This window comes from Salmo salar, chromosome ssa15, assembly GCF_905237065.1.
Source record: "Salmo salar chromosome ssa15, Ssal_v3.1, whole genome shotgun sequence".
NCBI lineage: Eukaryota > Metazoa > Chordata > Actinopteri > Salmoniformes > Salmonidae > Salmo > Salmo salar.
Window position 1 is genome coordinate 92702305 of NC_059456.1, and position 71652 is coordinate 92773956.

Sequence of the window (71652 nt, forward strand, 5' to 3'; positions counted from 1 at the left end):
GTCACCCAAAAGCACCTGCAATTTAGGGCCAGGATTCATTATGGGCCTACTTTTTTCATGGTCGCTGCGCTCAGACTGAGCCAGCTACGGTCAAGCGGGGCATCTCGTTGAACTCGGCACAGCCTAGAGATTATGGTAATGCCATTGCAGGCTCTATGTGTCTTTAAGCCCCGCACTGTGTCACTCCATCCTTTGTGTGTGTGTGTGAGAGAGAGTTTTTTCTTTGACATCTGTTGGGAGAAATGACTGATTTACAGTTCATGAGGGTTGCCTAATCACACATATGCAGTTTTGAAAATATCTGACCTTTTTAACCCTTCGAAATAGCACATATGACACCATTTTAAGGCACTTTTGGTTGACACAGGAAGCTGAAAGTGAACACATATTCTCCTTGGGTTTGTCTCTTATAGAATATTGAGTTTTAAGTCTTTACGTTAACCTGTTTAGGATAGGGGGCAGTATTTTCACGGCCGGATAAAAAACGTACCCGATTTAATCTGGTTATTACTCCTGCCCAGAAACTAGAATATGCATATAATTATTGTGTGTGCATGTGAAGACTCCATTTTCAGTGTTTGAACGAAAACAAGGTCAGCATTTAACACCATAGTACCCTCCAAACTCATCATCAAGACCCTGGGTCTCGACCCCGCCCTGTGCAACTGGGTCCTGGACTTCCTGATGGACCGTCCCCCAGGTGGTGAGGGTAGGTAACAACATCTCCACCCCGCTGATCCTCAACACTGGGGCCCCACAAGGGTGTGTTCTCAGCCCTCTCCTGTACTCCCTGTTCACTCACGACTGCGTGGCCATGCACGCCTCCAACTCAATCATCAAGTTTGCAGACGACACTACAGTAGTAGGCTTGATTACCAACAACGACGAGAGGCCTACAGGGAGGAAGTGAGGGCCCTCGGAGTGTGGTGTCAGGAAAATAACCTCACACTCAATGTCAACAAAAGAAAGGAGATGATTGTGGACTTCAGGAAACAGCAGAGGGAGCACCCCCCTATCCACATCGACGGGACAGTAGTGGAGAGGGTAGAAAGTTTTAAGTTCCTCGGCGTACACATCACGGACAAACTGAAATGCAGCAGCAGCGCCTCTTCAACCTCAGGAGGCTGAAGAAATTTGGCTTATCACCAAAAACACTCACAAACTTTTACAGATGCACAATCAAGAGCATCCTGTCGGGCTGTATCACCGCCTGGTACGGCAACTGCTCCGCCCATAACCGTAAGGCAGAGGGTAGTGAGGTCTGCACAACGCATCACAGGGGGCAAACTACCTGCCCTCCAGGACACCTACACCACCCAATGTCACAGGAAGGCCAAAAAGATCATCAAGGACAACAACCACCCGAGCCACTGCCTGTTCACCCCGCTATCATCCAGAAGGCGAGGTCAGTACAGGTGCATCAAAGCAGGGACCGAGAGACTGAAAAACTGCTTCTATCTCAAGGCCATCAAACTGTTAAACAGCCATCACTAACATTGAGTGGCTGCTGCCAACATACTGACTCAACTCCAGCCACTGGAAAAATGGATGTAATAAATGTATCACTAGCCACTTTAAACAATGCCACTTCATATAATGTTTACATACCCTACATTACTCATCTCATATGTATATACTGTACTCTATACCATCCACTGCATCTTACCTATGCCGTTCTATACCATCACTCATTCATATATTTTTATGTACATATTCTTATTCATTCCTTTAGTTGTTGTGAAATTATTAGGTTAGATTACTTGTTTAACATCTGCTAACCATGTGTATTTGACAAATAAAATTTGATTTGATTTGATTAGGAACCTCCCTCCTACACACTGCTGCTACATGCCCACACGCTTGACACCTGTAACAACATAATGTATTCGGCACAAAAGCTTGTACAGGATAACTTATACATCTTAACATCCCTTTGTCGGTCAAAGACTCAACATCAAACCTCAAAAGAACAGAAAACGATTCTTCTGTTTCACCACTCACGCCACCCTGTCTGCGTCGCACCAAACGATGAGCATAACAAACACCAGGAATCTTCCCCTTCAGTTGGTCAACTTTTACATTTACCGCTACCCTAGTAATCACTCCCTTTTCTTGAGAACAAAACAATTCACATCTCTTGCCCCCATTTGTTTAACGCAGAGCGCCTGCTCCCGCTGACCAGCAGAAACACAAACAATTATCACAAGACCACTTCTGGTTACCCTCACCGATTCCACAGCACCCAGCTGTGTTTTCACCCACCCTGAAACCACAAATGTATTAGCCAAAAGGCAAGGGTCCACTTTTTCCAAAAACATCACTCCTACTGTCACAGACTCATCTTTATCCTGACCCTCGGTGCAAGCCTTGTGTTCCGAGAACTTCAACACATGTCACGTCCTGACCAGCAGATGGAGCTATTGTATTAGTTTTGGGGTCAGGACGTGGCAGTTTTGTGTGTGTGAATGTTTGTTGTGATTGGGACTTCCAATTGAAGGCAGGTGTGTTGAGTTGCCTTTGATTGGAAGTCCTATATAGGTGTGTGTGTTTTTCTTTGGGGTTGTGGGTAGTTGTTTTTGCACTGCGTTTGTAGAGCATGTAAAACTGTTGCTGTTGTCATCTTTATTGTTTTGTCAGTGAATACTTTACTCCTTTTTTTAAATTAAAACCATGAGTATTCACATTCCCGCTGCGCCTTGGTCCTCTTCTCTCCAGTACGACATTTTTTGTGACAACACACCTACCACCTCCGATATTTTGCCCTCATTCACTTCCATTTCTCCTCCTGCCTTCAGCTCACCTTGCTCACACTTTATACAATTTTTCTTTAACAAACCATCTCCCTTTTTCCCGCTATTTTTAACAGACTCAAGCTCACCGTCTTCCTCCTTCTCTCTCTTAAACCTACTCTGCCTCTCTTCTTCCTTCCATTCCTCCTTATTCTCCTTATGATAATACTGCACTTCTCCTGACGTACATCTTGTTCTTGCCTTCTCAAGGGACGCCATTTAACCAGCTGTCACAATCTCCGTACAATCAGCACAAACCCCTTGAGATGTAGCGCTCAACAGTGCATCTGTCACAAGAATTTTTATCCCAATTGTTGAACTCAACTATCACTCATGCTTTAAATATTTCCCAGAGGTTGTAATGCCCTGGTTAATAAAGAATTATTTGAAGACTCAGTCTGCAATAGATCAATCCTTTATTCAGAGAACCTTCTGAAGTAAAAAAATGCATACTTAGTCATTTTATAACTCTCACCCCCACCTACGCACACACACACACACACACACACAGTTTTATCACTTTTCTACCAGCCTTGGCAGTTTCTCGTCGTTCCTCTCCTCCCTAGATTAGAGAGGCCTTGGAAGGGCCCTCTTTCCTGTTATCAGAATCAAACTTTCTGTCCAAAAATGACACAGAAAAAGGTATCCATGCCTTTGTTACTTCTAGGTTGGACTACTGCAATGCTCTACTTTCCGGTTACCCGGATAAAGCACTAAATAAACTTCCGTTAGTGCTAAATACGGCTGCTAGAATCCTGACTAGAACCAAAAAATGTGATCATATTACTCCAGTGCTAGCCTCCCTACACTGGCTTCCTGTTAAGGCAAGGGCTGATTTCAAGGTTTTACTGCTGACCTACAAAGCATTACATGGGCTTGCTCCTAACTATCTTTCTGATTTGGTCCTGCCGTACATACCTACACGTACGCTACGGTCACAAGACGCGGGCCTCCTAATTGTTCCAAGAATTTCTAAGCAAACAGCTGGAGGCAGGGCTTTCTCCTATAGAGCTCCATTTTTATGGAATAGTCTGCCTACCCATGTGAGAGACGCAGACTCAGTCTCAACCTTTAAGTCTTTACTGAAGACACATCTCTTCAGTAGGTCCTATGATTAAGTGTAGTCTGGCCCAGGGGTGTGAAGGTGAACGGAAAGGCTGGAGCAACGAACCGCCCTTGTTGTCTCTGCCTGGCCGGTTTCCCCTCTTTCCACTGGGATTCTCTGCCTCTACCCCTATTACGGGGGCTGAGTCACTGGCTTACTGGTGTTCTTCCATGCCGTCCCTGGGAGGGGTGCGTCACTTGAGTGGGTTGAGTCACTGACGTGGTCTTCCTGTCTGGGTTGGCGCCCCCCTTGGGCTGTGCCGTGGCGGAGATCTTTGTGGGCTATACTCGGCCTTGTCCCGGGATGGTATGTTGGTGGTTGGAGATATCCCTCCAGTGGTGTGGAGGCTGTGCTTTGGCAACTCCGTGTTGAGTCGTGCATAAGAACAGCCCTTAGGAGTGGAATATTGGCTTTATACCACACCCCTCGTGCCTTATTGCTTAAATATACAGTGCATTCAGAAAGTATTCAGACCCCTTCCCTTTTTCCACATTTTGTTACAATACAGCCTTATTCTAAAATGGATTTGAATTCATTGTTTTCCTCATCAATGTACACACAATACCCCATAATGACAAAGCAAAAACAGGTTTTTATACATTTTTGCAAATGTATTAAAAATAAAAGACAGAAATACCTTATTCACATAAGTATTCAGACCCTTTGCTATGAGACTTGAAATTGACCTCAGGTGCATCCTGTTTCCATTGATCTTCCTTGATTGGAGTCGACCTGTGGTAAATTCAATTGATTGGATATGATTTGGAAAGGCACACACCTGTCTATATAAAGTCCCACAGTTGACAGTGCATGTCAGAGGAAAAACCAAGCCATGAGGTTGAAGGTTTTTTCTGGAGAGCTCTGAGACAGGATTGTGTCGAGTCACAAATCTGGGGAAGGGTAACAAAAAATGTCTGCAGCATTGATGCAATGCCTCGGCTGTAATTCACTGTGTCCCAAAAAGCGTTCGGTTGCACTCACAATAATTCACATTTCCTCTCATTTCTTCTTTGTTTGTGATGTGCAGTTTATAACTATTGCAATAAATGCTACAAATTCCACCTTTTTCACATGTAATATATCAGGATCCCTTGATGGCCAAGAAACATTCACTGGTGCAGTCTCAATTACCATTGCGTCTTATATGCCACTCTCAAAAGCTCCTACAGGGTATCTAAGCCTAGCTTTACATGAGAAGGGAGAGACTCATCAAAAAACAATATGGACGAAGTGGGTTTCCTTACTCCATCCACCATACAGGTCAGTCGACGTGTACCAATCACTTCATCTATACTGAACAAAAAATATAAACGCTCCTGCAGGCAGCATGCCAATTGCACGCTCCCACAAAACTCGAGACATCTGTGGCATTGTGTTGTGTGACAAAACTGCACATTTTAGAGTGGCCTTTTATTGTCCCCTAGCACAAGGTGCACCTGTGTGATGATCATGCTGCTTAATCAGCTTCTTGATATGCCACACCTGTCAGGTGGAGGGATTATCTTGACAAAGGATAAATGCTCACCAACAGGGATGAAAACAAATTTTGTGCCGAAATAAACGTTTGTGTATATAGAAACTTTCTGGTATCTCTATTTCAGCTCATGAAAGATGGGACCAGCACTTTATATTTTTGTTACCGAGGTAAAGACAGTTTTAAGTTGGATATTCGATGGATATTCGCGCTTTCAAACCTCAATAGCTTTACAACCACTTGAGCCACAGACTCCAAATAAGTGTCATGTTGTTGGAAAAATGTATCTTATTTTCACGATTTGGACATTTATTCACTTTCCAAAGCTAATAAACATTTGGAAATGTGAGCAGCATTTTGTATTCCAAGTTGAATTAGTACAAAGTACAAACTTTTTTCACATTCGAATTTCAATAGCTCCTTGGTCATGTGAACTACTGACTTCAAACAAGGTTCAGAATGTCCACTCAGTGGGCCTACACATTGCACACCCTTTAGTTTGTCCATTTTCATCTCACATGATTTTACATACATTTTTCTAAATTGAAATAGCTCCTTGGTCATGTGACCTAATGACTTCAAACAAGGTTCAGAATGTCCACTCAGTGGGCCTACAGATTGCACACCCTTTAGTTTGTCTATTTTCATCTCACAAGATTTTACATTAATTTTTCAAAATGTAAAATTTCAATAGCTCATTGGTCATGTGACCTACTGACTTCAAACAAGGTTAGTGGGCCTACACATTGCACATCCTTTAGTTTGTCCATTTTCATCTCACAAGATTTTACATGAATTTTTTAAACATAAAAAATGTCAATAGCTCCTTGGTCATGTGACCTAAGGACTTCAAACAAGGTGCAGAATGTACACTGACTACCCTTCTATATTGCACACCCTTTAGTTTGTCCATTTTCATCTCACAAGATTTGACATGAATTTTTCTGAATTTTAAATTTCACTAGCTCCTTGGTCATGTGACCTACTGACTTCAAACAAGGTTCAGAATGTCCACTGAATTTGCCTTCATATCGCACACTCTGATGTTTGTCTACTTTCATCTCATGCTATTAGACTTAAATCTGTAAGCTTTGCAGGCCTTCATTTTACATGGGTGATAAAAAAATATATCTTTCACATGGACACTGAAAAGATCCACAAATGGCTGTATGTGGTATGGATCAAGGACAGGAGAGGTGTTCGAACAGAGGTGCTTAAAGGAAGGCGCACAGGTAGGTCTCATGAAAAACAATGTTTCACATTGAAATTTTACATTTTGAAAAATGTATGTAAAATCTTGAGATAAAAATGGACAAACTAAAGGGTGTGCAATATGTAGGCCCACTGAGTTGACATTCTGAACCTTGTTTGAAGTCATTAGGTCACATAACCAATGAGCTATTGAAATTCAAAAATGTAAATAAATAATTTAAAATAGTGCGAGATGTAAATCAAAAAAAAAAGTGTGTGCAATGTGTGTCTATGCCATCGGGTTAGCTACAACCAGTTTTGAACATTTTAGGAGTAATGGTCAAGAGCTATTGGAATTTGAAACATTTGATTTGTCACTATGTTGACGGTCCCTAACTGCTGTTGGTGGCCATAAGGAAAATTACAGGCAAATATCCGTCCTGAAACTGTCTTTACCTCGGTATTTTTGATTTTACGAGACAAGTCAGTTAAGAACAAATTCTTATTTTCAATGACGGCCCAGGAACAGTGGGTTAACTGCCTTGTTCAGGGGCAGAAAGACAGATTTGTACCTTGTCAGCTCGGGGATTTGATCTAACCACTAGGCTACCTGGAAGTATACTTCCTCAGGTATATAATGTGCAACCCCAGAAATAACCCCCTTGACAGGCGCCCTGCCTCGGAAATCTATACACAAAACCTTCCATTCAAACATATTTTTGAGGCGCAAAGTACGCTTCTTCTGTTCTGCAGACACACAAAAAAATCGGAATAAAACCAGATCGTGTGACTCACCGATGCCACCTCACCCAACGCATTCATGATACTCTTTATGACTTCGAACCGATCACCCAGGTAACGTTGATCCAAAACCCTCACTCCGTCTATAAATTATTCTATCTAGTTATTTCTTAGTTTCCATCACAACTTTATTTATTTTGTTTCCTTTCTTTTTCACGACTACTCTCATTTTCACCCGACCCACCATCAGTTTCTAACAGAACATCAGCTTCTGCCATCTTCCCTCTTTTCTCAAACAAGGCAGCATGTAATTAATTACTTTTGCATGTGAAAACACAGAATCCTACTTATTACTACACATGCTTAATTACGTCACTTTTGTTGTATAGAACGGGGCACCTGGCTCTTGCCCAAGAGGCAGCCCGGTTCCAAATTGAATGCAATCAGCTTTCAGCTGGTGTGAAACACGCCTACACAGGCGCCCGGGCTAGATTAATCGAACCCCCTAACTTGTCCAAACAGTTGCAACTAAAACAAGAGTTTCTATTGGACAAATTCAGATAGGTCCCTCCCAGTTTCGTTGTATTTGCTTCCGTTTAAGATCCCCCTGCACACAAGTGAAAAGAGGGAGGTGTCATGACGTTTTCACAAGACATAAAATCATCAAGTCCATTATCTCTGTGTTTAGAGTATTTAAAAGAGAAAATGTGCAAAATGTTCCAAATGTCATCATTTTTTAATAGAATCTAGTTCAATGTAGTTGGTTGGCTACTTTGACAAGCCTTGACAAGGATTAAGCAACATGGTTCAGAGAAATAGGGGTGAGAGAGAGAGAGATTTTCCCTTTCGTACAACGCTGTACATACGCTGTACATAGCCATAATATAACATTTGAAATGTCTCTGTTCTGTTGAAACTTTTTTGAGTGTAATGTTTACTGTTCATTTCTAATTGTTTATTTCACTTTTGCTTATTATCTATTTAACTTGCTTTGACAATGTAAATATGTTTCACATGACAATAAAGCCCTTTGAATTAAATTGAATTGAGAGAGGAGGCTGATGATTATTATGTAAACATTTTTTCTTTTTTCTTTATTTCACCTTTATTTAACCAGGTAGGCAAGTTGAGAACAAGTTCTCATTTACAATTGCGACCGGCCAAGATAAAGCAAGCAGTTTGACACATACAACAACACAGAGTTACACATGGAGTAAAACAAACATACAGTCAATAATACAGTAGAAAAATAAGTCTATATACAAAGTGAGCAAATGAGGTGAGATAAGGGAGGTAAAGCCAATAAAGGCCATGGTGGCGAAGTAAATACAAAATAGCAAGTAAATCACTGGAATGGTAGATTTGCAGTGGAAGAAAGTGCAAAGTAGAAATAGAAATAATGGGGTGCAAAGGAGCAAAATAAATAAATAAATAAATAAATACAGTAGGGGAAGTGGTAGTTGTTTGGGCTAAATTATAGATGGGCTATGTACAGGCGCAGTAATCTGTGAGCTGCTCTGACAGCTGGTGCTTAAAGCCAGTGAGGGAGATAAGTGTTTCCAGTTTTAGAGATTTTTTGCAGTTCGTTCTAGTCATTGGCAGCAGAGAACTGGAAGGAGAGGCGGCCGAAGGAGGAGTTGGCTTTGGGGGTGACCAGAGAGATATACCTGCTGGAGCGCGTGCTACAAGTGGGTGCTGCTGTGGTGACCAGCGAGCTGAGATAAGGGGGAACTTTACCTAGCAGGGTCTTGTAGATGACCTGGAGCCAGTGGGTTTGGCGACGAGTATGAAGCGAGGGCCAGCCAACAAGAGCATACAGGTCGCAGTGGTGGGTAGTATATCGGGCTTTGGTGACAAAACAGATGGCACTGTGATAGATTGCATCCAATTTATTGAGTAGGGTGTTGGAGGCTATTTTGTAAATGACATCACCGAAGTCGAGGATCGGTAGGATGGTCAGTTTTACGAGGGTATGTTTGGCAGCATGAGTGAAAGATGCTTTGTTGCGAAATAGGAAGCCAATTCTAGATTTAACTTTGGATTGGAGATGTTTGATGTGAGTCTGGAAGGAGAGTTTACAGTCTAACCAGACACCTAGGTATTTGTAGTTGTCCACATATTCTAAGTCAGAACCATCCAGAGTAGTGATGCTGGACGGGCGGGCAGGTGCAGGCAGCGATCGGTTGAAGAGCATGCATTAAGTTTTACTTGCATTTATTAGCAGTTGGAGGCCACAGAAGGAGAGTTGTATGACATTGAAGCTCGTCTGGAGGGTAGTTAACACAGTGTCCAAAGAAGGGCCAGACGTATACAGAATGGTGTTGTCTGCATAGAGGTGGGTCAGAGACTCACCAGCAGAAAGAGCGACATCATTGATGTATACAGAGAAAAGAGTCGGCCCAAGAATTGAACCCTGTGGCACCCCTGTAGAGACTGCCAGAGGCTCGGACAACAGGCCCTCCGATTTGACACACTGAACTCTATCAGAGAAGTAGTTGGTGAACCAGGCAAGGCAATCATTTGAGAAACCAAGGCTGTTGAGTCTGCCGATGAGGATGTGGTGATTGACAGAGTCGAAAGCCTTGGTCAGGTCAATGAATACAGCTGCACAGTATTGTTTCTTAGCGATGGCGGTTAAGATATCGTTTAGGACCTTGAGCGTGGCTGAGGTGTACCCATGACCAGCTCTGAAACCAGATTGCATAGCGGAGAAGGTGCGGTGGGATTCGAAATGGTCAGTAATCTGTTTGATGACTTGGCTTTCGAAGACTTTAGAGAGGCAGGGTAGGATAGATATAGGTCTGTAGCAGTTTGGGTCAAGAGTGTCCCCCCCTTTGAAGAGGGGGATGACCGCAGCTGCTTTCCAATCTTTGGGAATCTCAGATGACACGAAAGAGAGGTTGAACAGGCTAGTAATAGGGGTTGCAACAATTTCTGCAGATAATTTTAGAAAGAAAGGGTCCAGATTGTCTAGCCTGGCTGATTTGTAGGCGTCCAGATTTTGCAGCTCTTTCAGAACATCAGCTGACTGGATTTGGGAGAAGGAGAAATGGGGAAGGCTTGGGCGAGTTGCTGTGGGGGGTGCAGTGCTGTTGACCGGGGTAGGTGTAGCCAGGTGGAAAGCATTGCCAGCCGTAGAAAAATGCTTATTGAAATTCTCAATTATAGTGGATTTATCGGTGGTGACAGAGTTTCCTAGCCTCAGTGCATTGGGCAGCTGGGAGGAGGTGCTCTTATTCTCCAAGGACTTTACAGTGTCCCAGAATTTTTTTGAGTTTGTGTTGCAGGAAGCAAATTTCTGCTTGAAAAAGCTAGCCTTGGCTTTTCTAACTGCCTGTGTATATTGGTTTCTAACTTCCCTGAAAAGTTGTATATCACGGGGGCTGTTCGATGCTAATGCAGAACGCCACAGGATGTTTTTGTGTTGGTTAAGGGCAGTCAGGTCTGGAGAGAACCAAGGGCTATATCTTTTCCTGGTTCTAAATTTCTTGAATGGGGCATGCTTATTTAAGCATTTAAAAATAACCAGGCATCCTCTACTGAAGGGATGAGGTCAATATCCTTCCAGGATACCCCAGCCAGGTCGATTAGAAAAGCCTGCTCGCTGAAGTGTTTTAGGGAGCGTTTGACAGTGATGCAGGCAATGAGGCAATGATCGCTGAGATCTTGGTTGAAAACAGCAGAGGTGTATTTAGAGGGCAAGTTGGTTAGGATGATATCTATGAGGGTGCCAGTGCTTACGGCTTTGGGGTGGTACCTGGTAGGTTCATTGATAATTTGTGTGAGATTGAGGGCATCAAGCTTAGATTGTAGGATGGCTGGGGTGTTAAGCATGTCCCAGTTTAGGTCACCTAGCAGCACAAGCTCTGAAGATAGATGGGGGGCAATCAGTTCATATATGGTGTCCAGAGCACAGCTGGGAGCAGAAGGTGGTCTATAGCAGGTGGCAACAGTGAGAGACTTGTTTTTAGAGAGGTGGATTTTTAAAAGTAGTTCAAATTGTTTGGGTACAGACCTGGATAGTAGGACAGAACTCTGCCGGCTATCTCCGCAGTAGATTGCAACACCACCCCCTTTGGCCGTTATATCTTGTCTGAAAATGTTGTAGTTAGGGATGGAGATTTCAGAGCTTTTGGTGGTCTTCCTAAGCCAGGATTCAGACACGGCTAGGACATCCGGGTTGGAAGAGTGTGCTAAAGCATGAACCTGAACATGAACCTACTATCCATCACTGTGATTGACATTATGAGCCATGACACCCCATTTCAGATCCAAGCCTCACCATCTAGGGACAGAGGCTCTTGTTATTTCAAATCAAATACATTTTTATTTGTCACATGCGCCGAATACAACAGGTATGAATGCTTGAAATGCTTACTTACAAGCCGTTAACCAACAATGCAGTCCTATTGTTAATACATGTAGCTCAATAAACACCAACAGTTTATGTACATATTATACATGAAATTGTATAATCATATAAATTCTAAACATTGTTGAGAAAATAGAGTGATTTTTGAATCAGCCGTAGGGACCTTTACAATGTGTAGGCTAGCCCTGGTGCACAGAAGACTCTCCTTTAACAAAAAGCAAGCAACCACACAGTAAAAAATATCGTTTGAAATAAGGAAGTGATTTCAAAGCTGTCAGAGGAAATTGAAAAACGTTGCAATGAGAGCTCTGGTGTCCTGCGATCTAAACTATTGAGTGTAACCTTCTCTTGGAGTATATTTTTTTGCATTTTAACGGAATGAACAGTTGTGTAATGAAAAAGAGAGGAGTTCAAATGGGCTGAAGCAACTGGATTATTTAACCAGTTTATTTCAATCTACATACTTCAAGATGAATAGCAGCAATAAATTGTCTCAGTCAAGTGCCATAAGAGCAGAGGTAAAACGACACGAATCCGTTCAGAACACAATCAAGAAACTGTTTAAGCAGTTTGACAGGGTAGGTGATCAGCAGCTCCGCTCTGGCCTTAAGGTTTACCTCCACAGTTTTCAAGGTAAGCTCTCCTCTCATTACAACACGGGCAAGCTGTGTTTCAATTGAAACTAGAATATTCAATTTTCAATTGCTGTGACCTATACCATGGTGTTACTGAACTGAACTTGTCATATAGCATTCACACGTGATTTATGCAGTTTTATGTTGTAAATGAGTTTCTAGCTATGCTCCCTCTTGTTTTCGATTAGCCAATGTGAGGTATTTTTTAGCCCATTTACTATAGTACAGTTGCTTAGTGGTCCAGTTTGTTTGTACCTTGTGAGTGTATTAGAAAAAACAACTGACTTCAGATCATGATCAGATCAACCTCTTGTAGCTTCCTGTGTTTGACTGAGGTTGTGACTCTTTCTTCCACACATCCTCTCTATCAGTTCAGTGACAACACTTTTAACTAACCTGTCTCTGTGGTCATTGCCATGGCAGCAGGTTTGTTCAACCCAGAACTCTGGGCTTCTAGCCTACTTCCTGTCTGTCTGCCACTCTTCTTATTTTTCTGTTGCTCTCAAAGCCATTTCCTCTCAGACCAGGACAGTTTCTCAGCACCATAGTTTGCATGCGAATTGTGTCGCTTTTGTCACTTCCTTCATCCGGCCTCCCACAGTTGTTTAGTTATTTTCTTGACTTCACAGAGACTCAATGTATTACTCTCATCCTCATTCTCGTTGTTTGTCTCTGTTTAACAAGTGAATGAGATTAAATTGCATAAAGTAATTGGTTAACCATTGCTATGTGGATCATGAATGTATGATTTAATAAAGGAGAGCTAGTCACTCTTCCGTTTGACTGATGAGACAAAAGTCACTAGAATAGTTGAGAGCCACTGGTGCTTTACTACTCTGTGTCTGCGTCCCAAATGGGACCCTATTTTCTTCATACTGCACATTTTATTATTATTTAACTAGGCAAGTCAGTTAAGAACACATTCTTATTTACAATGATGGCCTACCCAGCCATACCCAGACAGCCCTGGGACAATTGTGCACCGCACTATTGGACTCCCAATCACAACCAGATGTGATAGAGCCTGGAATCAAACCAAGAACTGTAGTGACACCTCTTGCACTGAGATGCATTGCCTTAGACTGCTGCGCCACTCTGGAGCCTTTGTTCCTTCTAGTATTTCTATTTCTTTCTATTGCCCTCCCACAACCACTCCCCCACCCATCCCCAACCAAAGGTGTCACCCCCTCAAAATGCTGCAAATATTTACACAAATAAGATAAGACCTGGAGGAAAAAATAAAGTGTGTAGGGCTATGGTCGAAAGTAGTGCAAATGTATAGGGAATAGTGTGCCATTTGGGACACAGAACTATGTGTTGACACGTTTTGAGTAGATGTGTATGATCTGCCAGACCTCTGCATGGCCTTAGAAATATATGCCTAATATACATTCAAACATTTATTTTACATACAGTGCCTTCAGAAAGTATTCACACACCTTGACTTTTTCCACATTTTGTTGTGTTACAGCCTGAATTAAAAATGTATTAAATTGAGATGTTGTGTCTCTGGCCTACACACAATACCCCATAATGTTTATCGACATTTTTACAAAGTAAATAAAAAAAAACTGAAATGTCTTGAGTCAATAAGTATTCAACTCCTTTGTTATGGCAAGCCTAAATAAGTTCAGGATTTAAAATGTGCTTAAGAAGTCACGTAATAAGCTGCATGGACTCACTCTGTGTGCAATAATAGTGTTTAACATGATTTAGAATGACTACCTCATCTCTGTAACCCACACATACAATTATCTGTAAGGTCCCTCAGTCGAGCAGTGAATTTCAAACACTGATTCAACCACAAAGACCAGGGAGGTTTTCCAATGCCTCGCAAAGAAGGGCACATATTGGTATATGGGTAAAAAAAAAGCAAACACTGAATATTCCTTTGAGGATGGTGAAGTTGTTTACACTGTGGATGGTGTATCAATACACCCAGTCACTACAAAGATACAGATGTCCTTCCTAGCTCAGTTGCCAAAGAGGAAGGAAATCGCTCAGTGATTTCACCATGAGGCCAATGGTGACTTTATAACAGTTACAGAGTTTAATGGTTGTGATAGGAGAAAACTGAGGATGGATCAGCAACATTGTAGTTACTCCACAATACAAATCTAAATGACAGAGTGAAAAAAAGGAAGCCTGTACAGAATAAAAATATTCCAAAACATGCCTCCTGTTTGCAATAAGGAACTAAAGTAAAACTGGAAGAAAATGTGGCAAAGAAATTAACTTCATGTCCTGAATACAGTTATGTTTGGAGCAAATCCAACACAACACAACACTGAGTACCACTCTTCATATTTTCAAGCTTAGAATTGGCTGCATCATGTTGTGGCTATGCTTGTCATCTGCAAGGACTAGGGAGATTTTTTGAACAAAAATAAACGGAATCGAGCTAAGAACAGGCAAAATCCTAGAGGAAATCCTGGTTCAGTCTGGTTTCCAACAGACACTGGGAGACAAATTCACCTTTCAGCAGAACAATAACCTAAAACACAAGGCCAAATATACACTGGAGTTGCTTACTAAGATGACATTGAATGTTTCTGAGTGGCTTAGATACAGTTTTGACTTAAATCGGCTTAAAAATCTATGAAAATACTTGAAAATGTCTGTCTAGCAATGGCAATGATCAACAACCAAGTTGACAGAGCTTGAAGAATTATTTAAAGAATAATGTGCAAATATTGTACAATCCAGGTGCGCAAAGCTCTTAGAGACTTACCCAGAAAAAGTCATAGCTGTAAATGCTGCCAGTGGTGATTCTATCATGTATTGACTCAGGGATGTGATGACTTCAATACATTTGCAAAAATGTCAAAAAACATGTTTTCACTTCGTCATTATGGGGAATTGTGTGTAGATGGGTGAGAAAAAAAGTATATTTAATCCGTTTTGAATTCAGACAGTAACACAACAAAATGTGAAACGAGTCTAAGGATATGAATACTTTCTGAAGGCACTGTAATTCATAAGTTTGGCTATCAAAAGTTCAATGGCAGCCATGATCAAAGAATGTCCATCTCAGATGGATACCATTTGGGATGCTTACATAGTGTGGAGTACACTGGTGGAAAGAGGGGCGTTTCTGTTAGGAATTGAATGCTAGTCGAATGAATGGGGAGAAGAAGTGATGCTCCAGGGTGCAGAATGAAGCCATTTGAATTGGGATCTGTCACATACAGCAGCTCTGTTCACTTCAGCATGCCAAGAGGGTGGGAGATATATGTAGAGAAAACTAATTAAAGAGGACCAGGGATGGTTCACAGCAAAGATGAAATAATATGAAAAATCACAGCCTGAACACTGCTGTCTGTCAGTGTCCATCTGACTCTCTCTCTCTCTCTCTCTCTCTCTCTCTCTCTCTCTCTCTCTCTTTCTCTGTGTGTGTGTGCACGTGTGTGAGACAGGGAGAGAGAGCGAGAGAGAAAAAGAGAGAGGGGAGCGCACACATCTCTGATATTTCTTGCCTTGTGCAACTGGATTCTTCCATCTCAAATCTGTGGGTGTCTATATCAGATTCATTAGATTAATCAAGAAACAGAACAGAAATATACATAAACCTCTTGCACGTGAGTAATTCAACACAAAAAAATGGATTATATGGACACACGGCAGTTGTTCCTGTTTTAGATGTTCTGCAAGATGTTTACACATAAATTGACCTGCTCTCCAAAAACAATATGTTGCATTAGTCGCATGAATTCACTTCCCCTGTGTTTGAGACTGTAGTCATGTTATTTCTAGGTTGCGTTTCCCCCCTGTAACTGAAACGCTGTCAGAATCTTTTGTATTCCGTGTGGTCATGGCTCCCTCAGCGACAGTGAGAGGGTAGAGGGAGGGAGAGTAGGGGGGAGAAAGGTGGGTAGTCAGATGCTGTGTATTAGGATGTCAGCAGGGAGAGACTGAGATTTCTAGTGTATGTGAAGATTCTAAACATATACAACCCTCGCAAAACTGTTCGTAGACAACAGGTTTTAACAAAGGAAACCCATAAAATGTGTGTAGAAAAAATATGAAATGTGTCATAGAGATGTATTACGACATTAATGAGTCTATTATAGAACATTTTATTTTGATTTTTTTTGTAATGAATTTAGCTTGAAATGATCTTTTTGATGTCGATTATGTTCTCACCTTCTCACACTGCTAATGAACACATCCTGTATGTGGTATAGATGCTACAGATCAGCACATTCACACAGGGATCGTCACTCACATACACACACGCAGACACACACACACACGCTGACAGACACACACACACACACACACACACACACACACACACACACACACACACACACACACACACACACACACACACACACACACACACACACACAGAGATCCTTTGGTAAAAGAGTATGAGAGGAGCAAGGACAATTGTTCACCCACTGGAGCTGGGAAGATCCTAGCACCTTAGTAACAAGCCAGATCAGCATCTTGAGTAAAGCCTGAGGGGGAAGCTGATGATAACCATAACACTGAGTGGCTGTGATGACAGATCTTCAGACAGCTGTGGTATAAAAAGAACAGACAAGGTAGAGGAGAATGTGAAGTCAGTCTCTATTTTTCTTCCTCTCCACTCGCCCTTGTTCTGTTCCACTGTCACTCTTCATTACCCTCTCTACACCTCCTTCCTCTTTCATTATTCTCTCGTCCCCTCTCTCTCTTTCTCTCTCTCTGATCTTTCTTCCTTTGGTGTGTCTTTCCTTCCTTCTTGCACCAGCTTGTTTCTGTGCTTTATCACCAGCCCTTTTTACTTTCGTTTCTTGAATCTTAATTTTTTTTAGAATCTTTGTTTTTTGTAATCTTAATTTTTATTTTATTATCAAAGTTCACATTTTACAATCATAATAGTTCATATACAGTGGGGGAAAAAAGTATTTGATCCACTGCTGATTTTGTACATTTGCCCACTGACAAAGAAAGGATCAGTCTATAATTTTAATGGTAGGTTTATTTGAACAGTGAGAGACAGAATAACAACAAAAATATCCAGAAAAACGCATGTCAAAAATGTTATGAATTGATTTGCATTTTAATGAGGGAAATAAGTATTTGACCCCTCTCAATCAGAAAGATTTCTGGCTCCCAGGTGTCTTTTATACAGGTAACGAGCTGAGATTAGGAGCTCCTAACTGCAGCTTGTTACCTGTAAAAAAGACACCTGTCAACAGAAGCAATCAATCAATCAGATTCCAAACTCTCCACCATGGCCAAGACTAAAGAGCTCTCCAAGGATGTCAGGGACAAGATTGTAGACCTACACAAGGCTGGAATGGGCTACAAGACCATCGCCAAGCAGCTTGGTGAGAAGGTGACAACATTTGGTGCGATTATTCACAAATGGAAGAAACACAAAAGAACTGTCAATATTCCTCGGCCTGGGGCTCCATGCAAGATCTCACCTCGTGGAGTTGCAATGATCATGAGAACGGTGAGGAATCAGCCCAGAACTACACGGGAGGATCTTGTCAATGATCTCAAGGCAGCTGGGGCCATAGTCACCAAGAAAACAATTGGTAACACACTACGCCGTGAAGGACTGAAATCCTGCAGCGCCCACAAGGTCCCCCTGCTAAAGAATACATATACATGCCCGTCTGAAGTTTGCCAATGAACATCTGAATGACTCAGAGGACAACTGGTGAAAGTGTTGTGGTCAGATGAGACCAAAATGGAGCTCTTTGACATCAACTCAACTCGCCGTGTTTGGAAGAGGAGGAATGCTGCCTATGACCCCAAGAACACCATCTCCACCGTCAAACATGGAGGTGGAAACATTATGCTTTGGGGGTGTTTTTCTGCTAAGGGGACAGGACAACTTCACCGCATCAAAGGGACGATGGACGGGGCCATGTACCGTCAAATCTTGGGTGAGAACCTCCTTCACTCAGCCAGGGCATTGAAAATGGGTCGTGGATGGGTATTCCAGTATGACAATGACCCAAAACACACGGCCAAGGCAACAAAGGAGTGGCTCAAGAAGAAGCACATTAAGGTCCTGGAGTGGCCTAGCCAGTCTCCAGACCTTAATCCCATAGAAAATCTGTGTAGGGAGCTGAAGGTTCGAGTTGCCAAACGTCAGCATCGAAACCTTAATTAATGACTTGGAGAAGATCTGTAAAGAGGAGTGGGACAAAATCCCTCCTGAGATGTGTGCAAACCTGGTGGCCAACTACAAGAAACGTCTGACCTCTGTGATTGCCAACAAGGGTTTTGCCACCAAGTACTAAGTCATGTTTTGCAGAGGGGTCAAATACTTATTTCCCTCATTAAAATGCTAATCATTTTATAACATTTTTGACATGCGTTTTTCAGGATTTTTTTGTTGTTATTCTGTCTCTCACTGTTCAAATAAACCTACTATTAAAATTATAGACTGATCATTTCTTTGTAAGTGGGCAAATGTACAAAATCAGCAGGGGATCAAATACTTTTTTCCCCCACTGTAAATGCAATTCAGTTTTCACATCAATACTGTAACGTCTGCTTCCAACTCACACTCACAAACACGTAGATCCCCTGAAAGCAGCTCATTTTCCAGCCCACTTTCCAGCTCACACTCTCAAACACATAGATCCCCTGAACGCAGCTCACTTCCCAGATTTCAATCACCTGAATTCTGATCACCTGTTCACACACCTGTATGTCATTACCACTTAGTTCAGTACTTTGCACCCTGTCATTGTGAGGTATTGTTTGTTTTTGTACACATTCTAGTCAGAGCGCTGTTTATTTCCATATTAGTCCTCCTGTGTATCATAGGTTTTGGCGGTCCTCACTAACGGCGCCTTTTTGACTATTCCCTGCCTGTACTTTTGCCTATCGGATTTCCTGTCATCAATATCTTGCCTGATCTCCCGGACTACGGTACTAGCCTTTTCCCTGCCTGTACTGTTGCCTTTGGACCCCCTGTGTATGACCTTCTGCCTGCCCCTGGACCCAGCTACCTGCCTCCTCCTGTGTATGACCTTCTGCCTGCTCCTGGACCCAGCTACCTGCCTCCTCCTGTGGTCCTTTACTAATAAACACCTGCTGCGCCCTGCGCTTGAAACCAGCTCTCTGTCTCCCATTGTATTCATTACAAATACATGGGTTCATTATGACATAATATGGTTTACAGATTTAATAGTCCTTTCCTCTACACCTCATCACCTCCCTCTTCACAACAAGGAGAGAGCGTGAGAGCAAGAGCGAGAGAGAGGGTGATGGGTGGGGAGGAGCAATGAAGAGCTGGGACAGTGCGCAGTCTGCATGCTGAGAGGCAGAGAGGTAAAAAAAGAGAGAGAGAGAGGGGAAGAAGAGAAACAGGGTTTTCCTTCTCTGTTTGGTTTGGCACTCACACAAGAAGGGGATCTAGAGGAGGGCTTGAGAAGATTCTCTCTCCGTTTCCATACTCTCAGGTACCAGCTGTGCGACTGGGTTTTGGACTCATGTCATACCTGTTGTCTGTATAGCAGAAAGATTCAGAGCCAGGGATGTTCATTGTTCATTGCAGAGGCTTGGCTCAGCCACACAGACTGGTGGCTCTATTGACATGCCCAATGCCTGACACGATTGAAGGACACAGGAACTGTTGGAAAGAGCCGTGATGGTGGCCGGGCGCTGTGACTCGGTCATGCATCTCCAGATCTCTGCCTGCGATTGGATCCTAGTGGCTTTTTCTTCCTGATCCACATCAAACCTAATCACTGTGCCGTCTGTCTCTCGCTCAGACCTTTCTCTGAGTAGAGGCTGCTGTCAGAACACATGGCTGAAGAGGATAACCCATAGTCTGAACTGCACTCTGTGAGGATATTTTCTGATACCGTTCAACATGGGAGTATTGAAATCCTTCAGATTTTCCTGACACTCTTGATCGACAGTTTCAGTGAAATGGGATTTTTTTCCTTCTGATTTGCATTTTGCATAGAATATGGGACAGGAAGTTGACAGGAAGTAGAACACTATTGGAGATGGGGGAGCGGCAACACAACACAAATAGAATCAAGTTAATAATTGAAACCATATTATACAGCTGATTTTTATACTCACTTTTATCCAGATGTTTTTACTGTAGGATGTTTTAACACAACTGGAACGCTACTGAATGGATTTCAGTCTCTTTTGATATTTGTGGCAGAAGATGGTATTTTTGTACATTGCAACAAAATGAATGGAAGTTTAATTGAAACACTGACAATGGATGACTGGAATCCTACATCTAAAAGCAATGAAGAGGGAGAAGAGGGGAGTGAAGTAAAGGAATAAATACATCTTAGAGCAGGTATAGCAGTTCTGTTGTAATCCCTTGAGGAGATACTTCAGCTCTCTCTCTTCAGCTCCCTCTCTCTCACTTGTTCTCTATCTAGGTTTGCTCCCACCTGCTGTCATATTCTTTTGAGGATTAGGATTTCAAAGCTTGTCAGTCATTCATCCATGTCAGTGTCAGCTCTTTCTGAATGTATCTGTCTATGGTGTGTCTACCGGAGCCTGATCACATGAGCCGAGCCGACACACTGCACCAGGGCACCACCTACCTCATCTCCCTCACCCTGGTTAAGGTAGAGGCTGTGGAAGCGCATGGAGGGGAGCAGGCCAGGTCAATCACCCAGGGGAGGGAGCCTGGGGATGGGTCAGAGAAGGGACAGACCCTGAGTACACAGGAGAACCAGGAAGATGTTTCTGTCCTGGAGGGTGGGAAAGGTAGTGAACTCAAACTAGAGGAGAAGAAATCACCCTTGAGAGACAAGGCAACTTGTGTGCCGATGTTCTTCTCAAAGAAAGTGGCAAGTTATAAGACGGTGACAATGTCATTATCTCCTCCACTGTTGACAATGTGAAGACTGAAATGTTACCGTGTGGAGAAGAATGCAGCAGGGGAGAAAGAGGACAACCAGACAACAACAGTCACCTCAAAAGTAATAACATGCAGCACAACTACACCACAGAGCTGGACACCTGTGGTGGTAGCAGTCGACCCCAACCACACCCCGACCAGGGGCAATATCCCTGTACGCACGCCTGGTCAGGGTCCGGAATCCCTGCTGAATACACACAGCCTGTTGGCCAGCCCGGTGACCAGCCGCCGGGAGCCAAGGGATGTCAAGGACGCCAAGCGAAGCCCCACACCAGCCCAGACCCTGGACTTCAGAGACAGCAGAATCCCAACCTGTTCCCCTGGTCCCAGTCGGGCCTCCTGGGATGAGAGTGGTGAGGGTCGAGGCCAGATCTCAGGGTCAGGGAGGTAGGGATGAAACTGGGGACAGAGCAGGGAAGAGAGAAAGAGGGACTGATGAAGCTGGTGCCAGAGCAGGGAAGAGAGAAAGAGTGACTGATGAAGCTGGGGACAGAGCAGGGAAGAGAGAAAGAGTGACTGATGAAGCTGGGGCCAGAGCAGGGAAGACAGAAAGAGTGACTGATGAAGCTGGGGCCAGAGCAGGGAAGAGAGAAAGAGTGACTGATGAAGCTGGGGCCAGAGCAGGGAAGACAGAAAGAGTGACTAATGAAGCTGGGGCCAGAGCAGGGAAGAGAGAAAGAGTGACTGATGAAGCTGGGGCCAGAGCAGGGAAGACAGAAAGAGTGACTGATGAAGCTGGGGCCAGAGCAGGGAAGAGAGAAAGAGTGACTGATGAAGCTGGGGCCAGAGCAGGGAAGACAGAAAGAGGGACTGATGAAGCTGGGGACAGAGCAGGGAAGAGAGAAAGAGTGACTGATGAAGCTGGGGACAGAGCAGGGAAGAGAGAAAGAGTGACTGATGAAGCTGGGGACAGAGCAGGGAAGAGAGAAAGAGTGACTGATGAAGCTGGGGACAGAGCAGGGAAGAGAGAAAGAGTGACTAATGAAGCTGGGGACAGAGCAGGGAAGAGAGAAAGAGGGACTGATGAAGCTGGTGCCAGAGCAGGGAAGAGAGAAAGAGTGACTGATGAAGCTGGGGCCAGAGCAGGGAAGAGAGAAAGAGTGACTAATGAAGCTGGGGACAGAGCAGGGAAGAGAGAAAGAGTGACTGATGAAGCTGGGGACGAGCAGGGAAGAGAGAAAGAGTGACTGATAGAGCTAGTACACAGTAGGGAAAAGGAGGAATGGATGCAAAGTGAGACGATCCCAGGATGGGGAGACTGAAGATAAATTCTGCTTCTCTACTTGCTCCTGTCACCCTGGTCCCCAAGCCCCCATGCAGAGGCAACAGCTGTACCCTGGATAACACTGACCCTTAAAGTCAGGCAGAGGACTTCTGTGTGGCCAGAGAGAACATCCAGATACAGCCTGGTCCCCACAATCAGCAGGGACAAAAGGGCTCTGCTCAAGATCGTAAGATGCTCAAGTTCAACAGTGGGATCTTCACCAGTCTCTGTCTCAGCAACCACTTCCTCTAACACAGCAATACATCCCCCTGTCAGCAATATACACAGACAGTCTAGTGAGGAGGAAGGTACAGTAGAACACACACACACACATGCACGGAAAGAAACACACACACATATGCACACACGCACGGAAACACACACACGTAAACACACACAACCTCACTTCTTATACCGCTCTGGGTTGAAATAGGTTACTTAATAAAGAGCAACTGTCTGTTTGCAGTTTTTTCAGCCACCATGTAACAAAAAAGTCAAGAAGGAATCAAACGAGTATTCATTTAATTCTAGTCTAGTCTAGTCTAGTATTTAATCAATATGTAGAGGAATTAATTTGAAATGGAGGGAAAAGAATGAAACCTTCTGAGAGCCTCACATACATTTGATATAGAGCCCATTATAAAATGGATGTCGTGTCTGTGAGGATGAAATTTAAAGCCATGCGTAACTGTAAAAGGATGATACACGATAGTCCTTTTGATCTCTGAGCTGACAATAGAGCTATAATCTCTGAGCTGACAATAGAGCTATAATCTCTGAGCTGACAATAGAGCTATAATCTCTGAGCTGACAATAGAGCTATAATCTCTGAGCTGACAATAGAGCTATAATCTCTGAGTTGACAATAGAGCTATAATCTCTGAGCTGACAATAGAGCTATAATCTCTGAGCTGACAATAGAGATATAATCTCTGAGCTGACAATAGAGCTATAACCTCTGAGCTGACAATAGAGCTATAATCTCTGAGTTGACAATAGAGCACTAATCTCTGAGCTGACAATAGAGCTATAATCTCTGAGCTGACAATAGAGCTATAATCTCTGAGCTGACAATAGAGCTATAATCTCTGAGCTGACAATAGAGCTCTAATCTCTGAGTTTACAATAGAGCTATAATCTCTGAGCTGACAATAGAGCTCTAATCTCTGAGCTGACAATAGAGCTCTAATCTTGGACAGTTCTAATATAATTACCTTCTGAACGGAACGGGGGTGATTTCACGCAGCCTGAAGGGGTATTCTCTCCACAGCGTAGCTACACTGTGTTTGTCCCAAATGACACCCTTTTCCCTATTTAGTGCACTACTTTTGACCAGGGCCATTTGGGTGCACTATATAGGGAATAGGGTGTCATTGGGATATAGACACTGTGTTAACTCTCATAATGATCCTAATTGTTAAAGCCAGAGCTATATATTATGGATGTACTGTATACCGTGCTTCTACACCTGCATTGCTTGCTGTTTGGGGTTTTAGGCTGGGTGTCTGTACAGCACTGAGATATCAGCTGATGTAACAAGGGCTATATAAATACATTTGATTTGATTTGATTTACTACATTGGTTAAAGCACAGGCTGTGCCACCTTGACTATCTGCGATTTTGTGTATTTTTTGGCAATTACAGCTAATATCCGTAATCCATATATTTGATGGTTTGCCTGCCCTGATTGACTATTCCTCCACAAATCTCTCTCTCTCTCTCTCTCTCTCTCTCTCACTCTCTCTCATTCTCGCTCTCTCTCTCTCTTCCCTGCATTTCACATCACCAACCATCAGTCTGACATTCTTAACTATATAAATAATAAATATGCACTTTTTGGAGAAGTTAATCAAACTTCAAAAGCCCTTGTAGTTTCATCTGCCTCTGGCACATACCATGTATTTCAAGAACAATAACATGGAAACATGAATAATGTCTGTGGAGGGTAGTGACAAGCTGTTTCACTGGTATTGGCTTGCAGCTTGTGTTAATTACTTGATTGCAGTGCTTTTGTGTTTTCTCAATATGAGTATGGGCCTGGAGTGTATAGTATTCATGCTGGTATGTGTTCTGTGTCTAGTCATGTATGGTATGTGTTCTCTCAGGGCAAGAGCAGAATCAGCCTAGCAGGGTCTGGGGAAAAAGGTTTCCATCCGCAACACGGGGGTGCTGTGTGTGTGAGTGAGAGAGAGAGAGAGAGAGAGAGAGAGAGAGAGACTTCTAATGTTCCCAGGAAGAATAGAAGGGTTCTTTGAATGTCAGTTACACTACAATAGTGTCTTCATACAGTGCAGGGAGAGAGTCTGGATATTTAGCTTTATACATAGTGATTTGTAGGCAGCTGTATAAGGATCATGCTGTCTGATTGCTTTGGCAACATGTCTCATGTGGCCTGGCGCGTAAAGAGCCCTTTGGCTTGAGTTGAATACGTCTCTCTCTCTATGTCACGGGAAGCTGCCTGTGAAAAACACAATTTTGTCATCTCTCTCTTTCTCTGGCCCTATTGTGTCTTCCCTCCTTGTGCATCTGTGTTGGCCTGCATCTTTGAGGAACTGACATCACTGAGTAGTAGACTACTGGCCCTGGTCCCACCACAGCAACACACAGAGTCACTCAACTGCCTGCGGACACAGAGCGTCAGAGGGTGCGGGGGTGTGAGCATCATATTGCATTGGGGGCATCTCTGGCCCAACAGGGACAGTAACAGTGTTGGTGATGTTCCATCCCTGACAGTAACAGTGTTGGTGCTGTTCCATCCCTGATAGTGACAGTGTTGGTGCTGTTCCATCCCTGATAGTGACAGTGTTGGTGCTGTTCCATCCCTGACAGTAACAGTGTTGGTGCTGTTCCATCCCTGACAGTAACAGTGTTGGTGCTGTTCCATCCCTGACAGTAACAGTGTTGGTGCTGTTCCATCCCTGACAGTAACAGTGTTGGTGCTGTTCCATCCCTGACCGTGATGGTGTTGGTGCTGTTCCATCCCTGACAGTAACAGTGTTGGTGCTGTTCCATCCCTGACTGTGACATTGTTGGTGCTGTTCCATCCCTGACCGTGACATTGTTGGTGCTTTTCCATCCCTGACTGTAACAGTGTTGGTGCTGTTCCATCCCTGACAGTAACAGTGTTGGTGCTGTTCCATCCCTGACAGTAACAGTGTTGGTGCTTTTCCATCCCTGACAGTAACAGTGTTGGTGCTGTTCCATCCCTGACAGTAACAGTGTTGGTGCTTTTCCATCCCTGACAGTAACAGTGTTGGTGCTGTTCCATCCCTGACCGTAACAGTGTTGGTGCTTTTCCATCCCTGATAGTGACAGTGTTGGTGCTGTTCCATCCCTGACTGTGACAGTGTTGGTGCTGTTCCATCCCTGACAGTAACAGTGTTGGTGCTTTTCCATCCCTGATAGTGACAGTGTTGGTGCTGTTCCATCCCTGACAGTAACAGTGTTGGTGCTGTTCCATCCCTGACAGTAACAGTGTTGGTGCTGTTCCATCCCTGACAGTAACAGTGTTGGTGCTTTTCCATCCCTGACAGTAACAGTGTTGGTGCTGTTCCATCCCTGACAGTAACAGTGTTGGTGCTGTTCCATCCCTGACAGTAACGGTGTTGGTGCTGTTCCATCCCTGACAGTAACAGTGTTGGTGCTGTTCCATCCCTGACCGTGATGGTGTTGGTGCTGTTTCATCCCTGACAGTAACAGTGTTGGTGCTGTTCCATCCCTGACTGTGACATTGTTGGTGCTGTTCCATCCCTGACAGTAACAGTGTTGGTGCTGTTCCATCCCTGACAGTAACAGTGTTGGTGCTGTTCCATCCCTGACCGTGATGGTGTTGGTGCTGTTTCATCCCTGACAGTAACAGTGTTGGTGCTGTTCCATCCCTGACAGTAACAGTGTTGGTGCTGTTCCATCCCTGACCGTGATGGTGTTGGTGATGTTCCATCCCTGACAGTAACAGTGTTGGTGCTGTTCCATCCCTGACAGTAACAGTGTTGGTGCTGTTCCATCCCTGACCGTGACAGTGTTGGTGCTGTTCCATCCCTGACCGTGATGGTGTTGGTGCTGTTCCATCCCTGACAGTAACAGTGTTGGTGCTGTTCCATCCCTGACAGTAACAGTGTTGGTGCTGTTCCATCCCTGACAGTAACAGTGTTGGTGCTGTTCCATCCCTGACAGTAACAGTGTTGGTGCTGTTCCATCCCTGACAGTAACAGTGTTGGTGATGTTCCATCCCTGACAGTAACAGTGTTGGTGCTGTTCCATCCCTGACAGTAACAGTGTTGGTGCTGTTCCATCCCTGACCGTGATGGTGTTGGTGCTGTTCCATCCCTGACAGTAACAGTGTTGGTGCTGTTCCATCCCTGACTGTAACAGTGTTGGTGCTGTTCCATCCCTGACAGTAACAGTGTTGGTGCTGTTCCATCCCTGACCGTAACAGTGTTGGTGCTGTTCCATCCCTGACTGTAACAGTGTTGGTGCTGTTCCATCCCTGACAGTAACAGTGTTGGTGCTGTTCCATCCCTGACCGTGATGGTGTTGGTGCTGTTTCATCCCTGACAGTAACAGTGTTGGTGCTGTTCCATCCCTGACTGTGACAGTGTTGGTGCTGTTCCATCCCTGACAGTAACAGTGTTGGTGCTTTTCCATCCCTGACCGTGACAGTGTTGGTGCTGTTCCATCCCTGACAGTAACAGTGTTGGTGCTGTTCCATCCCTGACTGTGATGGTGTTGGTGCTGTTCCATCCCTGACAGTAACAGTGTTGGTGCTGTTCCATCCCTGACCGTGACAGTGTTGGTGCAGTTCCATCCCTGACCGTGATGGTGTTGGTGCTGTTCCATCCCTGACTGTGACAGTGTTGGTGCTGTTCCATCCCTGACAGTAACAGTGTTGGTGCTTTTCCATCCCTGACCGTGACAGTGTTGGTGCTGTTCCATCCCTGACAGTAACAGTGTTGGTGCTGTTCCATCCCTGACTGTGATGGTGTTGGTGCTGTTCCATCCCTGACAGTAACAGTGTTGGTGCTGTTCCATCCCTGACAGTAACAGTGTTGGTGCAGTTCCATCCCTGACAGTAACAGTGTTGGTGCAGTTCCATCCCTGACAGTAACAGTGTTGGTGCAGTTCCATCCCTGACAGTAACAGTGTTGGTGCTGTTCCATCCCTGACAGTAACAGTGTTGGTGTTGTTCCATCCCTGACCGTGATGGTGTGTGTGTTCCACTGAGAATGCACAGAGCATTCTACTGCCTAGCGACACAGAAAGTGAAAGTAGTCTGATTGTTGTTCCCGTTGAATTATCAAAATGATGATCTCTCCCTCTGTCCCTTTCTCCCAAACAGCTGCTTGTGCAAATAGTCAAGAGTGGACCCTGAGTCGATCCATCCCTGAGCTCCGTGTGGTAAGACAAAGCATCTTCATTGAAGATGAATTGAAAGAAAAGTTAGATAGAGCTTAATCTCTTTTCACACTCTATTCGAGAAAGCTACCATGAGTGAAGATGTTTGTGTGTGTGTGTGTGTGTGTACAGTAGTCTGTGTGTGTGTTTTCTAACTTCATTAATCTGTGCAGGGGGTGCTGGGAAGTCTTCGGAGTGGCAGGTCAGCGCTGATTAACAGATACATAACAGGCAGTTACATTCCACTAGAGAAGATTGAAGGTAAACATGAAAAACACTTTTGTTGTCCTACCATTTTATCTTTCATAATGGCTCTCTGACACACAATAACTAACCTCTGCTCTGCTGTTCAATTGTCAGGGGGGAGGTATAAGAAGGAGGTGTTGGTAGATGGACAGAGTCATCTATTGCTAATCAGAGAGGAGGCAGGTACTCCTGATGCACAGGTGTGTGTAAATGTACTAGTGTATTTGCTGGAGTGTGTGTACAGTGCTTTCGGAAAGTATTCCGACCCCTTGAGTTATTCCACATTTTGTTACATTACAGCCTTATTCTAAAATGGATAAAATTGTTTTTTCCCCTCACCAATCTACACATAATACCGCATAATGACAAAGCAAAAACAGATTTTTAGAAATTTTTTCAATTGTATAAAAAAAACTGAAATATCACATTTACATAAGTATTTAGACTCTTTACTCAGTACTTTGTTGAAGCACCTTTGGCAGCGATTACAGCCATCGAGTCGTCTTGGGTATGATACTACAAGCTTGGCACACCTGTATTTGGGGAGTTTCTCCCATTCCTCTCTGCAGATCCTCTCAAGCTCTGTCTGGTTGGATGGGGAGCATCGCTGCACAGCTATTTTCAGGTCTCTCCAGAGATGTTCGATCGGGTTCAAGTCCTGGCTCTGGCTGGGCCACTCAAGGACATTCAGAGACTTGTCCCGAAGCCACTCCTGCATTGTCTTGGCTGTGTGCTTTGGGTTGTTGTCCTGTTGTCCAGTTGTCCAATTCTGAGGTCCTGCGCTCTGGAGCAGGTGCTCTGGAGCAAGTTTTCATCAAGCATCTCTCAGTACTTTGCTCCATTCATCTTTCCCTTGATCCTGACTAGTCTCCTAGTCCCCGCCACTGAAAAACATCCTGACAGCATGATGCTGCCACCACCATGCTTCACTGTAGGGATGGTGTCAGGTTTCCTCCAGACGTGATGCTTGGCATTCAGGCCAAAGAGTTCAATCTTGGTTTCATCAGACCAGAGAATCTTGTTTCTCATGGTCTGAGAGTCCTTTAGGTGCCTTTTGGCAAACTCCAAGCATGCTGTCGTGCCTTTTACTGAGGAGTGGCTTCCGTCTGGCCATTCTAACATAATGGCCTGCTTTCCTGGTTAAATAAAGGTTAAATAAAAATAAAACAACTTGATTGGAGTCCACCTGTGGTAAATTCAATTTATTGGACATGATTTGGAAAGGCGCACACCTGTCTTTATAAGGTCACATGTTTGACAGTGCATGTCAGAGTAAAAACCAAGCCATGAGGTCGAAGGAATTGTCCATAGAGCTCCAAGACAGGATTGTATCCAGGCACATATCTGGGGAAGGGTACAAAAAAATTCTGCAGCATTTTAGGTCCCGAAGAACACAGTGGTCTCCATAATTCTTAAATGGAAGAAGTTTAGAACCCCGGCCAAACTGAGCAATCGGGGGAGAAGGGCCTTGGTCAGAGAGGATCTGATCAACGTAAACAGGATGCCCCTGAGCTCAATTTCCAGTCTCATAGCAAAGGATCTGAATACTTGTGTAAATAAGGTATTTGTCACGTCCTGACCAGCAGAGGGAGTAATTGTATTAGTATTTGGTCAGGACGTGGCAGATGGGTATTTGTTTTGTATGGTTCGGGGTGGTGGTTTGTTTAGTAGGTTATTTGATTTATGTATTCCGGGGGGTTTTGGGTTATGTTCTATGTTTGTATTTCTATGTTCTTTCTAGTTCTTTCTATTTCTATGTCTAGGTTTGGGTGTTGGACTCTCAATTGGAGGCAGGTGTTTTTAGTTGCCTCTGATTGAGAGTCCTATATATAGGTATGTGTTTTGTAGTTTGTGGGAGATTGTTCTGTGTATAGCCTTGCGCCTTACCAGCCTGTAGATAGTTGTTGTGTTTCCTTTGTGTACGTGTTTATTTTGGTTCTCCTTCTTCACCAAATAAAAGAAGATGAGTGCACATATTCCTGCTGCGTTTTGGTCCACTTTATCCGACGACAACCGTTACAGTATTTCTGTTTTGTATATTTTATAAATTTGCAAAAATGTCTAAAAGCTTGTTTTCACGTTGTCGTTATGTGGTATTGTGTGTAGATTGAAGACATTTTTTAAATTAATACATTTTAGAATAAGGCTGTAAGGGAAAGGGGTCTGAATACTTTCCGAATGCACTGTATACCTTGTTGCATTGTTGTTGATGTGCAATGATGTGTTGAGAAATAATTACAGAATTACAATCTAACTCATCAAAATCCTTATCCTGACCCATCTTGCACTCGTCTCCCTCTCGCCTCTCGCTTCTCTTCCCTCTCCTACCAAATCTCTGTCTGTAGTTCAGCAACTGGGTAGATGCAGTGGTCCTTGTGTTCAGTCTGGAGAATGAGGCCAGCTTCCAGGATGTGTACCAGCTGTACAGCCAGCTCAACACACACCGCAGCAGTGCTGACATCCCAATTGTTGTGGTTGGGACTCAAGGTAAGGAACATGGAGGAATGAAAATGGATGGATATGTTCAGGGAAATGTAAGAGGGCAGATGGATAGCATCTGCAGAACCATTAGTCTTATTTTATATAATTAGATGGAAGAAAGTGAGCATATACTGTACAAGCTACTGTAGCCTATATGACTTCATCTCAGTGTCTGAAGCCCCACGGTCTCCGCTGTCCTCTTTCTATAGACAAAATCAGCAGTACCAACCCACGTGTGATTGAGGACATGCGTGCCCGGCAGCTATGTGTTGATGTGAGGCACTGTGTGTTCTATGAGACCTGTGCCACCTATGGGCTCAACGTAGACCGGGTTTTTCAGGAGGGTGAGTTAACTGAAATTGAGCATTGGTGTCAGAGCTGGGGACCCAAAGGTACAGACACAATACCATTGTTTTAACACAATAAATCATTCCGGTCACACTATACACAAATGCTTCACAAATCATTTAAAAGCAATGTCATTCTACATAAAGGATTATATCACAAGTCTATGTTGTTTGACCAGAGATGCACGGCTGTACTTACTTACCTAACACATACAATTCACATCCTGAAGTAATGAGCGATGAGTGCCATCTCACTAGTGCAGTATTTCTCTCTCCTCTCAGCTGCCCTGAAAATAGTCACACAGAAGAAACAGTCTGCATTCCTGGCCTCCTGCAAGTCTCTTCCTAACTCCCCGAGTCACTCTGGGGGCTCCACATTGGGGTCAGCATCCATCCCTGGACAGGTAACATGCCTCACACTGTTCACATCTGTCTTTTTCTCAGGCTTATCTCTTCTGTGTTGTTGACAGAAAATCAATACTGTAGTGCAGTGGGACCCACAGTACCAGCTACAGTACTGAAGCTCCTCCTATAGGCCTTAACCTTGAGCTGTGGCTAGATGCATTGTTGTCACCCACAATAAAATCAGGGAGGGGACTGTGGATCTGTCTCCTACATTAGTACAATATCTCAGACAGCACTGGCCTGATTTTGACAAAATGTGGGTGAATGATGCATCTTGCCATAGAGAGCTGGCTTTTATACAATTACACTGATTGGCTAGATGGTTGTGCTATCACAACAGAATTCACACCCCTCACCCAATTTGACCAAGTCATGAAATTTGGTACATAGGTCACTCTCCTCACAAGGACCAAATTTGCCTCAGGGACCCATAAGGTCCACAATGATGGATTTTCCACCATTTTGAATTTTGTGAAAAACACATAAAAGGCTACTCTTTTGGCACCGAATCACCGATCTGCACAAATCTTGTTATGTGGCAGCTATGAACAAAGATGTCTCAACGCAATATTTTCCAGACTAGCACCTAAAACATCATGGCCAATATTGACCAATAAACATTCACGAGGGCGTATTCTGGCACAGAAATGCAAATCAGTCAAGGATATTCATATTGTAACAAAATTTGGTTCACATGTTGCAAACACTGTGAAGATTCAACATATGCAAGAACATTCATGTCGACCACACGATGGCGCTATAACAGGCACATGTCTATTTCTCTTGATCTGTTTGACTCTGAGAGGAAATTTGGCACACATGCTCAGGAATATGAGTCTAGCTAACTCACGTGATATCTCAGACACCACTGGTCCAATTCCGATTCAACTTGGGCGAATTATGCATCTTTCCATAGAGATCCGACATTTACAAAATTATACTGATTGGCCCAAGGTGGGAGTTTTTTGTTCATCTGGGGGCTTAAAAGAGGCCCTTGATGGATTCAAAGAATGGTTCAAAAAGTTTGGGAACCACAGATGTAGGATTTATTCTAGTAGATACCAAATGTATTCAGGAGGAAGAGCATGTTGTCTTGTCCGTTTGTCTAGTTTTCTCTGTTTCATCTCATTTGTCCACACCCCATCCTCTCTCTGTATTCCTTGTGCCACTCTCCGTCTGCCCTCTTGTCCATCACCCTGTCTGTCCCCCTGTCCTCCCCTCCCTCTCAGGCCAGTAATGGAGGACTGAATAGTGGCTACCCCTCCTCACTACCCTCCACCCCTGTGATCAGCCACAGAGAGCTGCGAGGCGGGGCAGGGGCGGTGACAGCGGTAGAGGGGGGTGGCAGTATCACCTCCTCAGGGTCCATGAGAAACATCCCTCAACGGCGGACCTCTCTGTTCAAGGTCAGTTACTGTTCTCAGAATCTCTGGTGATGAAATTATTGGAATCTTTCATCAACGGAACAATGTTCCAAAGAGTCATATAGTTCAAACAAGCTGATTTCTAAACAGAGCTAAAAAAATAACTGTACAGTTTAACATACAGTAATAGTCACACAGTTTCGCGTCTGTCCTGTACACTTGTGTCAGTCCATATTTATACCTGTCACACTCTCATCTCTAACCCTATAATGTTGATACAACTTCTCTCAGAACCGTCGAGGCAGTGGCAGTGAAAAGAACGTTGACCCTAAAGGTGACGTGGGCAGTGGTCGGGCCATCGCTATCAAACAGGTCCGTGTGACACACTGGATATTGTGTATAATGAATAGATTAGTTCCAGTTCTTCAGTCATGGAAGGGAACTTAATGACATTAAACCCATTATTTGTAACAGAGTATCCTATCAAAGCGGAGTGGGAGCTCACTGAACAAAGAGTGGAAGAAGAAATATGTCACTCTGTCCAACAACGGCTCACTGGTCTATCACCCCAGCCACAATGTAAGTCACACCACAATCAACCAGACCAACACCAGTAACATGATCTCATCTTAGTTATAAGATAACAAAAATATATACAATACCAGTCAAAAGTTTGGACACACCTACTCATTCGAGGGTTTTTCTTTATTTTTACTATTTTCTACATTGTAGAATAACAGTGACGACATCAAAACTATGACATAAGAAATATGGAATCATGTAGTAACCAAAAAAGTGTTAAACAAATAAAAATATATTTTAGATGTTAGTTTCTTCAAAGTAGCCACCCTTTGCCTTGATGGCAGCTTTGCACACTCTTGGCATTCTCTCAACCAGCTTCATGAGGTAGTCACCTGGAATGCATATCAATTAACAGGTGTGCCTTGTTAAAAGTTAATTTGTGGAATTTCTTTCCTTCTTAATGTGTTTGAGCCAATCAGTTGTGTTGTGACATGGTAGCGGTGGTATACAGAAGATAGTCCTATTTGGTAAAATACCATGGCAAGAACAGTTCAAATAAGCAAAGAGAAATGACAGTCCATCATTACCTTAAGACACGAAGGTCAGTCAATCCGGAACATTTCAAGAACTTTGAGAGTTTCTTCCAGTGCAGTCACAAAAAACATCAAGCGCTATGATGAAACTGGCTCTCACAAGGACTGTCACAGGAAAGGAAGACCCAGAGTTACCTCTGCTGCAGAGGATAAGTTCATTGCTGGAAAGAAACCACTACTAAAGGACACCAATAAGAAGAAGAAACTTGCTTGGGCCAAGAAACACGGGCAATGGACATTAGACCGGTGGAAATCTGTCCTTTGGTCTGATGAGTCCAAATTTGAGATTTTTGTGAGATGCAGAGTAGGTGAACGGATGATTTCCACATGTGTAGTCCCCACCCTGAAGCATGGAGGAGGAGGTGTGATGGTGTGGGGGTGCTTTTCTGGTGACACTGTGGGTGATTTATTTAGAATTCAAGGCACACTTAACCAGCATGTCTACCACAGCATTCTGCTGCGATATGCCATCCCATCTGGTTTGCACTTAGTGGGACTATCATTTGTTTTTCAACAGGACAATGACCCAACACACCTCCAGGCTGTGTAAGGGCTATTTGACCAAGAAGGAGAGTGATGGAGTGCTGCGTCAGATGACCTGGCCTCCACAATCACCTGACCTCAACCCAATTGAGATGGTTTGGGATGAGTTGGACTGCAGAGTGAAGGAAAAGCTGCCAACAAGTGCTCAGCATATGTGGGAACTCCTTCAAGGCTGTTGGAAAAGCATTCCAGGTGAAGCTGGTTGAGAGAATGCCAAGCATGTGCAAGGCTGTCATCAAGGAAATGTGGCTACTTTGAAGAATCTTAAAATCTAAAATAGATTTTGATTTGTTTAACACTTTGAGTTACTACATGATTCCATATGTGTTATTTCTTAGTTTTGATGTCTTCACTATAATTCTACAATGTAGAAAATAGTAGAAAATAAAGAAAAACCCTTGAATGGGTAGGTGTGTCCAAACTTTTGACTGGTACTGTATATATATTTTTTGTTATGATGTTAAATTAGTTGAAATCTATTTTGATGTGAGAATTCACTGTGTTGAGAACTGTAATACACAGTAAAATTGCAATATTTCGAGAAAAAAAAACATTTCATTTCTAGTCTAGTGAAATTTAGCAAATCATCCTAGTATAACAGGTATGATCTTGGTGGTTTCAGGACTATATACAGAATTCTCACGCTAAAGAGATCGACCTACTGCGTGTCACAGTCAAGGTTCCAGGGAAACGCCCACCGAGGGCAGTCCCCCCTTATGGGCCCTCCCCTGGCCTGAACGGTGTGGCCAAGGATGCTGCACCCACAGAGAGCGCCAGTGCCCCATTGTTGCCACCAAGCCTTGTGCCTGTTGAAGAACAGCCTGGTGCATTGTCTTCTCCCGGAGATAGAGGAGTAAAACGTTGTCCATCGACACTGTCCAGCAAGTCACATAGTGCTGGTATGTCAGAAATGTTATAATAAAAGGTTTCTAATATACAGTATGTCAATGTGGACTTTGGAGCATGATAGTACCAGAGCTGCAAGTTCCCTCAACACATAACAAACAGTGTTTTATTCATCTTTGTACCCCAGATGCTATTGAAGGAGCAACCAGTCCCCCTTTTGGAAAGGATGGTCAATCCTCTCCAATGATGGACAAAAGGAAGAAAACAAGGAAGAAGAGTATGAACCAGAAAGGCGACACAGCCATTGGACAGGCTGAAGGTGAGCTCTAGGCCTCCTACTGTACATCTCTACCAGATTATTCTGCACTCTTTATATAAATCTCTTTTGCTGTTATTTTCCTTCTTCATCTAATGCTAATCTGGGCTAAGCTGTTGCCCTGCAGCCAAACACAAAATGTGGAAATTAAAAAGCTTTGGTAGCTTGAGAAACATTAACAAGACAGGTACCAACAAGGAACAGTGAGGAGCTGACTGGCTCACTGAATCTACCTGTGTGTTATGCCTGTTTGTCTCTCTACCTAACAAGTGTATTACACATTTTGGATTGACCTGTGATTTGTAAGGTTTGTTGTTTGTTTTAGTTACTTTCTTTCTCTCAATCACCCTTTTTCAACTTTTTGCATCATGCACAATGTCTGCCTGCTCGGTGTCCTTTTTTTAAATGATCAGCGAACATCTCATGGCGATGAAGTGAGTCTGTGTTTATGCTGCTTACATGTGCTTTTTGTGTATGTACTGTAAAGAAGTGTTAGGATTTGAACTTATTAAATGGGGCGGATTAATGGTATTACATTTTCCAAATTTCCCTTGCCAACGTGTCTTTGTAGATGAAGAAAATACTGGCTTCATCATCGTGTCCAGCACGGGGCAGACGTGGCACTTTGAGGCCCAGAGTCTGGAGGACAGAGATGCCTGGGTGACTGCCATAGAGAGCCAGATACTGGCCAGCCTGCAATCCTGTGAGAGCCTCAGGAACAAGGCAAGGAACTGACTGGGCAGCACCATGGGATGTGTGGAAATGTGTACTGTTTAAAAATTGTATTCAAAGTTGATTTCTTATAATAGACTATATCGCAGACGACACCATTCTGGCCCTTCTTTGGACACTGTGTTAACTAACCTCCAGACGAGCTTCAATGCCATACAACTCTCCTTCCGTGGCCTCCAACTGCTCTTAAATACAAGTAAAACTAAATGCATGCTCTCCAACCAATCGCTGCCTGCACCTGCCCGCCTGTCCAGCGTCACTACTCTGGACGGTTCTGACTTAGAATATGTGGACAACTACAAATACCTAGATGTCTGGTTAGACTGTAAACTCTCCTTCCAGACTCACATCAAACATCTCCAATCCAAAGTTAAATCTAGAATTGGCTTCCTATTTCGCAACAAAGCATCCTTCACTCATGCTGCCAAACACACCCTCGTAAAACTGACCATCCTACCGATCCTCGACTTCGGCAATGTCAGTTACAAAATAGCCTCCAATACCCTACTCAACAAACTGGATGCAGTCTATCACAGTGCCATCCGTTTTGTCACCAAAGCCCCATATACTACCCACCACTGCGACCTGTACGCTCTCCACTTCATACTTGTGAAATGTCAACTATGTGTTCTTTTATAGGCACGGAGGAGCAGCCAGAGTGAGGCGGTGGCCATACAGGCCATCCGCAATGCCAAGGGCAACAGCTTCTGCGTGGACTGTGAAGCACCAAGTGGGTTTCTAGACTTGACCTCCTATCTCACTCTCTTTATATATCTCTAACTCTCTAGTTAAAAATGTATTCTATTCAATGTCCATGCATATGCAAAGAGTTCATTATTATACTATCTACCAGATACAGCCATTCATTTTTTTCAATAGTAATGAAAAAGTAGTCATTAGTGCAAAATGATTGATTACGTTAGAAGCAGCCTTTCTTTTACTCAATCCCTTACTCTCGATCTCAATCCCTCTGCTCTGGTTTGGATGTCCTCTCCAGACCCCACGTGGGCCAGCCTCAACCTGGGGGCGTTGATCTGCATCGAGTGTTCAGGGATCCACCGTAATCTGGGGACACACCTGTCCCGCGTCCGCTCTCTGGACCTGGATGACTGGCCCAGGGAGCTGACACAGGTTCTGACTGCCATCGGCAACCACTTGGCCAATAGCATCTGGGAATGCCACACGCAGGGCAGACACAAACCCACACCTAACGCCACACGGTGAGGGTCCTGGTTCAGTGTAATAGATAGGAAACATCTGGATGCTTCATTTATGGCCACCTGTCACCTGTGTCCAATGAACACCATTATGTGACTAGAATAAGATTTAAATAGTTAAATCCAAGAATGTGTTGCAGACAATCAAATCAAAGTTTATTTGTCACTTGCGCCAAATACAACAGTGAAATGCTTACTTACAGGCTCTAACAAATAGTGCAAAAAAGGTATTAGGTGAACAATAGCTGAGTAAAGAAATAAAAACAACAGTAAAAAGACTGAAAAATAACAGTAGCGAGGCTATATACAGTAGCGAGGCTATAAAAGTAGCGAGGCTACATACAGACACCGGTTAGTCAGGCTGATTGAGGTAGTATGTACATGTAGATATGGTTAAAGTGACTATGCATATATGATGAACAGAGAGTAGCAGTAGAGTAAAAGAGGGGTTGGCGGGTGGTGGGTGGCAGGACACAATTCAGATAACCCGGTTAGCCAATCTGCGGGAGCACTGGTTGGTCAGGCCAATTGAGGTAGTATGTACATGAATGTATAGTTAAAGTGACTATGCATATATGATGAACGGAGAGTAGCAGCAGCGTAAAAGAGGGGTGGGGGGGGGGGAGCACACAGTGCAAATAGTCCGGGTAGCCATTTCATTACCTGTTCAGGAGTCTGATGGCTTGGGGGTTAAAACTGTTGAGAAGCCTTTTTGTCTTAGACTTGGCACTCCGGTACCGCTTGCCATGCAGTAGTAGAGAGAACAGTCTATGACTGGGGTGGCTGGGGTCTTTGACAATTTTTAGGGCCTTCCTCTGACACAGCCTGGTGTAGAGGTCCTGGATGGCAGGCAGCTTAGCTCCAGTGATGTACTGGGCCGTACGCATTACCCTCTGTAGTGCCTTGCGGTCGGAGGCCGAGCAATTGCCGTACCAGGCACTCCGTACCAGTCAGGATGCTCTCAATGTTGCAGCTGTAGAACCTTTTGAGGATCTCAGGACCCATGCCAAATCTTTTTAGTTTCCTGAGGGGGAACAGGCTTTGTCATGCCCTCTTCACGACTGTCTTGGTGTGTTTGGACCATTCTAGTTTGTTGGTGATGTGGACACCAAGGAACTTGAAGCTCTCAACCTGCTCCACTACAGCCCCATCGATGAGAATGGGGGCGTGCTCGGTCCTCCTTTTCCTGTAGTCCACAATCATCTCCTTAGTCTTGGTTACGTTGAGGGATAGGTTGTTATTCTGGCACCACCCGGCCAGGTCTCTGAACTCTTCCCTATAGGCTGTCTCGTCGCTGTCGGTGATCAGGCCTACCACTGTTGTGTCGTCTGCAAACTTAATGATGGTGTTGGAGTCGTGCCTGGCCACTCAGTCGTGGGTGAACAGGGAGTACAGGAGGGGACTGGGCACGCAGCCCTGGGGGTCTCCTGTGTTGAGGATCAGCGTGGCAGATGTGTTGCTACCTACCCTTACCACCTGGGGTTGGCCCGTCAGGAAGTCCAGGATCCAGTTGCAGAGGGAGGTGTTTAGTCCCAGGATCCTTAGCTTAGTGATGAGCTTTGAGGGTACTATGGTGTTGAACGCTGAGCTGTAGTCAATGAATAGCATTCTCATATAGGTGTTCCTTTTGTCCAGGTGGGAAAGGGCAGTGGGGAGTGCAATAGAGATTGCATCATCTGTAGATCTGTTTGGGCGGTATGTAAATTGGAGTGGGTCTAGGGTTTCTGGGATAATGGTGTTGATGTGAGCCATTACCAGCCTTTCAAAGCACTTCATGGCTACGGACCTGAGTGCTACGGGTCTGTGGCCATTTAGGCAGGTTGCCTTCGTGTTCTTGGGCACAGGGACTATGGTGGTCTGCTTGAAACATGTTGGTATTACAGACTCAATCAGGGACATGTTGAAAATGTCAGTGAAGACACCTGCCAGTTGGTCAGCACATGCCCGGAGCACACGTCCAGGAAGATACTGTATGTTGCCACAAAGATCTCTCTCTTGATCCATGAGCAGTTGCCATGGTAACTCACCTGTATGTTTGTGTCTCTCTCACAGAGAGGAGAGAGAATCATGGATCCGTGCAAAATACGAGCAGCGTGTGTTTGTGGCACCCCTGCCTGCTCCACTCCCCACAGGCCCAGGGGACACTGCGATGTCTGTGTGTCTGCTGTCCGCGGTGACAGAGAGGGATTTGCCCAGACTCCTACTGCTCCTGGCCCACAGCAACAAGGAACAGATCAACACTGCCCTGGCCAATGGAGGAACACCCTCACAGCCACAGCCTCACACCGCCCTGCACGCTGCCTGTCAGCTGGGTGATGTGGTAATGACACAGCTGCTAGTCTGGGTAAGGCCCTGGTCTGGACAAATTATTTGTTGATGATGATCTTTCTCAAGCACTGGACACCATTTGTTAGCCTTTAGCTGAAGTCAAGTGGTGTCACATGAAAATAATTCATTAATTAATTTACCTATTCTCAATTATTATATTTTGGGGTAATTTTATACAGAATGTAAATGGTGAATTGTTCAATCTCTCCCTCCCTGCAGTATGGAAGTGATGTGAAGGCCAGTGATCCTCAGGGCCGGACAGCCATGACCATGGCTAGAAAAACTGGGAGCAAAGAGTGTGCTGACATCCTCCTGCAACATGGTTGCCCTAATGAGGTCTCCCCCAATTGACCCACACTTGGTGTCTCCCGTAGACCTAGCACTGCCAGCCTCAGCAGTCTGGGTCATACCAATTCCAAGAAGAGGGTTTCGTATTTTTAACGGCCATGGTAGCACACAAAGGGCTGGTGAAAAAAGCTTCTATGGATGTGGTTTTGAAAGTGAGGAAGGCAACAAGAATATAAAGAAAGTACTCCACTTACAAAAGTAAAGCACAGAAAGAGAACATCAAGCAACTAAAAAAGCAATATTCATTCAATTTTTAAAGGCAAATATATTGCTTAAATTGTCAATGGTTGTCTGTTTACAAATACAAACAAATTAGAAAATATGTGGGTTAAATCTGTAATAAACTATATCTGTTTAGATTATACATTTGCCTGTTTTACAATATTGAGAAGTCATACTGACATACAATGATCGATTATAGTGATTTTGTAATATATGCTGTACTTTTATGTAATTCTGCCTGTTTGAACATCTAAGACTTGTTTGTAGACATGCAGGGTAACACTTACAATTCAACAAATTTGACTGCAATTGTTTTCTTTGATTTTCAGAGTACTAGGATTTTATCTGACTGTATACTTTCAACCATTTTCTGTTTGTTATTTGTTACAATGTATCTATGTGTCATCTATTTTTCTCACTGTTTCTATTTGAAACGTTTATGAACTGTAAGTACATTAAATAAAATATCTCCAAAAGTAAAAGTTTGTTTTTATGGCCCTCTGGCTCCTGTGTGCCACTGTCATCCAACCGCTGGGTGGCAATACTGCCAAATATTTGGCATTCAAGCAGCCTTCCAGGAATTATTTTTGTTTTACGTCATTGCTGTGCGACTGATAACGACCGATAATAAAAAAGGAAGCTAGCGAAAACGTTGACTAAATGGTCGAACATACTGCCTTCTATTGGTAAAGAATATAACATCAACATGATTTATGAAAGACTTTGTCTGTCCTTGTAGAAAGGTGTTTAGAGGTTTGCATTTTGTAGAGTTTGTAATTGGATCATGGCAAACGTAAACTGATGTGCAGCTAGCGTTAGCTGGCTGGCTAGCTAGATAGCCTAACAAATTAGCATTCAATGAAACTTGAAGCGTAACAATGTTTCCCACGTTTATTATGTATTCGAGCTCAAATAACTACCTGTTAGTTCAATAAGTATTATCTATTTGTTTTACAAGCATGGCACTCGACAAAGCTGCACTCCCCTTAATCTCACAATCAATCAATGGCGCTTGATACTGGATTATGTTATTGCGGACTGATTTAGGCTAGACAATGACGCTGTTGGCTTCCCCTTGTCTCTTCTCCTAGTTGGGATTTGAGTAACACCGCCAGGGAGGGATGAGGATTCGGCTGCAGGGCTCAGGCCACGCCGCTGGCCTCCTCGCCGAGCTCAACCACTGCCGTCTGTCCCGCCTCTTCTGTGATGTCATCCTCCAGGTGGGGAGCCGCGCCTTTGCAGCGCACCGCGCCGTGCTCGCGTGCGCCGGAACCCACTTCCGCAGCTTGTTCTCGGGCAGGGGGACCCAGATCGGAACCTCAGGAGCCGGAGCCACAACAACTTACACTCTGGATTTTGTGTCCCCGGCCAACTTTGAAAAGGTGCTGACTTTCATCTACACCGGAGAGATTTTCACAGACCTGATAGATGTAGGAGTGCTGTATGAGCTGGCAGAGAGGCTGGGGGTGAGAGAGCTGGTGAGGGCCTGTCACGCTACCTTCCCTGACCTGCAGCAACCGGGCTCTGGCTCTGCAGACTGTGTGGTGGATGGAGACCTGGACCCTGACATGGTTGCTGCTGCAGCTGCTGCTGCTGCTGGGTCATCCGTGTGCTCGTCCTCTGCAGCGTCTTGTTCCTCCCTGTCATCATCTGCTGGTCCCTCGGCTGCTCCTACTCCAGCGGCGGCTCCCTCACCTCTCCCTCAGGGCAGCAGGGTGTCCAGGCTGGGCCGGGGTGGTGGACACACAGCCCCTCTGTCCCTCAAAGCAGAGGACGTCCAGTCTCACCTGGGCTATGGACAGATGGCCGAAGACAAACGGCTACAGCTGACAGGAGATCAGCAGAGTTCAGTAGACATGTCCACTGTAGCTGTGGGGGCAACACCTGGACCTCCCCTGCAGCTGAAGACTGAGGAGGTGGTGGTGGGAGACGGGGTTGGTAACGGTGAGGAGGAACAGATGGTAGTTAGTGGGAGTAGGGCTGGTTCTGTACCTCCATGTGTGTCTGACTCCTGCTCCTACCCCGACTCGTCAGCCCAGCTGGGAGGGGACATCTGTGGGGTGAGGGAGGCCCCCTCGTCCTCCTCTGGAGACCCCCTGGACAGCCTGCAGATGGGAGTGGTGGAGGCTGGGGTGGGGGGGGTGAGCTCTGACCCCGCAAGGGTCATCTTTGGGGGGGGTGGGGATGATGAAGACGATGATGACGAGAACGAGGAAGAGAGAGAGCATCTGCAGGGAGATGAAGAAGGGACTGATGGAGGAGTGGACCAGTGGAGACAGTTGGCTGGAGAGATCATCGAGTTGAGCGATGGCGAGAACTACATGGAGGAGGAAGATGAGGAGGAGGATGAAGACGAGGACTTGGTGTGTGTGGAGAACGGAGCAGCGGTCAGCGCAGGGGGTGTGAACACTGGCCAGGTGTCGTCGGTGCAGGGTATAATGGCGTGTAAAGCCTGTGGAATGGCGCTGTTGGCAGACTCCGCTTCCCTGAGGGCCCACGCAGAGATCCACCTCTCTGAGACAGGGGCCTGCAGGGTGTGTGGGGCATCTTTCCCCGGAGACCGTGGCGCCAGCATCACCCACGCCCTGTCCCATGTGGTGTTCTCTTGTGACATGTGTCATCTCCAGTTCAACAGCCAGGCCAAGTTAGTACGCCACCGGCGCCAAGCTGCAGCCAGGTACACCCTCCCCAGTCAGCTCCACAACGCTAGCCAGGGGCACAACGGGGAGCTGCAGTGTGCTGTCTGTAACAAAGCCCTCACCAAGGACTTTCAGGTCAGTTTGGTTTGCTCCACTTTTCCTAAGTGATTGTGTTTTGGCTAATAGCGACGGTAAAATATACTGCTCAAAAAAATAAAGGGAACACTTAAACAACACATCCTAGATCTGAATGAAATAAATCATCTTATTAAATACTTTTTTCTTTACATAGTTGAATGTGCTGACAACAAAATCACACAAAAATAATCAATGGAAATCCAATTTATCAACCCATGGAGGTCTGGATTTGGAGTCACACTCAAAATTAAAGTGGAAAACCACACTACAGGCTGATCCAAATTTGATGTAATGTTCTTAAAACAAGTCAAAGTGAGGCTCAGTAGTGTGTGTGGCCTCCACGTGCCTGTATGACCTCCCTACAACGCCTGGGCATGCTCCTGATGAGGTGGCGGATGGTCTGCTGAGGGATCTCCTCCTAGACCTGGACTAGAGGATCCGCCAACTCCTGGACAGTCTGTGGTGCAACGTGGCGTTGGTGGATGGAGCGAGACATGATGTCCCAGATGTGCTCAATTGGATTCAGGTCTGGGGAACGGGCGGGCCAGTCCATAGCATCAATGCCTTCCTCTTGCAGGAACTGCTGACACACTCCAGCCACATGAGGTCTAGCATTGTCTTGCATTAGGAGGAACCCAGGGCCAACCGCACCAGCATATGGTCTCACAAGGGGTCTGAGGATCTCATCTCGGTACCTAATGGCAGTCAGGCTACCTCTGGCGAGCACATGGAGGGCTGTGCGGCCCCCCAAAGAAATGCTACCCCACACCATGACTGACCCACCGCCAAACCGGTCATGCTGGAGGATGTTGCAGGGAGTAGAACGTTCTCCACGGCGTCTCCAGACTCTGTCACGTGCTCAGTGTGAACCTGCTTTCATCTGTGAAGAGCACAGGGCGCCAGTGGCGAATTTGCCGATCTTGGTGTTCTCTGGCAAATGCCAAACGTCCTGCACGGTGTTGGGCTGTAAGCACACCCCTCACCTGTGGACGTCGGGCCCTCATACCACCCTCATGGAGTCTGTTTCTGACCGTTTGAGCAGACACATGCACATTTGTGGCCTGCTGGAGGTCATTTTTCAGGGCTCTGGCAGTGCTTCTCCTGCTCCTCCTTGCACAAAGGCGGAGGTAGCGGTCCTGCTGCTGGGTTGTTGCCCTCCTACGGCCTCCTCCACGTCTCCTGATGTACTGGCCTGTCTCCTGGTAGCGCCTCCATGCTCTGGACACTATGCTGACAGACACAGCAAACCTTCTTGCCACAGCTCGCATTGATGTGCCATCCTGGATGAGCTGCACTACCTGAGCCACTTGTGTGGGTTGTAGACTCCGTCTCATGCTACCACTAGAGTGAAAGCACCGCCAGCATTCAGAAGTGACCAAAACATCAGCCAGGAAGCATAGGAACTGAGAAGTGGTCTGTGGTCCCCACCTGCAGAACCACTCCTTTATTGGGGGTGTCTTGCTAATTGCCTATAATTTCCACCTGTTGTCTATTCCATTTGCACAACAGCATGTGAAATTTATTGTCAATCAGTGTTGCTTCCTAAGTGGACAGTTTGATTTCACAGAAGTGTGATTGACTTGGAGTTACATTGTGTTGTTTAAGTGTTCCCTTTATTTTTTTGAGCAGTGTATATAGATTGACATAGCTCAATCAAATTCATTGAACTCGAGTACACCTATTGCATTGAAGTGGCTAAGACATCTAAAGACATCTGTCTGTTATCCCTCGTTGTATTGTTGACATACTGTCTCTCTCCTTCCCCCAGGTCATCAGGGATCACCTGCTGAGTCACGTGTCTATCCAGTCACTGAGCTGTGGTGTGTGCCAGCTGCCCCAGCCCTCCCTGTGTGCCCTGCTGTGGCACGCCCTCACCCACCTCTCCCTGCCAGTCTACTCCTGCCCGCTCTGCGCCTGTGGCTTCCCAGATCGCCCTCTGCTGGACAGACACATGTTCCTGCATGCAGAGGAGGCTGCCACTGACAGAGAGGCCATGAGGGCTCATAAAGCAGCCGGACCAGAGGGAGAGGAGGAGCTGCGTTGCTTCTTATGTCCACAGACCTTCCGCTCCGCCTCAGCCTTCCAGTACCACCTGAGCTTTCACACCAACGAGGCCCAGGGCAGCCAGGGGTGGGCAGGGAAACGAAAGGCTGACCAGATAGAGTACCCTTCCTCCTGCTCCTCCTCCTCCCCCCTGGAGGCAGGCAGCCTGGGGAAGCTGGGCAACATGGACTTCGGCCTGGGCTCCTTCAGCCTCTCAGACAAGCTGCTCCAAGGGGCCGTGGCGGCTGGCTTTCCCACAGGTCTCCTGTCCAATGGGAACTCTATGGGTGGCACCATCCCCCGGGAGAAATGGTACCGCTGTCGCTTCTGTGGCAAACGCTTTGCCCACTCAGGCGAGTTCACCTACCACCTGCGCATCCACACTGGGGAGAAGCCATACCAGTGCAAGGTGTGCCTGAGGTTCTTCCGAGGGCGCTCCACCATGATCTGCCACCTGAAGACCCACGCCGGGGCGCTCATGTACCGCTGCACCATTTGCGGCCTCTACTTTTCCACGCTCAAGCTGGTGTCCTCCCACATGGACGTCCACAAAGACCACCTGCCTCCAGACTTCAACATAGAGCAGACCTTCATGTACAATGACCACTCCAAAGAACCCCTCCCCGCCCTGGACACCTGATCAGCTACTCCTCTGGTGTCTGTCTTTCACTTCCTTTTCTTCCCCCCCCGTCTCTTTGTCTGCCTGTCTCTCGCCCCTTCTCTCCCTCTCTTTCAATACCTCTTTCTGGTTGTGGACCATATCTATAGCCGTGTAGAATGTATTTCACTTGTTTTATGTCTGTATTTCAGATGGTATTATGGATCGAAGAGACCTGTTATGTAGCATAGTGTAGCAGGAAAGGTCATCTTTCTTGGAAGAAGCTTAGCCACTTGGTGGCAGTATATCTATTGTGGTCTATGGAAGGAAGGATGTGCTACTGTTTACTGACTGTTTTCAATGCAAGTCCATTGGCTTTTCCTAAATTGCAGTCAAACTTTGTCTTAAGTGTCTTATTACTCAGTTTTACTAAAAATGAATAACATTTTTCTATCACTGTAAGCATTTTGTCAGTTACATGTTCATCCATTTTTATATTAAACACGTGACAGACCATTCATGTGTCTGAGTGAAACAATATTTGCCACGCTGCACCAAGCATATGTACCCGACCAGTCATACTTTGTAACTGAAGAATGGGAGGATGAATGAGGCCTTGCTGTATCTGTTCCCTAGGAAACCATTTAGGTACATCTTCCTCAAAGCATTTGTTATGTAGTGATAGACTATAATGCAGACATTATATAGTAGTTCATATGTGTTACTGATCAGATGGTATGAATGGTAGTTTCCAACCAGAGTGCCATTTAGTCACGCAAGAGGTTTAAAATTCACAGGAAGTCATGTCTGCCTTGCCTCAGCATTTCAAAGGCACTGCGTTATTAGTATTGTGTTTTGTAGACTTGTGGTCCTTCAAGTGCTCACTTTGGGTATGATGGCATTTAAACAACTATTTGGTGTCTCACCTCATCAGTCGGATTAAACTATTTATTATATTTATTATTTTATGTACCTTTTTTTTTTTTATGTGAACTATGAACGTTGGCCTTTATATCTCGTTTCTAGTTCTGGAAAGAATAAAGTAAATATAACAAATGTTGATCTCACTGTCTAGTTACTTTTCGACCTAACCCTAATGCTTCATTTTTTCTTCATTGTATTTGATCTGTTATGTTCGCTGCCACAGAATACTACATTCATCATTACATTTTAATGATGCATATGCATTTATGCACAATTTGCGTGTTTATCTAGATCCTGCTTTAGGGATTGGTGACCTTTGAACCTGTAACGCTGTTCTGTTCTTAGTATGCTGCTTCCTCCCATTGTGCTGTATGTGAAGTGAAACCTAAGCCTTTTCTCCCTCTTATTACCATGTCAACATCGTTAAACCAACATAAAATTCCTTCCGGACTTCCCAGTGAAAGCAAACTTAGGACAGTATTAAACAAAAAAATGAGGACTGATTTTGTACAATCAGACCTGTGTTGAAATAATACTTTCAAAGACATTTGGAAATATTTATTTGAAAAGACAAGAAGTTGAATATTGGAATGTATTTGGAAATACTCTAACATGCATTTAATAACCCATGCATTTGAAAATAAGTACTTAAATACTTTACATTTCCTATAAATAGCCTACTATTTTAAACACTTTCAATATAAGTAGTTGAGTCAGGACAGATTTGAAAATACTCAAACAGAAAATAAGTATTTAAATAACTAATCAAATTTTTTTTTTTACCCAGGTCTGCATAAAATAAAAAGTTATAACATTTAAGAGATTTTTTCCAGATACAGATTAAACTTAGTCCTGGACTGAAAAGCTAATTTAATGGAGAATATCCATTCAAAGTGCTATTTAGTCCAGGACTATGCTTAATCTCTGTCTGGGAAACCAGCCCATAAATTTTTTTGAAGATGTTGCATTGTTACACACCAGATAGGTGCAGTGCAATGTGTTGTTTTAAAGGGTCAGTCATATTAGTAAGGCACCCGTAGCAAATTAGGGTTAAGTGGCTTGCTCAAGGGCACGTTGACAGTTATTTTCACCTTGTTGACTCAGGTATTCGAACCAGCAACCTTTTGGTTACTGGCTCAACACTCTAGGCTACCTGCCTCCTACGTGAGCTATTCATAGTCTTGCCTTTATTTTTCTTTATTGTAAATAATCAAAAGGGAAGTTGATTTTTATATTAACAATCATTGTTTGAAATACTTTTATTCAACATCATTCAGCTTTCAACACATTTACAAATTCAGCAGAAAAACAGGTACTGTGGAAATTAAGATTTGTTTATATGTTTGTGTAATCAAAATGTTTTACATTTAGCAGTTGCATTTCAATTTTACAAGTTGTTTATACTCAGTAGTTATAAGTATCAATCTTATCTATGTTACACAGAGGAAAATGTTTATTTGCGTGGAAGCTTCTCTTCACCCTGCGGTGTAATGACTAATTCTGTCCTCCAGAAGTTCCTAGATATTGGTGCCACAAGTTCCTGTGGAAGTTCAAAGAAAAAAAATCGAAGCATTTCCTTCCTTCCTCTGTTTACAACATTGATGTGCTGAATGAGAAAAACGGGAGACAGATGAGAGGGACAGAGAGCCCATCATTTACATGACTATTTCTTAGTGACCAAGGCTGAATCCTGATTCTCCATAAATGTGTACTTGCACACTGCTGGTCATGTTTTCTTTTGTTTTATAATGTAAGAAACTCCCTTCAGCCAATGCTTACACCAATCAAATACTTTGAAATGAAAGTGTGCAAGTGTACACTTCGAGAGAAGGGTGGACAATCTGGACCCAAGAGAGTCAGACTAAGAAACCTTGTCTTGTGGCATGTCTTTTAGCCTGTGAAGGCAGCACACGCTTCAGTAACAGCTCTCAAGTGCTTTTTTCCCCTTTCCTCCATTGTCCTTCAGTGATGATAGCTAGTTAAATCTCAATGTGACACTGTGGCACTTCCTTTTTCTACAACCCAGCAACATCAGAGTGACTGGTGCTCATATTGCTAAGCTTGCGTTCCTTCTTCCTAGTGTCTGGTCCTCCTGCGTTGGGTGCAGTTTCTAGGGGATTCGACCCTCCTGGACCCTCCCTGGGTGCATAGTGGACCACAGCGTTGATCAGGTTGGAACGGAAGCTCTTGCTGAGGAAGTTGTAAAGGACAGGGTTGGCGATGCAGTGGAAAAGCGACAGGCCCTCAACCACACTGTAGGAGTTGTAGAGCACCTCCACTGTGTTGCAGCTGAACACGTGAGGGTCCAGATCATCCACCATCATCAGGAACAAGACGATGTGGTACGGCAGCCAGCAGAGGACAAACACCAGGGAGTACACATGCACCAGCCAGACGTCCCGTTTTCCCTGCACGTCTGGAGCGGAGCGCACCGCTCGTGCTATCAAGATGTTACAGGTGATGATGATGGAGGCCGGGCCAAGGAACTGGAAGATGAGACAGAGGAAGGAGACGGAGACAAACCACTCGGTGTAGTTGTTCTCTGGCAGCATGTAGCAGCCCGGCTCGTCCCACTCCAGCAGGTCCATGTGGACGTTCTCCAGCAGAGCCAGGAACAGGGAGAGGAGCCAGAGACCACCGCAGAGTAGCCAGCGGCGACGTCTGGCCACGGGGAAGCAGGCGGGAGACGAGGGCCTGGACAGGGACAGGTAGCGCTCCAGGGTCATGAAGGCCAGGAAGAAGGAGCTGCTATAGAAGTTGATCACGTAGATGAGGTGGGTGACTTTACATAGGAAGCGGCCCCACAGCCACACCTTGTCCATGGTGACCTCCAGCATGTAGAAGGGCAACATCAGAACCACCATCAGGTCCGACAAGCTCACATTAATGACGCAGAACAAGACACCGTTGGCCGAGTGGCGCCGGCGCCAATTGACCCAGACCACAAGGGTGTTTTCAGCCAGCCCTACCATGAACAGCAGCAGGTAGAGCAGGAACAAGGCGATCCGCTGATAGTCCTTATCCAGGTTGAGGGTGCACTCGTAGACGAACCAGGGCGTGCCATTGAAGAAATTTAACGAGGAGTTGTGCATGTCAAATTCGTTCATTGTCTATTGAAAGCAGAGGAAATTGTTAGCCGTGTTAGGAGTTTAGAATTGGGATAATCAGATTAAAGTCAGACATAATGTAAGCAGTGGAGGACATGCAGTGGTGAAACATGCATTTCTGGCTGGTTTTGAGCTGCAAAATGAAATGTGAGGAGCATTTCACACCAGAGAATTGTCATGAAGAATATATATATATTGTTTCTTTTTTATCTACCTGAGACAAAGTCAGACACTATGGCATATGTGTATACTAATTTGAGATAATCATAATTTGCTGTTCTCCCCCCAGTTTCTCTTTACTTATCATAATAATATAGACAAAAAATGCATGAATAAATGACTTTGTGGAGATTGTAATGAGATAATTAAATATGAATATTCGCAAATTAAGTTTTTCATTTTTCACTCTTAGAGTCTATCAAGTCTAAACTCAAATCATTGAAAATTCTACCAGAGGTGAAGAACAGCAGGAAGCCATACTGTTGTGATACATACAGTACCTTGATGTGCTGTGGCGAGGAGAACCTGGTGATAGATGATGAGTGGTTAGGAAAGGTCCCTCAGGGCAGGGGCTTCTGGTGGTCTGCCTGCCTGGGGAGTTAGCTGAGGCTTGGAGGAGCGAGGAGGCTGGACTGGCTCTGGGGTCCTGGAGAATCTGTGCTTAGTTCAGGCTGACTGGACTGACAGACAAAGCCCTCTCCTCCCCCGTCCTGTCTTCTCAGTGCCAGAGTTGACAGGACATCCTAAGAAGGGGGGTGGGGGTTGGTAGTGTGGAGAAGAACAGGAAAGCCTTGATGGCTGTGGAGCTGCCAGGGGGGAAATACTGGCCCATTCCCGATTTAGTGGAGTACTTTTAATTGCCTTGTTTAAAACTAATGCACTATATCGGTGCCATTTGAGAAGCTGTTATGGGGTCAGTGTGACTGGGTGGAACAGGGAAAGCAGCCTACCTAGAATCTCTACCTTTACCTCCATAACAGCTGCAAACTTAGCATTGTTGCTTAGTACATCACACATATTGTATGCTCCTCTATCAACCCTTTATGATATTTCCTTCACATATAAAGTAAGTGGTAAACACAGTGCATTTGGAAAGTATTCAGACCCCTTGCCTTTTTCCACATTTTGTTAAATCAAAAATTTATTAAATAAATGTTTTTCTTATCAATCTACACACAATAGCCCATAATGATGAAGCGGAAACAGATTTGCAAATGTATTAAATATAAAAAACGAATACCTTATTTACATAAGTATTCAGACCGCTTGCTATGAGACTCAAAATTGAGCTCAGGTGCATCCTGTTTCCATTGATCATCCTTGAGATGTTTCTACAACTTGATTGGAGTCCACCTGTGGTAACATGATTTGGAAAGGCACACAACTGTCTATATAACGTCCCACAGTTGACAGTGCACGTCAGAGCAAAAACCAAGCCATGAGGTCGAAGGAATTATCCAAAGAGCTCCGTGACAGGATTGTGTCGAGGCACAGATCTGGGGAATGGTACCAAAATAATTCTGCAGCATTGAAGGTCCCCAAGAACACAGTGGTCCCCATCATTCTTAAATGGAAGAAGTTTGGAACCACCAAGACCCTTCCTAGAGCCGACCGTAGACTAGTCAACAGAGGAAAGTACAGAGAGATACTTGATCCAGACGCTTATAAGAAATCCTGCTATGTCCTCAAACAAAACATCAAACAGGCAAAGCGTCAATACAGTACTAAGATTGAATCCTACTACACCGGCTCTGACGCTCGTCAACTATTACGGACTACAAAAAGAAACAAAGCCGCGAGCTGCCCAATGATGCAAACCTACCAAATAAGCTAAATGCCTTTTATGCTCGCTTCAAGACAAGCAACACTGAAGCGTGCATGAGAGCACAAGCAGTTCCAGACGACTGTGTGATCACGCTCTCCGTAGCCGAAGTGAGCAAGACCTTTAAACAGTTCACCATTCACAAGGCCGCAGGGCCAGACGGATTACCAAGACGTGTACTCACTTCCCTGACATTTTCAATCTCTCCCTTACCAAGTCTGTAATACCTACATGTTTCAAGCAGACGGGGGAGGCAGGTAGCCTAGTGCTTAGGGCGTTGGACTAGTAACCGAAAGGTTGCAAGATTGAATCCCGAGCTGACAAGGTAAAAATCTGTCATTCTGCCCCTGAACAAGGCAGTTCCTAGGCTGTCATTGAAATTAAGAATTTGTTCTTAACTGACTTGCCCAGTTAAATAAAGGTAAAATAAAAATAGACCACCATAATCACTGTGACCAAGAAAGCGAAGGTAACCTGCCTAAATGACCACAGAACCGTAGCACTCACGTCGGTAGCCATGAAGTGCTTTGAAAGGCTGGTCATGGGTCACAACACAATCATCCCGGAAACCCTAGACCCACTCCAATTCGCATACAGCCCTAACAGATCCGCAGATGACGCAATCTCAAATCCCACTCCACACTGCCCTTTCCCACCTGGACAAAAGGAACACCTATGTGAGAATGCTGATCATTGACTACAGCTCAGTGGTCAACACCATAGTGGCCACAAAGCTCATCACTAAGCTAAGGACCCTGGGACTAAACACCTTCCTCTGCAACTGGATCCTGAACTTCCTGACGGCCGCACCCAGGTGGTAAGGGTAAGCAACAACACATCTGCCACGGTGATCCTCAACACGGGGGCCCCTCAGGGGTGTGTGCTTAGTCCTCTCCTGTACTCCCTGTTCACCCCACGACTGTTTGGCCAAGCACAACACCATCATTAAGTTTGCTGACGACACAACAGTTGTAGGCCTGATCACTGACAATGAGACAGCCTATAGGGAGGAGATTAGAGACCTGGCAGTGTGGTGCCATGACAACAACCTCTCTCAACGTGAGCAAAACCAAGGAGCTGATCATGGACTACAGGAAAGGGAGGGCCAAACAGGACCCCATTAACATCTACGGGTCTGTAGTAGAGTGTGTCAAGAGCTTCAAGTTCCTTGGTGTCCACATCACCAACAAACTATCATGGTCCAAACACACCAAGACAGTCGTGAAGAGGACACATCATCACCTTTTACCCCTCTGGAGACAAAAGACTTGTCATGGGTCCCCAGATTCTCAAAAAGTTCTACAGCTGCACCATCGAGACCATCCTGACCGGTTGCATCACCGCCTGGTACGGCAACTGCTCGGCATCTGACCGTAAGGCGCTACAGAGGGTAGTGCGTACTGCTTCCTACCATCCAGGACCTATATACTAGGCAGTTTCAGAGGAAGGCCCAAAACATTGTCAAAGACTCCAGTCACCCAACTTGATTTAATGAAAACCTGCTCCAGAGTGCTCAGGACTTCAGACTGGGGCGAAGGTTGACCTTCCAACAGGACAACAACCCCACACAGCTAAGGCAACGCAGGAGTGGCTTCGGGACAAGTCTCTGGATGTCCTTGAGTGGCCCAGCCAGAGCCCGATCAAAGATCTCTGGAGAGACTTGAAAATAGTTGTGCAGCGACGCTCCCCATCCAACAGAGCTTGAGAGGATCTGCAGAGGTGAAAAACTCCCCAAATACAGGTGTGTGTGCCAAGCTTGTAGCATCATACCCAAGAAGACTCAAGGCTGTAATCGCTGCCCAAGGTGCTTCAACAAAGTTTTTTATTTTACCTTTATTTAACTGGGCAAGTCAGTTAATAACAAATTCTTATTTTCAATGACAGCCTAGGAACAGTGGGTTAACTGCCTTGTTCAGGAGCAGAATGACAGATTTGTACCTTGTCAGCTCAGGGATTTGATCTTGCAACCTTTCGGTTACTAGTCCAACGCTCTAACTACTAGGCTACCTGCCGCCCCAAAGTGCTGAGTAAAGGGTCTGAATACCTACGTAAATGTGATATTTCATTTTTTTTTTTTTGTACCTGTTTTTGCTTTGTCTTTATGGGGTAGTGTGTGTAGATTGAGGAATTTTTAACATTTAAAAAAATTTTTAAGGATAAGGCTGTAACATAACAAAATGCGAAAAAAGTTAAGGGGTCTGAATACTTTCTGAATTTCTCTGTCCAGTTATTCTGTGGCGAACAACAAAACCATAATTCTACCAATTGTCTTCTAAGATGAAACTTCAGTAAAAATACAGTTTAGTTGGTATGAGGAGGGCTGCGTGATAAACCAAAAAAACAGCCACTTGACATAAGACAATCCCAGGAAGCCCCTTTAGCCGTAGAGGAGTGATGGATGGCGGAGAGTAGGGGGACATTGGAAGCCTGTGGTACATCAAACCTCACTGGAGTGAGAGCCCTTTTATCTGAACCCCCCTCCATCTCTCCCGGTCTGTGATGTCCGTCTCAGGCACCCACTTTGAAATCACTACTTCAACTACAGTAGCTTGGCAGCCACTCTGCATTGCCAGTTGTAGGCAATTATTTTACTTACAACATGTCAATGGATTGTTTCATCTACATTGGAAGGGGTGTACTTCCCGAAAGCTCCGTAGCATTAACATCATCCTTTGGCCGACCGATGAACTTCGTGCTATGAATTTAGGCGGGAATCACCCCTAGTCAGTTTTCCCATTGAAATAGTGAGTCAGATCATTAAGTTGTCAACACCTGTCAGGTTAGATGACAAAGCAAAGGACATGATATCGGCATTGGGAAACCACTTGACATCATTGGCATAGCATTGCATAAACTTATTTGGTGCTTTTTTGCTGTAATATAATTTCAGTTCTCACCCTCAGCTTTAACTTCTGTGTAATTTGTTTGTTTTCATAGATTTTATGGGACCCAGGGCTCCCTGTAAAGCACTGGCTATTGTCAATGAGTGGACTATCCTGGCTAAATAAATCAAACTAAATGAATGAGCAGTCAGCACTATTGTTCTGTTGAAGAGTTCAAGTGGCAACAGCCACCACAGCCTTCCAGGGGTCAGAGTGATAAGGAGCAGCACAGGGAAGACATTTGTGTTGGCTGAGGCTCATGGGACATGTTCTGAACGCAGTGTTTCAACTTCCACCTCTCTCCGGGTTGTCAGCAGTTCTGTTAGTTTAAGGCTGATATTTTTTTCTCTCCTGAGTCTGCCCATCCTGCTTACGTCCCTTTGTTAAGAGTTGTCAATTCCTCTCTTTTCCTAAAGCAACAGGAAGAGGTCTGTCAGCAGAATTATGGCTCCTGACCTCCTCCAGTCCGTGTGTTGGGCTCGACCTGTTATCTGTGGCCAGCGTAAAACTCAAATAACCCTAGTGGTACCACTAACCAAACCAACACCCCTATCAACTGTAACGCTAACCAAACAAACCCCCCTATCAACTGTAACGCTAACCAAACAAACCCCCCTATCAACTGTAACGCTAACCAAACAAACCCCCCTATCAACTGTAACGCTAACCAAACAAACCCCCCTATCAACTGTAACGCTAACCAAACTAACCCCCTATCAACTGTAACGCTAACCAAACAAACCCCCTATCAACTGTAACGCTAACCAAACTAACCCCCTATCAACTGTAACGCTAACCAAACAAACCCCCTATCAACTGTAACGCTAACCAAACTAACCCCCTATCAACTGTAACGCTAACCAAACTAACCCCCTATCAACTGTAACGCTAACCAAACTAACCCCCTATCAACTGTAACGCTAACCAAACTAACCCCCCTATCAACTGTAACGCTAACCAAACAAACCCCCCTATCAACTGTAACGCTAACCAAACTAACCCCCTATCAACTGTAACGCTAACCAAACTAACCCCCTATCAACTGTAACGCTAACCAAACTAACCCCCTATCAACTGTAACGCTAACCAAACTAACCCCCTATCAACTGTAACGCTAACCAAACTAACCCCCTATCAACTGTAACGCTAACCAAACAAACCCCCTATCAACTGTAACGCTAACCAAACAAACCCCCTATCAACTGTAACGCTAACCAAACTAACCCCCTATCAACTGTAACGCTAACCAAACTAACCCCCCTATCAACTGTAACGCTAACCAAACTAACCCCCTATCAACTGTAACGCTAACCAAACTAACCCCCCTATCAACTGTAACGCTAACCAAACTAACCCCCTATCAACTGTAACGCTAACCAAACTAACACAAAAAAGCAATGCCTCGCTCCCCTACGTGACCTAGATATTGTATTGTAGGCTGTGTGCCGTTTTGGAATGTATGTACTGTAGTTCTGTCCTTGAGCTGTTCATGTATATTAATGTTCTGTATTATGTCATGTTTCATGTTTGGACCCCAGGAAGAGTAGCTGCTGCTTTCGCAACAGCTAATGGAGAGCCTAATAAAATACCAAACTCACAACCATATCAACTGTACCACTAACCACACTCCAAGAGAGATGTGTATGTGTGACTGCTGTAATGTAAAATCTATATAAAAAACATTTCAGAAAATCTTTGTAAAATATATTTTGATCCAAAAGCTGATTTGAAAAAATACAAGATGTGCAATCACAATGGTTACAAGGCTTCACTTACTCATACTGTAACTATTCAGCCCGTCAATGTATTCAACTTCTATACTAGAAAACTCATATCTTTAAGGCAATCAAATTGCATAAAGCAGGTGAAATGTAGTGTTATATTCTATGAGTAACACATAATACCCAAGCTAGCTCTTCCGTGGAGTCTCTTCAAATGTCATAATAATAATAGTAATAGTCGTCAAATCTGACCAAGCATAGACCATCATCTACCTCTCCTCATCTTTTATTCTAGCTTGGTCCATTGCTGTCATTGTCAAGCAAACATGTTTGGCATGACAATGTGTGAGAGGGAGTTGGAATGATTATACTTATATTCCCCATAACAATGATCTTGAGAAGTCCTTTAAAATTACTCTCAGTTTGAGGCACCAAAAGGTATTCAAAAGGACATTGTCAGTCCAACAACAGGGTCTGGTTCCAAGTCCACTCATGATAGCATATAATGCTACACATGATCCAAAGTGAGATGAGCGACGTTCATGACAAATCCCAGAAGACTTTCCCTTTGAGACAAATTGCTCTGATATTTACTTTAGGGTTCACTACAATGATATGTTCCTATGTCCAGTTATATTAGTATATTCAGTAGATCAGACCAATCCAGGGTTGTGTTCAGTAGCCTGTAAATAACCATGATTTCTCATTGGACAAGTTCAGGTAGTCATTGGTAGAATAGTACCTCACAGTTTCCCGCCGTTTCCTTCTGTTTGGTGCCTAATGGACACGACCCAGGATTTCAACTGACTGGGTTAAAGGGGCAATCTGGGATTCAAACAAAGTGGTCGATGTATCAATCCCAGGTTGTCCCTTTAAGTCTAATTGATCATTTTCAGTGTAACATCTCTATGAGGACACAAAGCAGCAGTATTAGCCTAAGTACCCTTTTGCTACAAAGTCAGTCAAGAGTGCTTATCAATATGGAATCACATTCATCTTATCAATCTAAAAATAAATATGTATCAGTCAGTAATACATTACAACAATGGAAACAGTCAAGTGTGAGATCAAAATAACATGATCTGTGTGTTTAGATTTTTTGGGTCAATGTTTCATGATATAAATGTACATCAGAAAAAAAACAAGGCAGAAAGTTCCAGAACAAAAGTAAAAGAGAGAAAGAACAATACAAACCATCCAATCTAAATGGGAAAAGGTTGGTTGTATCAGTGGTGGTTATAATGTCCTGCTATGCAAAGATGTTGGAGATGAAATCACGAAATCGCTTGGCGTACTGTTCTGGGTGGACAGTGGAGATTTCAGCACCAGCCTGAAGACAGAGGCATAGAGAAGGGTACACGTCAGACTGAGTAGCTCATATAATGGGAATGAAAAGCGTCAATGAAATGCTCATTTTCCAGATAAAAGTTAAACAAATAAGATAATGCCTTCAGGAAGTATTCATACCTCTTGACTAATTCCACATTTTGTTGTTAAAGACGGAATTCAAAATGGATTAAATGTTTTTAGAAATCTCACCCATCTACACACAATACCCCATAATGACAAAGTGAAAACATGTTTTTAGACATTGAAAATGAAATGGAAAACTATCGCACACAAGTATTCACACCCCTCAATCAACACATGTTTGAATCACCTTTGGCAACAATTACAGGTGTGAGTTTATATGGGTAAGTCTCTAAGAGCTTTCCACATCTGGATTGTGCAACATTTGCCCATTATTCTTTTCAAATTTCTTTAAGCACTGTTAAATTTGTTGTTGATCAACAATTTTCAGGTCTTGCCATAGATTTTCAAGTAGATTTAAGTATAAACTAACTAGGCCACTCAGGAACATTCACCGTCTTCTTGGTAAGCAACTGCAATGAAGATTTGGCCTTGTGTTTTAGGTTATTGTCCTACTGAAAGGTGAATTCATCTCCCAGTGTCTGGTGGAAAGCAAAATGAACCAGGTTTTCCTCTAGGATTTTGCCTGTGCTTAGTGCAATTCCATTTCTTTCTTATCCTGCAAAACTCTCCAGTCCTTAACAATTACAAGCATACCTATAACATGATGCAGCCACCACTATGCTTGAAAATATGGAAAGTGGTACTCAGTAATGTGTTGTATTGGGTTTGACCCAAACATAACACTTTGTATTCAAACCTGGTCTCAGAGCATTTTGTATTATTCTGTACGTAAATCCAATACCTCCACTTAGTATGATATGTATGTTTCATATGGTATGTATTACATTTTTGGATGTCCATCACCTATTTTGTATGATATTTTTCAAATTACAATCCGTATTATACATTACAAATTTGCAAAACGTACAATATGTTACAGACTTTAGCTAGGTGGCTATGTTAGCTAGGCTAGGGGTTAAGGTTAAGTTTAGAAGTTAGGTTAAAGGGTTAGATTTAGCTAAAAGGTTTAAGGTTAGCTAACATGCTAAGTAGCTGCAAAGTAACTAAAAAGCAGCATGAAGTTGAAAAGTTACTAATTAGCTAAAATGCTAAAGTTGTCCATGATGAGATTAGACGTTTGCGTTATACGCCCACCCATCTCGACAAACCACCCTACTTTCGTTTTTGCCTTAACCTGTTATGGCTAGGGGGCAGTATTTTCACGGCTGGATAAAAAAACGTACCCGATTTAATCTGGTTACTACTCCTGCCCAGTAACTAGAATATGCATATAATTATTGGCTTTGGATAGAAAACACTCCAAAGTTTCTAAAACTGTTTGAATGGTGTCTGTGAGTATAACAGAACTCATATGGCAGGCACAAACCTGAGAGATTCCTTTACAGGAAGTGGCCTGTCTGACCATTTCTTGAACTTCTTTGCCATCTCCATCTTTTACAAAGGATCTCTGCTCTAATGTGACACTTCCTACGTCTTCCATGGGCGCTCAGAGCCCGGGAAAAACCTGAATGTCGTCATCCCAGCCCCAGGCTGAAACACATTATCGCCTTTCTCAAGTGGCCGATCAAGGGACTGTGGGCTTAGGCGCGTGCACTGGCCGCCCCCGTCTTTGTGATTTTTCCTCTGTTTGCCGAAAAGGAGATTCCCGGTCGGAATATTATCGCTTTTTTATGAGATAAATTGCATAAAAATTGATTTTAAACAGCGGTTGACATGCTTCGAAGTACGGTAATGGAATATTTAGAATTTTTTTGTCACGAATTGCGCCATGCGCGCAACCCTGATTTACCATTTCGGATAGTGTCTGGGACGCACGAACAAAACGCCGCTATTCGGATATAACGATGGATTATTTTGGACCAAACCAACATTTGTTATTGAAGTAGCAGTCCTGGGAGTGCATTCTGACGAAGACAACAAAAGGTAATCAAACTTTTATAATAGTAAATCTGATATTGGTGAGTGCTAAACTTGCCGGGTGTCTAAATAGCTAGCCCGTGATGCCTGGGCTATGTACTTAGAATATTGCAAAATGTGCTTTCACCAAAAAGCTATTTTAAAATCGGACATATCGAGTGCATAGAGGAGTTCTGTATCTATAATTCTTAAAATAATTGTTATGCTTTTTGTGAACGTTTATCGTGAGTAATTTAGTAAATTGTTAGTAAATTCCCTGGAAGTTTGCGGGGGTATGCTAGTTCTGAACGTCACATGCTAATGTAAAAAGCTGTTTTTTGATATAAATATGAACTTGATTGAACAAAACATGCATGTATTGTTTAACATAATGTCCTAGGTGTGTCATCTGATGAAGATCATCAAAAGGTTAGTGCTGCATTTAGCTGTCTTCTGGGTTTTTGTGACATTATATGCTAGCTTGAAAAATGGGTGTCTGATTATTTCTGGCTTGGTACTCTGCTGACATAATCTAATGTTTTGCTTTCGCTGTAAAGCCTTTTTGAAATCGGACAGTGTGGTTAGATAAAGGAGAGTTGTCTTTAAAATGCTGTGAAATAGTCATATGTTTGAAAAATTGAAGTTTTTGTATTTTTGAGGAATTTGTAATTCGCGCCACGCCTATCATTGGATATTGGAGCAGGTGTTCCACTAGCGGAACGTCTAGATGTAAGATTAAGTAACCATCCATCTTATGTAACCATACCAAACATAACATATACTATTTTGATTGTCCCAGAGTTATTTTTAATATGTTACGTCTAGTTTATGAGACCAGGCTGTATATTCAGGACAAAAAGTTAATCACTTTGCCACATTTTATTGAGTATTACTTTAGTGCCTTGTTGCAAACAGGTTTGGTGCATGGTTTGGAATATTTTTTATTCTGTACAGCCTTTTTTTCAATCTGTCAATTAAGTTAGTATTGTGTAGTAAATACGCTGAACAAAAATATAAACAACAAAGCGTTGGTCCCTTGTTTCATGAGCTGAAATAAAAGATCCCAGAAATGTTCCATAAGCACAAACATTTCACAAATTTGTTTACATCCCTGTTAGTGAGCATTTCAAAGACAATCCAACCACATGACATGTGTGGCAAATCAAGAAGCTGATTAAACAGCATGATTATTACACAAGTGCACCTTGTGCTGGGGACAATAAAAGGCCCCTCTAAAATGTGCAGTTTTGTCACACAACACCACAGATGTCTCAAGTTTTGAGGGAGCGTGCAATTGGCATGCTGACTGCAGGAATGTCCACCAGAGCTGTTGTCAGAGAACGTTATGTTCATTTCTCTACCATAAGCTGCCTCCAACGTCATTTTAGATTATTTGGCAGTGCGTCCAACTGGCCTCACAACCGCAGACCACGTGTATTGTGTCGTGTGGGCGAGCGTTAGCTGATGTCAATGTGACCAGAGTGCCCCATGGTGGCAATCAGGTTATGGTATGGGCAGGCATAAGCTACGGACAACAAACACAACTGCATTTTATCGATAGCAATTTGAATGACCAGAGATAACGTGACGAGATCTTGGAGGCCAATTGTTGTGCCATACATCCACCGCCATCACCTCATGTTTCAGCATGATAATGCACGGCCCCATGTCGCAAGGATTTGTACACAATTCCTGGAAGCTGAAAGTGTCCCAGTTCTTCCATGGCCTGCATACTCACCAGACAAGTCACCCATTGAGCATGTTTGGGATGCTCTGGATTGACGTGTACGACAGCATGTTACAGTTCCCGTCAATATCCAGCAACTTCGCACAGCCACTGAAGAGAAGTGGGACAACATTCCACAGGCTACAATCAACAACCTGATCAACTCTATGCGAAGGGCATGTGTCACGCAGCATGAGGCGAATGGTGGTCACAACAGATACGGACTGGTTTTCTGATCCACGGCCCTACCTTTTTTTAAGGTATGTGACCAACAGATGCATAGCTGTATTTCAAGTCACGTGAAATCCATAGATTAGGACCTAATGGACTTATTTCAATTGACTGATTTCTTTATATGAACGGTAACTCAGTTGGATGTTACGTTTATATTTTTGTTCAGTATACAATGTTATTGATCCATCCTCAGTTTTCTCCTATCACAGCCACTAAACTCTGTAACTGTTATAAAGTCGCCATTGCCCTCATGGTGAAATCCCTGAGCGGTTTCCTTCCTCTCCGGCAACAGAGATAGGAAGGACGACTATATATGTAGTGACTGGGAGTAATGATACACCATCCAAGGCTTTGGAAAACTTCTCTGGTCATTGTGGTTGAATTGGTGTTTGAAATTCACTGCTTGACAGAGGGAACTTACAGATAATTGTATGTGTGAGGTACAGAGACAAGGTAGCCATTCAAAAATCATGTTAAACACTATTATTGCACACAGAGTGAGCTTATTACGTGACTTGTTAAGCCACATTTTCGGGCCCTAACAAAGGGATTAAATACTTAAACTCAACTTTTTAAAATTAATTAGTCAAATGCTCAAAAACAATTATGCTAACATTATGGGGTATTGTGTGTAGGCCAGTGACCAACAATCTACATGTAATTCATGTTAAATTCAGGATGTAACAACAAAATGTGGAAAAGGTCAAGGGGTGTAAAAACTTTCTGAAGGCATTGTATTCTAATGGGAGACCCTTAACCCTCTAATCTCAAAGACGTGATCAGCACAACATCGAAACCAGGGAAAACAAGAAATTGCATTGGGAACAGGTCACTTTCAATTATTGATTAATAGGGAATGATGTTAGAAAAAGCAATAAATGCACAGTATGCACCAGGCTGTATCACATCCGGCCGTGATGGGGAGTCCCATAGGGCGGCGCACAATTGGCCCAGCGTCGTCCGGGTTTGGTCGGTGCAGGCCGTCATTGTAAATAAGAATTTGTTCTTAACTGACTTGCCTAGCTAAATAAAGGTTAACATCACAGTATGCACTGAGTATCTCATCCCTTCGCCCTTTTCACTCACCCCATGCTTGACAGTTTTGGCTGCGTGAGCGGCTTTCTTCTTGGTGTCGTACTGTGTTAGAACGTCTATCAGACCCATGAAGTACACCTCCTTCTGAGGGGCTCCTGAGGGGGGAAAACAGACCAAATGCTGAATAAAGTCACTGCTTAAAAACCCAAATGACCCAACTTGCAGTGTAACTTCGAATCCAGGAAGTCAATTCCATTTAAAAATCATTCAATTCAGTAGGTAAATTGAGAATCCAATTGCTTAAAATTATTGACTTGATCCAAACCCTGTAATTTCCCAACTTCCCTTGAACCTACCAGGGGCACTCCTTATGGCATACACATCCACATAGGGGTCAAACTCCCCGGGCCCCAGGGGCTTGCAGGAGGCCATGTAGCCAGCGATGCCCTCAGGAGACGTGCCGTAGGAGCACGCGTTAGGGACCTGCGTCAGGCCATTCTCAGTCTCCCCATCCTCCTCATTAGAGGGCTCCTCTCCCTCCTCCTCTTCCCGCTCAGCCCGCCCCAAGTCATGGATACCCAGGAGCAGGCTGTAGTCCATGATCTTTAGCTTGACAAGAAACTATAGAACAGGACACACACACCAGATGATTACTATGAATGGAGATGGTGGTATAATGGCAACAAACAGCTAGAATGTTTCTACTGCCACCTTGTGTTAGACTCAATAGAATAGGATGACAGTTTCTAGAACTTGAGAGGTCAACCTAGAAATAGACTGAATTCTAGTTCTAAATCTGTGGAGGTCACATTACCTCCACATCTCTGTTGAGTTTCTCCATGACCTTCTCCTTCTGCTCCTCGTTCACATACACCTTCTGCATGTTGTTTCTGAAGTCCATGTCCTTGTAGGTGGGCAGCTCTTTCACCTGAGGGCCCGTTATGAAGCAAACGCATGAGAACTTTCCCAAGCATGTCAAGTGGCCCCTAAAACTAAACTCCGGACATCGAAGCCCATTCCACTGCATTTTTTTATTTTTCTTAGGATCATCAATTTGTAATATTATGCAATTGTTTCTAGTCGCCACCAGTAGATTGCCACAACCTCATGAGGAAAAAAAACAACTAACTTACTATTCAAATCAAATCTTATTGGTCACATACACATGGTTAGCATATGTTATTGCGAGTTTAGCTAAACGTTTATGCTTCTAGATCTGACAGTGCAGCAGTATCTAACAGGTAATATCTAACAATTCCACAGCAAAACCTAATACACACAATCTAGTGAAGGAATGGGATGAGAATATATCAATATACGGATGAGCAGTGACAGAGCGGCTAAGATGCAAGTGTAGGATACAGTATATACAATATACAACTTTCAATGCAGAATTACTTTCCCATTGTTCCTCAACTGCAGTGTATGATATACAATTTTTATCCAACGTAAAAAAAAAAAATCTTTCAAATTTTGCTACATCAGACCGAATCAAGGTGGTGGGTCACATGTACTGTGGGTTAACGTCACGATACCAGAATTTTGACTTCAATTTCAATAGCAGGTTTAGTATCACAATGCTCGATACCAAAATGATACCACGGCAAAAGAAGGTGTATTAGCCAAAGTCACAGAATGGCACTTGATCCAGACAAATCTTTTGAGATCAAACTCATTACATTTGACATTTTCAGAGACAGCCATGTATGCATTAATGCAGAATCCAAAACTCTGTCCTCAGGACCCCAAGGGGTGCACATTTTGTTTTTTGCTCTAGCACTACATAGCTAATTCAAATAATCATCAAGCTTTGATCATTGTAATCAGCTGTGTAGTCTCAGGGGGAAAACTAAACATGCACCCTGTGGCTTCCCGAGGACAGAGTTTGGGAAACACTGTATTAATGAATCAATTGCATCATACAATCAATTTGACTTCATTTTTACCAATCTAGCTACATAACGGTAATCATTTATTTGAATGCTATATCTATTGATAAACCAGATAAACCAGGTGTCCCGTGTGGCTCAGTTGGTAGAGCATGGTGTTTGCAACGCCAGGGTTGTGGGTTCGATTCCCACGGGGGACCAGTACGGGAAAAATATGTATGAAATGTATGCATTCACTACTGTAAGTCGCTCTGGATAAGAGCGTCTGCTAAATGACTAAAATGTAAATGTATATCAAGATATAGGCCTATTCACAACACAGGTGAATGCATATTCAATAAGACTGTATGCATGCATTGACTTTTTGAGCTTGTTTTGGCTGGTTTTATGGGGCTACAGAGGAATCAACAACATTTGCATAGAAGCAGCAATGCCTTCTTTTATAAATGTGTGCTCCATATCTATGAGCTAAAAAGGACTGGAGAGATGCGACTGAGGCAAGGGACACAAAGTGAATTAATAAAGATTTTGGGAATAGCTAGGTTTCCATCCAATTGGCGACAGATTTTCATGCAAATATAAAAAAAATCTGCATAACAACTATATGCACATTTTCCCACCAGAGATGTGTTACGATCACATTTACTTTTTGCACTATTGGTTAGTGCCTGTAAGTAAGCATTTCACCTGATGTATTCGGCGCACGTGACAAATAAACTTTGATTTGCAGATAAAAGGCTGCACGTAATGACATAAAAATACCTAAAAATTCCCATGTACCGAATAAAAATACATGTTAAATCAAATCAAATTTTATTTGTCACATGTGCCAAATACATCAGGTATAGAAATGCTTACTTACAAGCCCTTAACCAACAATGCAGTTAAGAAAATACAAAAAATAAATAAAAGTAAGAATAACAAATAATTAAAGAGCAGTAGATAACAATAGCAGGGCTATATACAGGGGGCACCGGTGTTGAGGTAATATGTACATGTAGGTAGAGTTATTAAAGTGACTATGCATAGATAATAACAGAGAGTAGCAACATCGTTCCCGCGGGAGGAGGGGGGCAATGCAAATAATCTGGGTAGCCCTTTGATTAGATGTTCAAGAGTCTTATGGCTTGGGGGTAGAAGCTATTTAGGAGCCTCTTGGACCTAGACTTGGCACTCCGGTACCGCTTGCCGTGCGGTAGCAGAGAGAACAGTTTATGACTAAGGCTGGAGTCTTTGACAATTTTTAGGGCCAGGCAGTGATGCAACCCGTCAGGATGCTCTCAATGGTGCAGCTGTAAAACCTTTTGAGGATCTGAGGACCCATGACAAATCTTTTCAGTCTCCTGAGGGGGAATAGGTTTTAATGTGCCCTCTTCACGACTGTCTTGGTGTGCTTGGACCATGTTAGTTTGTTGGTGATGTGGCCGCCAAGTAACTTGAAGCTCTCAACCTTCTCCACTACAGCCCCGTCGAAGAGAATGGGGGCGTGCTTCGTCCTCCTTTTCCTGAAGTCCACAATCTCCTTTGTCTTGATCACGATGAGGGAGAGGTTGTTGTCCTTGCACCACACGGTCAGGTCTCTGACCTCCACCCTATAGGCGGTCTCATCGTTAAATGGGTTTCCATCGCATTTTCAACTCTACTGATGTTTCTCACAAAAAAAACATTTATATAGCGAGATCATATTATGGACAAAATAGTAAGATTTGTATTTGTCAAATGGCAGCCAAGCATCGATTATCATGTCACCAAAATAAGACCCTTGATATTTATTGGAAAGGGGCATAAAGCTAATCACCTTGCACTTTCACCACCCTGTTTAGTTCATCATAATTTAGTTCATCTGTAGCCTAATAAACTGCATGCTTTCCCGACGAGTCGTAGAGGGAGGACCACAGAACCATGTTATCACTTGACTAAGTTTACTTCAATATGATGGTTATTATATCAACACCAACCCAAAAAGATCCCACCTTGTCTAGTGTATCTTGTTTTGTTGACATAAAAAGATTGGATGGAAACCTGGTTAATGATTATGTTTTTTTGGTGACAATCAGCTCATTTTGCAGTATGGTACCACAAACAAAGTACTGTGGTAGTGAATTGATGTTAGCGTCATCTGTAATATAGCAAAGAAAGTTGGAAGCTACCGGTATGTTCTGTTCTTGCATTGTAAAGTGTTCTAGCCTGTAAAGGACATTGCTTTGCGAACAGTAATTAACAGTTGCAACATTTCTACATTATTCAACTGTTTGCTTCTGTACAGCATGAAAGGGGAGCTAACATGATGCATCCCAGACTCCCAGTGAGTTCAGTGGTTCCTCAATACAGGCTAGATCTAGCAATGGATAATTGGAGCAGGCACAGTGCTCGTGCCATAAGGTGATATTGTCTACAGACTTGATCCTTTCTCAATCAGAAGACGACGTGAAACGCGTATGAAAGAAGTACCGAAAGTAACAAATTCTAGTAGCAAACTGTTTTTTAAATGTTATAGGATATAAAAAGTTCTGAACTTTCGGTATACCGTGCAACACTACTGTGGGTGCCTAACAGAGCTAGTCCTTAAGGCAATTTTCACATGTATGGTTGGTTGCGTGAGATAGACATTCTTAGTTGGCTTACCCGCTCTTTGTCACTTGCTTCACGAGACACCAGAGAGCCCTGAGTATCAATAAGATTACAGTTTAATAGGCAAGGTCAGGGATTATACGAGTGTAAATCATGAAGTAGCGTAAGGAACAAGCATTACAGAACACTGCAGGTGTACAAGCATTATACAACAGGTGACTAGAGTTGCAAAATTCCAGTAACTTTCCCAAAATGCCCAGGTTTTTAAGAAATAAATCCTCCAATCAGGACTCCTGGAAAACCTGGGAATTTTCAGTAAGTTACCGGAATTTTGCAACCCTAGGTGTGTCTCTCTCTCATCTGGATGTTGTACTGTGTGTGTGGGTGTGTTTGTGTTTTTCGCTCAGTCTCACCTTAAGGTCGTACTTCCTGTGCACCACCAGTCTGTGGCTGAACATGTTCCTCATGACGATCAAGTAGGTCTCCTCATTCTCTACACCGACACGGTACATCCCCAGGAACTGGGGCAGCAGAGTGCTGCCGTGACACTTCACTATGTGCTGCAGCCAGGGAGAAGAGGGGGACAAATTAATGGCGAATAGACTGTGATTGTGTCTGAAATGACTCCAAGGGCCCTGGTAAAAAGTAGTGCATTATATAGAGCCATTTTTTTGTTTGTTTGTTGTTTACAAGCAAACGTCACGTTTGAGGGATGCACGCGCATCCCGCACCAAAAACCTCTGTAGCAGGATAGCTAACACTTAAGTCGGGACCTTGACAAATAGTGAGTGAGTGATGACGACAAAAACACACAAGACTGACGGCTATAGCTCTGTTCAACAAGTATATTATTCTTCTGGCTTTACCCATCTCTATTTGTGCTATTTTACCTTGCCTGGCTGGCTTGCTACAGTAGGTAATCAATCCTCTGATGAAATCTGTGATGTATCTGATTACATGTTTGTTAACTTGAATGAGCTGCATTTGAAGTTGCACGTGACCGTTTCCACTGCTATGTAAACAGAGCTTTTGATTCCAAACTGTGCTCACAACTTCTCATAAAGCGGCCGGGAAACGGTTCTGTGGAATAGGATGCCATCTGGAACACACCGGTACTATACATTCACATGTCTCCTTTCACCTCTAGTTGAATATGAAAATGAAACGTTTTTCTACACTGGAACCAAATTGCTTGCTCTTACTTTTTCTCTTTATCTTGCCCTTTCTCTCTATCCAGGTTACAAATATGTCCCCACTTAGTCTGACCAAAAATGTGTCAGACTAAGTGTCAAATTGAAACAGAGGTGGTCCCTGCAGATATCTCCTTCCTATTAACCTTTCTGGCGCAGGTGTTCCGCTAGCGACTCACCTCGACAACATCCGGGGAAATTGCAGAACGCCAAATACAAAATACAGAAAGTCATAATAAACATTCATAAAAAATACAGGTGTTATACATCAGCTTAAAGATTAACTTCTTGTTAATCCAGCCGCTTTGTCAGATTTCAAAAAGGCTTTACGGCGAAAGCATACCATGCGATTATCTGAGGACAGCGCCCCACTTACAAAAGCATACAAACATTTTACAACCAAGTAAAGGAATTACAAATGTCAGAAATAGCGATAAAATGAATCACTTACCTTTGAAGATCTTCATATGGTTGCAGTCACAAGAATCCCAGCTACACAATAAATGTTCGTTTTGTTCGATAAAGTCCCTCTTTATATTCCAAAAACTCCGTTTTGTTGGCGTGTTTTGTTCAGTAATCCACTGGCTCAAAGGCGGTCAAAACATGCAGATGAATACATCCTAATAATACCGGAAAAGTTCGTCGAAACATGTCAAACGATGTTAATAATTAATCCTCAGGTTGTCAATTGTCTAAATAATCAATAATATTTCAAACGGACAATAGCGTATTCAATTGAAAGGAAAAACAAAGGGCGCGCAATAAGTCACGCGCGCAAACCAGCACTGCATGATTCTACACTCCACTGACAGAAAGGTCTCATTCTTCTTCATTTTTCAGAAAACAAGCCTGAAACAATGTAAAGACTGTTGACATCTAGTGGAAGGCATAGGAACTGCAATCTGGGTCCTAACCCATTAGATACTCTATAGGCATTCAATTGAAAATACTCATATCAAAAAATAATCTCACTTCCTAGATGGATTTTCCTCAGGTTTTCACCTGTCATATCAGTTCTGTTATACTCACAGACATTATTTTAACAGTTTTGGAAACTTTAGAGTGTTTTCTATCCAAATCGACGAATTATATGCATATCCTAGCTTCTGGGCCTAAGTAACAGGCAGTTTACTTTGGATACGCTTCTCATCCAGACGTCAAAATACTGCCCCCAAGCCATAAGAAGTTTTAAGCAAAGCTTCCCTCAAGAAGGCAGGGGCTGTACTCGACATAAAAAAATTACAAGGCAGTGATGTTTAAACAACCAGTGACCCTTGAACTTACTACCTCAGGCCACTATTGTTTAAACATTTTAGACAAAGACAACACACAGAGTCCATGTAAAAATGAGATTCTGATGGACACAGTGAACATGGAGATTCTGACCAAACACAGAGCACATGGAGATTCTGACCGACACAGAGCACATGACCACATAGGAAAAACACAAAGTATTGTTCAAACTTCAAACAGTTTGGACATTCTACAATTGATAGACTTCAGAAATGACTCAGCAGTTCTGGGAATAATGAAAATAATATTTCCATTCTACGGCAGATAGCAAACAGTTGTGACAAGCCTGAAACACAGCAAAGGTAAGCCCAGAGCAGCTGTTAGTTTGCCACTGGCTTCCAAGTACAATGAAACAGTGGCTGTAGATCTACATGAGCTGGGACCAAGTGTGTGGTACCTTCACATAATCCACCACTTCACACGCTTCAGCGCTGGAAGCATTGTGAATACAAAGAAACCCAGTGAAATCATCAAGCACTTCATTCATTCCTGGATAAGTGTGCATGGCCCGCCCCAGAAATTGTACAGTGACAATGAAATGGCATTCACATCCGACCTCCGCATGAAGCCAACATGCTGACCAGACCGCACGCTTGCGCCATCGTGTGCACGTTGATTTTGTCCACCCACACCAGACGCGATCAGGACACGCAGGTTGAAATATCAAAAACCAATTATATTAATTTTGGGACAGGTCGAAAAGCATTAAACATTTATAGCAATTTAGCTAGCTAGTTTGCTGTTGCTAGCTCATTTGTCCTGGGATATAAACATTGGGTTGTTATTTTACCTGGAATACACAAGGTCCACTTGGTCATCTCTCCTCCTTCCTTCAGGCTGCTTCTTCTTCTTATTTTGGACATTACATGGCGTTTGGCAAAAACTTTAGGTGCATTAGCGCAACTGACAGGAGTGTGGACCTAAGTTCATCTTTCAATCACCCACGTGAGTATATGCTCAGAAAAACCATTGAATAGATAGCACGTGGGTATATGCTCCTAAAAACAAATGAGATGGGAGAGGCCGGACTTGCAGCGCGTTGAGTGTCACAAATAGAACATATTTCTATTTTAGCGCCTGGACACGCAGACGCTTGCGAGCAGTGTGGGTGCAATGATTGAATAACATGTGTACATTTATTTTGCAACGCTCGCGCACGCGACGTGTCCGGTCACTGTGGAAACAAAACAAAAAAAAGTGTATGGCCTGGCAGATGCATCACTCTACTGGTACAACAAAGTCAAGACAACACTGCTGAGTACAGGTGGGAAAATGTCACAAGTGGATCCTGCAGTCTTCTATTGGCTTGATCAAGACTGCAATGTGACTGGAGTACTTGTCAGTCATGTTGAGGACTTCATCTGGGGGGGCTCACAGACCTTTGCTACAACTGTGATCCAACACATCAAAGCTGTTTTCCAGGTTGGCCACAAAGGAGCAGCTGTCTGACTGACTAAAAATGGAGCATCCGGTCTTGTGCTCCTAAAGGCACTCAGTAATGGAAAGTGGCAGCTTGAGAAATAAAAACTGTTACAAAACCCATTTGTAATGGGGAACTTAAATAATACTTGGGACATTTCATTATTTTGTTGCTGTTTTATTTGTCTTTAAAGAAAAGTGGGAGATTGTTAAGTTCATGTGTTAAGTATCCCTATATTTCTGTTAGTACGGTGCTATCACTCTGTTATTAGTACGCCTGCACCGTAGTCTCACTGGAAATGGACCTGGCTGGAGTGTGAAGGTGACTATGTACTGTGGAAATATGTTGTTAAACTGGAACCTAGTCATTGTATCATTTTAAGTTAACGGCAAACCACCCAAAAAATAAATAAATAAAGACCTGACTTCGCTGATAGCAAGTACATTATCCCTCAAAATAGTTATGACTGATATGTGGTTGTCTCACCCAACTATCTTAAGATGAGCGACTTACAAGTAGTGCATTCTGGATAAGAGTGTCTGCTGAATGACTAAAATGTAAATGTAAGGCTTTCAAATTAAAATGTAGCCAAAATGTTTTCCCTCTCATGAACACGAATTGATTAACGCCAAGTTCAATGAGACTTAAATTTGTGAAAAAGCATAATTGACTAACATTTCTCCATTCCAAAGATAGAAACTGTATTGAGGTGGAAAAAAAGATTCTCTCCTCACCTAGTGAACGGCTTGCTATGCAAAACACG

The 71652-nt window shown here is 43.7% G+C and overlaps 4 protein-coding genes across 5 annotated transcripts in view; 2 read left to right on the forward strand and 2 right to left on the reverse strand.

Annotated features, from left to right (window-relative positions):
• Nucleotides 1-11929: 11929 nt before the first annotated feature.
• On the forward strand, nucleotides 11930-40809 carry LOC106572591 (arf-GAP with GTPase, ANK repeat and PH domain-containing protein 2). Its single transcript, XM_014146913.2, has 17 exons — nucleotides 11930-12305; nucleotides 27762-27820; nucleotides 27991-28078; nucleotides 28178-28263; nucleotides 30409-30550; nucleotides 30754-30888; nucleotides 31174-31295; nucleotides 32526-32702; nucleotides 32952-33032; nucleotides 33135-33239; nucleotides 34941-35217; nucleotides 35352-35483; nucleotides 36052-36203; nucleotides 36852-36942; nucleotides 37210-37432; nucleotides 39482-39773; nucleotides 39977-40809. Exons 1-17 carry the CDS (start codon nucleotides 12143-12145, stop codon nucleotides 40106-40108), a joined length of 2457 nt encoding a protein of 818 aa, XP_014002388.1. The 5' UTR covers nucleotides 11930-12142; the 3' UTR covers nucleotides 40109-40809.
• Nucleotides 40810-40925: 116 nt separating this feature from the next.
• zbtb39 (zinc finger and BTB domain containing 39) lies at nucleotides 40926-46805 on the forward strand. Its single transcript, XM_014146912.2, has 3 exons — nucleotides 40926-41013; nucleotides 41419-43101; nucleotides 44873-46805. Exons 2-3 carry the CDS (start codon nucleotides 41449-41451, stop codon nucleotides 45785-45787), a joined length of 2568 nt encoding a protein of 855 aa, XP_014002387.1. The 5' UTR covers nucleotides 40926-41013; nucleotides 41419-41448; the 3' UTR covers nucleotides 45788-46805.
• A 1090-nt stretch (nucleotides 46806-47895) lies between these two features.
• On the reverse strand, nucleotides 47896-50856 carry gp182 (G-protein coupled receptor 182). Of its 2 annotated transcripts, none has more exons than XM_014146888.2 (2): nucleotides 50272-50856; nucleotides 47896-49779 (listed from the first exon to the last, which is right to left on the reverse strand). In XM_014146888.2, exon 2 carries the CDS (start codon nucleotides 49774-49776, stop codon nucleotides 48685-48687), a length of 1092 nt encoding a protein of 363 aa, XP_014002363.1. In that variant the 5' UTR covers nucleotides 49777-49779; nucleotides 50272-50856; the 3' UTR covers nucleotides 47896-48684. The 2 variants fall into 2 exon arrangements, with proteins under 2 accessions (XP_014002363.1, NP_001134022.1); NM_001140550.1 differs by having other exon boundaries at nucleotides 47914-49779; nucleotides 50277-50407.
• A 5315-nt stretch (nucleotides 50857-56171) lies between these two features.
• Nucleotides 56172-71652, reverse strand: part of LOC106572589 (phosphatidylinositol 5-phosphate 4-kinase type-2 gamma) — a 23148-nt gene continuing 7667 nt past the window's right edge. The window contains exons 5-10 of the mRNA XM_014146911.2: nucleotides 67400-67546; nucleotides 67041-67079; nucleotides 63341-63454; nucleotides 62883-63147; nucleotides 62578-62681; nucleotides 56172-57531 (exon numbers count right to left, since the gene is read on the reverse strand). Coding sequence (XP_014002386.1) covers nucleotides 57451-57531; nucleotides 62578-62681; nucleotides 62883-63147; nucleotides 63341-63454; nucleotides 67041-67079; nucleotides 67400-67546 — 750 coding nt within the window. The 3' untranslated portion in view covers nucleotides 56172-57450. The remainder of the gene's footprint in view (nucleotides 57532-62577; nucleotides 62682-62882; nucleotides 63148-63340; nucleotides 63455-67040; nucleotides 67080-67399; nucleotides 67547-71652) is intronic.

Excerpts from the sequence above, each read along its gene's own strand:
- LOC106572591 (XM_014146913.2), top strand. The coding sequence starts at position 12,143 with ATGAATAGCAGCAATAAATTGTCTCAGTCAAGTGCCATAAGAGCAGAG. Across the intron at positions 28,079-28,177 it reads TCCACTAGAGAAGATTGAAG|GGGGGAGGTATAAGAAGGAG; the intron begins GTAAACATGAAA and ends TTCAATTGTCAG. Across the intron at positions 30,889-31,173 it reads AGACCGGGTTTTTCAGGAGG|CTGCCCTGAAAATAGTCACA; the intron begins GTGAGTTAACTG and ends CTCTCCTCTCAG.
- zbtb39 (XM_014146912.2), top strand. The coding sequence starts at position 41,449 with ATGAGGATTCGGCTGCAGGGCTCAGGCCACGCCGCTGGCCTCCTCGCC. Across the intron at positions 43,102-44,872 it reads CCCTCACCAAGGACTTTCAG|GTCATCAGGGATCACCTGCT; the intron begins GTCAGTTTGGTT and ends TCCTTCCCCCAG.
- gp182 (XM_014146888.2), bottom strand. The coding sequence starts at position 49,776 with ATGAACGAATTTGACATGCACAACTCCTCGTTAAATTTCTTCAATGGC.